We start from the raw sequence: 60,948 nt of genomic DNA on the forward strand, positions 1-60,948 counted from the left end.
GAGTACCCATCCGAGCGGGACCGTCAGCCTCCCGCGGGTTCAAGAGCGACTACAAGTCGTTCCCCTCTGATATAAACAGGAAAAAAGTTAGAAGAAATTCAGAATCAACAAAAAGAAACAAAGCATACCGTAAGGGACAGAGTTCGAACCGTATTCGAGGACGATCGGAATCTTTCGCGCATCCGCCTCCTTCCACACCCGGCTCATCCCCAGCATCACCATCCCGGACTCCGCAAACCGGTAAACCGGAGATTGGACTCGGGATATCTTCGAAAACCATTCCGCCTCCTCGTAGTTGGAGGCGTGAAGGCTGGGAAGTGCTTGCCCGTTCTTGAATTTCATGGCAATGGGGATGGCGCGAGCGGATATGAAGAAGAACTCCCGCTTCACGAGCGAAGACTGCGCTCGGTCGCGCAGATCTTTAAACCCTTAATCCGGGTTATCAATGTATACCACCCCTGGATGCACCTCCAAGTGTAGAAGGTCATCAGGCGGTCAACATAGGGCTCAATGCCCAGAATCCGGCACACCCACTCGAAGTGCCGAATCTTGGCAATCGCATCAGGTGCACCTTGGTCAGGTGCACACCGTGCCTCTCAAGGACACGGTAAACAAACTTTGTCAATGGGAACCTAAGATTCCCATAAACAAAGAATGCAGCATAAACCCCGATCTTGCCTCTGGGGGCATCATACACCGTCTGGTGGGGTTCAGGAAACTCAGGCTCGAGAGACTCGAGCATGAACTTCCTAACGATGTACTGATACAGATCGCCAGGCAGAGCACACTGGCACTCGCCAGCAGTACTCTTGTCATCGACTGTAGATTCGAGATCACGAGACATCTTGCAAAAAGAGAGAAGAAAACGATTTCAAGAGAATGCTCGACTGAAAGATGAGTATTCGCCGGAAATCGTTCTTAAGATGAAGAGAAGAAGTGAAAGTGTGGATTACAAAGAACCCTCTCCCCCTTTATATACTAATCGCAATTAATGCGATGAATTTAATGCGGAGGAGAGAGAAATCAAAGGTGCAATGAAACTATGACACGTGGCAAAAAGCAAGCTGGCAACAGCTGTTGAAAGGACGCGTACCATTAATTTCGCGGCCACGCGCCCGAAAACTCGCGCCCACGCGCCTGAAAAAGCGTCTGGAATGACCATGTACTGTCACGTCACCATAACTTCCTGCACGTCCTGACACAGTCAGAAGAAACCGTCGCACGACGTTTCGGAGGTTTGGACTGTTCTTATCCTTTCACCAACTCTTCGAATTTCAAAAAAATTCAAAAAAAAAAAAAAAAAAAAAAGATTCAAAAGTAGGCGGGAAAATACCCCTTACCTTGGTAACCAAGTAACCATAAGACGGGTGCGGGTACAGTGTCAAGGCAAAACCCTTCACATACTTAGCACCCGCAGGGAATTGGTACCAGGAATACCTTGGTAACCAAGTAACCATAAGACGGGTGCGGGTACAGTGTCAAGGCAAAACCCTTCACATACTTAGCACCCGCAGGGAAATGGCACCAGGAATACCTTGGGAATAAAGTAACCGTAAGACGAGTGCGGGTACAGTGTCAAGGCAAAACCCTTCACATACTTAGCACTCTGCAGGGAATTCAAACCAAGAAGGATCTTCTGGGCCATGCTTGCGGAAACGGGAATAACATCCCCGCATGACGGGAACGTCGAGAACTATATTGTTTGAAACTCCAAGATGGAATTGGTGGTTTTAGCATAATTGATCACTATGTTGAAAACTATCAAAACCCCATGGAGAATCCACACAAGTGGGACTCAACGCTCCTGACTTGCGAGAAGGTTACAAACCTACCCGCTTCATACCCTAAGATCAAGCAGAAAAGTCGGGAATTTCTGCGTGACATCAGGAAAACCGCGGGGAGAATCACCACGGAAAACCTAAGATCTAAACCCTTTTCAAAACCCCTTGCTAAGTCCAAAAGTTCACCTCACTTATTAATAATTCATGAGAAGAACATTGGACTGGGGGGACTTGAAGAGGTAGGTCCCAGCAGAGCCCAGTTGGACCCGCAAGACTCACCTTGAACAGGGACGTCTGCGCAACGACCAACTGCTCCAGCAGGACCCACCATGCTCAGAGAACCTTACGCGCAGTACGCCAGCTGTACCCGCAGGGAAAGCCTCCCAATGGTGAAGTACCCCGCCTGTTCCCGCAGCTGCGGATACAAGCCATCAGGGAAGGCTACCCGCACTAATAGCAAGGCTACACGCACAAGGTATTAGCCACTTCAGTAGTCACATGAAGGAATGAGCAAGGCAGGAATACTCCCGCCTAAATGAGCCAGTCCGTATGCTTCTGGAAGATCTTTCGTACTATACCTACTAAGGTATGGGCGGAATAGACAATTTGACCAGAACAGCCCATGAACCAATCACAGGGTGACAGCTCACCGACAACAATACGAGGAGGAGCACCCTCTAGTACTGTTTGTCACTATTAGCCGCTGCCTACTCACCAACCCTTACGATGGGACGTGCGCAGCCTACAGTTGGTGGAACAGTGCGTAGCCGGCAGTAAAGGAACAGTGTACAGCCGACCTTTACTGTTGGCCGTAGCCTATCCACCAACCAGCATGGCCTGTGCGTAGTCCACTGTTGGTGGAACAGGAATACTATTCAGCCGGTTGTACCTTCTAGGAAACCTACCTCCGGCTATAAATACTCCAACACCTTGGAATGGTAAGGACATCATCTGATATCTCAATCTTATCTAGCAATCTCTTAATATACACTTATATTCAGAGCAATCTAGTCTGATTCTCACGCCGGAGGGTGGTCACAAGGAGGAACCCCCCCCCTTCTCAGTGACGAGCTTACGGTGTCTGTTTTGCAGGTCCCCTGAAGAACAACCTTCTCTGCTGGACCTCATCCTCGTGGGAAACATTACTTAACCCCCAGATTATCTATAATCTGCCCGTGGGTTCACTTAGTGTTTCTTCAAGACCCCAAACGGGTCATTATTCGAGTTTCATGGCTTTGACCGAGATTTTAGGGATCCGGGTTCCGCCGTCACCGTCTTTCACTTGTCATAACACCCTGCTGCCATCCTTACTATTTGTATTATTATTGTTAGATTCCATTGAACCTTGTTATAACGAGTTCGTTTATGTCGGTTGTAAACTTTCAGATCTCGCTTATTCATTTGCTATTAATCGAAATAAGAAACGAAACTAAACGAAATACTTACTTTATAGATTGGATCAGATCTTGGACAGATGGATGAATTTGGAAAGGTTGGTGTATAGTAGATTTGTGTTGTGTGTATGGATGCATGACAATGATAGGAGAATCATGATGAAATGATGAGAATAAGAATGGATTTAGGGTTTTTAAGGTTTAAATTGGTAAAACCCAAAAGCTTTTTAGCCCCAAATTACTCTCTAGTCCATTAATATTAATAACCTTATCCTTTCTCATTGTTTAACTAACTACATACCGCAACACGACACGTAACTAAATAACTCGAGATATTTTATTTATTTATTTATCAACACGAGGACGTTACAGCTTAAGGTTTCCATTTATATATAGTTTAATATATTTATAGTTTTATTTTTATATAATAATGAAACAAATTTATAGTATTTTTTTTATAATGAAACTAGGTTTGTACCCGCCGCGATCCCGCGGTACATTAACATGCACTTGGTTCGTAGAAGTTCGTTATAATCACGGCGGTATATTAACGTGCATTTGATTGTTAGATGTTCGTTATGATACCGACACTAAACTGAAAACATTAATCGGTCAACGTAGAAAACAGTAGTGACACTGGTATAACTTATAATATAAAAAATTAACATATTAAAGAAAAAACAAATACAACTTATGATCAAAGCGACACGAATTTGGTGGGTATCAGTTAACTTCGTTATGAAACTGACACTAAACCTAAAGATTATATTAGCAAACGTCCAAAATACCCGCACAACTTATTATACCAGAAAATAACTCATTTAAACTGATGTTTATTAGGTCACTATAACTCATACGTTACAGCGGCAAGTCGATGAGAATTGGGTCAATTCCGGTTACGTTCGTTACGACATAGGAACTAAAAAACAAAACAAAACATTGGTCGGTACACGGCGTTACGACGACGAGTATATGCGAATTGTGTCGGTTTCGATTACGTTTATTACGATACTGAACTAAAAATATCCAAATATTGTGTGACGTGTCAAAAGCTAGTGCGCCGCGTGCGCCAATGAAGTTTGTTACAGTTGTAGAACACACACACACACACAAACGATCGGAAAAACCCAAGCATCACGGCGGAGAGTCGATCTGAATTTGATTGATTTCGGTTACGTTTGTTATGCTATTGGAACTGGAATTAAAAAAAAAACATTTTGATGATACGTTAGAAGCTGGTGCCGCCACGTGGACCAACTACGATCTTGCGGCACCAAACTTCTGAAATGTTATATATAATAGTAAAGCATTCACATGAACTTCCCACATTAGCTGATTTGTCTTTATAATTTATGTAACATTTGTTACTTTTCAAGCCCGAAAACCTTACCCGTTTCAAATTTTCGGATATTTTGTTTTCAAGTATTTATATATATATATATATAGATGGATATGTTATTATATGTTTAATGTTCAACGTTCGATGTTATTTAATTGTTTATACATTCCCGAGCCTTAACGGTAATCGAGCAGTGCGGGTTAAACGCGTAAATTATCCAAAACCGAAAACTATATAATGCAATTATAAAGTCCAAGGTGAATAATGAAAATTTAAATAATAATCTTAAAGTTAAAAGTTTATGAAACTTCAGGGTGTAAAGTGTAACATTTATTTAAATTATATTAATATTATATTAAAACAAACCCAACCCTAAGTATCTCGCCCCCTGTTTTTCCGGTGGCCCTCGGCGTCGGAATCCGGCGCCAGAATGGCCGCCGACACCCTTTAAACACCTTTTTAAATATATTAAATATTATAAAATCGTTATATCTTCGTTAATATATCCTAAAAAACTTACTAATTGCGTTATAACGTTCTAATCACCCGTCAATCGAGGCTGTAATGAACGCCGAAAAATCCGGAAATGACATTAACGGAATTAGCGCGTACACGCTCCAATTGAGTGTATAAATAGAGGCTTAGGACTCATTACAACTCACTCATACTCCCATTTCTCTCTAAATCACTCTATAATACCCATAATTGTTCTTCAAGCTTCGGCTCTGGCGACTTGTCGTTCCCCATCAAAACAAAACATTTTGAGGTAATTGTTATATGCAAATTAACGTCGTTGAATCAACAAATAAAACCCCAAAACTAATTTTAACAAACAATGAACAGATTCTTCAATTTGTAAATTAGGGTTTATGTGAATAAGATGATTCTGAAATATTATATATATATATATATATATATATATATATATATTATTTTTCATACCTAAAACGAATGAAACGTTTGGTTCAACTGGTTTGCATGTATGAATAATATTGGTCAGGCCCGGGTTCGGCGTCCATTTACATTTTTTTATATAACCTGTTTATATATTATTATTATTATTATTATTTAAAACCTTTAAAAGCTAATACTATATATATATATATATATATATATATATATATATATATATATATATATATATAACCATATCCTTAACGGATGTCTTCCCCAGAATAGATGGTTAATACACAGATCTTACAGCACCAAGACCCGGGTTCGAAACCCAGGTCAATCCCATATTTTTTGATTATTAAATATTTTTAAATTTATTAATAATAATTAAAATCAGTTTAATCAATTGAAAATCATAATAAATTTATAAAAATATTTTTAAATTATAATAAAAATTATGTAAATCTATATCTATCTATAATATATATAAACGAAAACCCAAAAATCCTATGTGTCGCGATGTGGTTGCTCCCCTTTTTATGGAAGCCACCAGATTTCTTAATTTTTAAATGGAGACCTCTCATTGATTTAACCCAAATTCATGGATATTTGTCTTACCAAAACTAGATAGCTCTTAAATGGGTTATCACATCTTATTAAATTAAAAATTAATCTTACCAATTATTTGATACGAAAATCCTACAAAATAGGAATATACTAAAATTTAATATCCAATTTAAAAAGAAAAGGATATTATTTATAATTAATAAATAATTTTGTAGTAAAAAACATAAGCGGGTCATGGGTCACCAAATCCAGATAGCTTTTAAACAGGTTATAATATATCATTTATTTATAAAACCCTTTCATCATCAAACCCTAAGTATATTATTAACTTTCTTACAATAAAGAAAATGAAAATCCAAAAAATAAATATTAAAAAACAAAAAATATAAAACAACCATTCTCTCAAGCCATCAGATTACTTTATTTGTAAATGAATGCTTCTCATGCATTTGACCCGAATTCACGGGTAAAGGTCTCACTAAACCCAGATAGCTCTTAAACAGGTTATAACATCTCATTATATTAAAAAATAATCTCATCAAATATTTGATATGAAAATCCTATAAAATAGGAATATACTAAAAATTAATATCCTATTTTATTTAAAAAAATATATTATTTATAATTAAGAAACAATTTTATAATAAAGAAAATAAACGGTTAATGGGTATCACCAAACCCAGATAGCTTTTAAACCGGATTATAACATATCATTTATTTGTGAAACCATTTCATCATCAAACCTCAAGTATATTAATTATTAACCTTCTTACAATAAATAAAATAAAATACATATATATATATGTATATATATATATAAATAAAACGAATAATGTAAAACAACCCCCGTAATACAGGGGATAAAATCTAGTTAACTATAAAGTATATCTCACCATTTTATATTTAAAAACCAAGTTTCTCGTTTTCGTAAACCGTTATTAAAAATTGTTTATTAAACGTAACGTAAACTTTAATTTTCTAAAAATCGTTACGTTAAAGCAACAATTATATTTACGACTTATAAACAATAGTTCAAGCTTTTCGAACGTATAAACTCCATATTCTCGCCATTAAAAACTTATATTGTATATATAACCAATTTGCCGTTCAAGCATAAATAATAAATTATAATCAAAAAATATAAAAATAATATAAAATAATTCCTTACAAGTTATACAATAAACAATCCCGTACGATTATCGATTAAGTCTCGTTTTTACTCAATTTAGTTAGTGCGGATAGCTTGCTTCTGATTTCGTGACGTGTTCGATTGTTTACCATTTTCAAACGCTTTCGAGTTCTCCTTTGTACCTCATATCTTAAGGTGAGTTTTCACAACCCCTTTTTAAATGTTTTCATATTTTGGGGTAGCATATGTATCCATTATTAAATTTCAAGATTTACAACTTTGCTTACAAACTACAATTCATATAATGGACTTGTATGCTTACTTGCTTATTTGTTATATACGTGGATTTCAAGTGGTTGCCTCAATAAGTATGATCATACGCCTTCCTTTGCACTCAGGTCCATTTGTATCGAGCGGAAAAGGGACCTCATATCCGAGTACGTTGGTAGCCCCAACTGGAAAAGGACCTTCATTTGTTCTTTACACTCAGGTCCATTGCATCGAGTGTAAAGAACCCTTACTTGCGCATTTTACAAGTTTTCATGGAATTGTATGGTTTTTACGTAGTATATCAAACTGTGGAAATCTCACCATCTATATATATAGCTATCATTTATTTTGTACATATGTTACAGGTACCGTGATTAGGGGACGAAGCCTTGAAGACACTTAGAAAACATAGGTTATTCAATAAACAATACATTTGTTATGACAGTGATTTGATTTCAACTTGTATTATTTCTTTTGAACTTGTGTTACTTTGCTTATAAATGAATTAATGTTATTATAGTCACCAAATACTGTCACGTGTGCTTGAACAATCTGTACGTCACACTCGGGCGTTTCCGTTTAAGCCGGGGTGTTACAAATTGGTATCAGAGCCGTGGCTATAAGATAGGACATTAGACATAGTGTTCTAGGTAGCTATAGTTTAATTGTTTATTTAGGTTGCATAATTAGAAAATTATGTGGGCCTTTATGTGATTGTTTAAATGCACTTACTTTTAGTACTGTATTACTTAGTTCGTTTACGCCGCATGAACACAAGTACACACACAAGTCCAAGGCTTAGGCCTAAAAATCAAAATTTTCAAAGGATTTACAAACAAGTTTTCGTTTGGGTGTTTCGATAATTCTTCTTCATAAAGATGGTTCTACGTGGCGGGTATGTAGTAACTGAAAGGGGGACGTGCTTGTTTTCCGAACTCGTGACACCAAGGTTATTGAAACCTAAGGATAAGAAATGCGCATATTTCCAATCATACGTCGGACCTGGTTGCTTACCTGGAGAGTTCGGGAAGGGTATGAAACTTATTAGGCCAAAACATACCACACCAAACGCCATACAAATCACAACTTTATGTTTTCAACCGTGATCATGTCCTCTTTGTGATAAGGATATGGTTGCACTCCTTAGGATGTCACACAAGTCATGGTGGTTCATGTGACGTGTGACTCTGACCCTCAATGTTTTACAATGTGTTTTAACTAAAAGTCTGACGAGCCGTGGTGATACACGAATAACCAGCTTTTGGTTCGATTTGATTACACATTTTGATTTATACGTTTTAACTAAAAGTATGTCAAGTCGTGGTGATACACGAATACCCAACTTTCGGTTCGATTTGATTACACATTTTTTTTTAATTTTTATTGGAACATACAAATTATGATGATTCATACAACATGTAATTCCGAATACTCTATCGTTTGTATTGCGGTTTTGACAAGTCATTGGGATATGTGAATACTCGAGTTTCAATTTGTTTTCTGTGTTTATATTCATTGAAAGTTCTAAAAGTCATACTAGTACATAAATTGTTGAATTTCAACCCGTTTCTTAATTTATAAATTCAATTATTATTATAATTTGAAACATTTGAAATGTCATGTTGATACATGAATAGTCGAGTTTCAATTCGTTTTCTTTATTTGTATACATTCATTATTTCTTATACTTTGAATTGCAAATTCGAAAGGTCATGGTGATACATAAATAGTCGAGTTCAATTCGTTTTCTTTATTTGTATATATTTATTATTTCTTATATTTTAAATTGAAAATTCGAAAGGTCATGGTGATACATGAATAGTCGATTTTTCAACACTCATTTTCTCGTGTGTTTTAAATTAGGAATTCAAAAAGTCATGGTGATGCATGAATTGTCGATTTTCAATTCGTTTTCTTTAAATAATTCGTCTATTTTAGTATTAATTGAAAATTCGAAAAGTTATGGTGGTACATAAACACTCGATTTTCAATTCGATTTCATTACTCATATTAGACTTGTATTAATTCCGGGTTTTATTTCAAAATTTGATGTATTCTTATTCAAAATTTTACGAGATCAGTACTAACTCATGAGCACTTCGATTTCGATTTCAATTTTTGTTTCATTCAATTTTACTTATTTATTTATTTACATATTTATAGATGGATTCTGATTTTAGGAATCTCTTATGTAACGTTCCTTTTGATTTTGATATGAATTTCTTATCTACGTCCAATGTCACGCGAATTGTTCACACTTCATGCCTTCTCGTTCTCCTCGACGTTGCCCTCGAAACTCAACCCACAAAACGACAACCCAAATCTTCAAGCAATTGACCTTCGCAATCCAGACCATGACAAACCAAGATTCATTATCAACCACAACAATGCATTCAAACCTCAAAGCTATACTTAAGTAAATCCAAACCCAACCTAACTCTTAGATACTCAAACCCAACCCAACCAAGATATTTACATGAGAACCCACCTTTTGTATGACACGTACAATTCCCCCACTCCGCTACCGAAATGTCAAAATGTCCCAAATAGTGTTAAATTCGGCCAACTCATGAACTTTTGTCTCATAACTATGCATACCTTTATCCCCACGACCTGTTACCAACCATTTATCTCCCACCTTCTGCCTTACCCCATACTTGAACTTCAAACTCGCTACTATTGCAGTAAATTGAGCACACCCGTTATAAGGCTTAACTTGTTTCCGCCATACAAAACCTTATCCCGCGCTACTTGATCTCTCAAAGGTTTATTTGACTTTCGACTTCAATACTCCGCCTTTTCAAACCTGTTATTATTTCTTGCACTCTTTTTCCACATTAAGTTCTTTTACAAACGTTCCTTTTCATGAAAATTCAAACCTTAATTATTTTAAATAAATCATTAACAAGTATATATTATATTATACGAAAAATATTTAAGTAGTTTTTGCATTAAAAAAACTTTATGAAAATTCAAATAGTTCATTTGTATTACTATGATTATTATTATTATTATTATTATTATTATTATTATTATTATTATTATTATTATTATTATTACTACTATTATTATTATCATTACTAACAATACCTTATTACTATTAATATTATCATTATTACTATTATTATTATTATTATTATTATTCCAATAAAACTATTAAATAAAATAAAATATTTCGCTTTAAACAATTCCTAAGTCGCGAGGCTATTTATTACCATCAACGAGTTATTTTATCTAACGACTTTCATTTTCTTAAAACGTCACCCAATCGGGAAATCCGTAACATCAAAAATTTTCCAAAGTTTTCTAACTAGCTAAGTATATGAAAAAAAAATTTATCATAAACTTCCTTTGAGTTTTTAAACATCATGACATTTCAAACGACCTTCACAAACAATGTCATCAACCATTTTCTTTTCACTTCTTTGTCAACACCAACAAGTTTCGAATTAGTAACCCATACCACAAAACCCATTGTCGAGAAGACGAGCATCGCAAGTTACCTTTTTGCCTTCCTTCCTTTCATATGTTATAGATAATTTTTCTGTTTTGACGCTTTCATGAAGTTTTATGGATCGAGTTCCTTTCAAAGGTTGTCTACGAAGTTAATATCGAGCTTGATTATTCTTTAATTAGTGAACTATTTCCATTCATAGATACATTCTGAATCGGTTTACTTTTTTATTTCAATCTCGTGGTCTATAACCGATTTTCCATAAACATAATCATTTAGTGGAAGTTATACACACGAATTGTTTGGTCATATTGTTTTATTTCCACTCAACGTTTTGTTTGGATCATTTAGTTATTCATAATCTCAATGTTTTACTGATTTGAGATCAATATTTTAATTCGACCTTGAAATTTCGATTATTTTGTTCCTAATGTTTTACCAATTTGAGGTCAATGTTTTACTTTGATCTCGAAGTTGCTGTTATTTATTTCTATTAATCTCAAATATTGCGTTGATATTCTCTTTATTGAAAATTTTCATTTGTTTAAAGAGTCATTATTGACTCCAATAACTTACTTGATTGTTTTACTAAAGTTTTGTTTATTCTATCTTATTCTCGGACTCAATGCTTATCGACTTACGTGCTTACATTTTGTAGCTCAATGCTAAGTTTACTTAACATGTTATTCTCAAATTTATATTTCATGTCCATTATTTCAATTGATGTCATTCGTTATACTAATTATCTCGTACTACTCAAGGGTTTCGCGCATTTTGTTTGGTAAACATCGTTTGTATCTTTAAAACTTCAATGATTTCATATTCTCGCTTCTCCTTGACCTTAAGGATTGATTTCTATATGTTATTGAATTTTGATCTATATAGTTCATCGTTCTTAAATTCTAAAATTTTAACATAAGGACTTACTATATTTTTTAAAGCCACACAATGAGACGAATTATGTGGACCATCCAACGATAAAGGTAATTATGGGTCGACACGTAATTATCCAAGTCCTCGCATGGAAGACATAATAAGTACGTTGCGTGCAATAACTCAAAAACTTGAATAATTTTGAAAGACGGGACAAATGTAATATGACAAGGGTATGGTGGATACGCTGCTGGTACATCCTATATATAAGTGTCCTTACCATATTCCCATTTGTAGCGTCTTTCGGGCCATTCAAAGATTGATGTTATTGTTTTTATATAATTATGTATATACAATATTGTTAAAATTTTAACAACTAATTGTATTAGTTATTTTCTTTTTAAAATTTTATTTTTATTTTAATTTCGGGATGAAATTTTTAAAAGTTGTGAATCATGTAACATTCGTTACTTTTCAAACCCGAAAACCCGACCCGTTTCAAAATTTTGGATATTTTGTTTTCAAGTATTTATATATATATATAGATAGATATGTTATTATATGTTTAATGTTCAACGTTCGATGTTATTTAATTGTTTATACATTCCCGAGCCTTAATGTTAATCGAGCCGTGCGAGTTAAATGCGTAAATTATCCAAAACCGAAAACTATATAATGCAATTATAAAGTCCAGGGTAAAAATGAAAATTTAAATAATAAACTTAAACTTAAAAGTTTATGAAACTTCAGGGTGTAAAGTGTAACATTTATTTAAATTATATTAATTATATTAATATTATATTAAAACAAACCCAACCCTAAGTATCTCGCCCCCGTTTTTCCGGTGGTCCTCCGGCCGCCGGAATCCGGCGCCGGAGTGGTCACCGGAACCCTTTAAACACCTTTTTAAATATATTAAATATTATAAAATCGTTATATATTCGTTAATATGTCCTAACAAACTTACTAATTGCGTTTTAACGTTCTAATCACCCGTCAATCGAGGCCGTAATGAACTCCGGAAAATCTGGAAATCACATTAACGGAATTAGCGCGCACACGCTCCAATTGAGTGTATAAATAGAGGCTTAGGACTCATTACAACTCGCTCATACTCCCCTTTCTCTCTAAATCACTCTATAATACTCGTAATTGTTCTTCAAGCTTCGGCTCTGGTGACTTGTCGTTCCCCATCAAAACAAAACATTTTGAGGTAATTGTTATATGCAAATATACGTTGTTGAATCAACAAACAAAACCCCTAAACTAATTTTAACAAACAATGAACATATTCTTCAATTTGTAAATTAGGGTTTATATGTAGAAGATGATTCTGAAATATTATATATATAAAATATTTTTCATACCTAAAACCGATGAAGCATTTGGTTCAACTGGTTAGCATGTCTGAATAATATTGGTCAGACCCGGGTTCGAAACCCGGGTCACGCGTCCATTTACATTTTTTTATATAACCTGTTTATATATTATTATTAATTAAAACCTTTAAAACCTAATACTATATATATATATATAGGGAGAGGATCAAGAGAAAACTCATCTTTAGAAAGAAAACTTAAAAACTCTAAAGAATTATTTTTAATTAAAAATAAAAAAATATTTTCAAATTTTTGTTTTTGCCATTATTCTTATATTTTCTTACCCTTTGCTTCGAAAAAAATAAAAAAACAAATAAAAAAAACCCATTGTAATGCAGATACGTATTACTGTGCGATACCGTTGTATTACATATGTGCATTACTATGTATTTTTGAGTTTAATAGTGTTTAATCGCACATATTCAATGTTTGCGTATTGTATATGTGTAGTAGTGTTGTATTATATGTAAAAAAAATAATAATAAAATAAAAGTCGATGTGGTGCACATGTGCGTTAATGTTGTATTACACATACGTACTAATGTGTATTCCATATATGTATTAGTCTTATATTGCATATATACAATAGTGTGTATCAAATATGTGCAATAATGTTATATTCTATGCAATAAAAACACTTTTGCATATATGCAACACACACTATTACACATGCGCACTATACCGACGAGGTTACTGACAAGGTTTTTTTTTTTTTTGAACCAATAACAACATATTAGAATAATGAAAAAAAAAAGAAACTTCAAAATTTTTTTTTTAAAAAGTTAAAAATAGTTTTTTAGGAGTTTTTAAGTTTTATCTTTAAAAGGAGTTTTCACCAGATCCCACCCCTATATATATATATTTAAAACCGTATCCTTAATGGATGTCTTCCCCAGAACAGATTGTTAATACACAGATCTTACACCACCAAGACCCGGGTTCGAAACCCGGGTCAATCCCATATTTTTTATTATTAAATATTTTTCAGTTTATTAATAATAATTAAATCAGTTTAAATATATTAAAAATCAAAATAAATTTATAAAAACCTTTTTAAATTAAATAAAAATTATATAAATTAACTATAAAGTATATCTCACCATTTTACATTTAAAAACCAAGTTTCTCGTTTTCGTAAACCGTTATTAAAAATCGTTTATTAAAAGTAACGTAAACTTTAATTTTCTAAAAATCGTTTCGTTAAAGCAACAATTATATTTACGACTTATAAACAATAGTTTAAGCTTTTCGAACGTTTAAACTCCATATTCTCGCCATTAAAATACTTATATTGTATATATAACCGATTTGCCGTTAAAGCATAAATAATAATATTATAATAAAAAATATAAAAATAATATAAAATAATTCCTTACAAGTTATACAATAAACAATACCGTACGATTATCGATTAAGTCTCGTTTTTACTCAATTTAGTTAGTGCGGATAGCTTGCTTCTGATTTCGTGACGTGTTCGATTGTTTACCATTTTCAAACGCTTTCGAGTTCTCCTTTGTACCTCATATCTTAAGGTGAGTTTTCACAACCCCTTTTTAAATGTTTTCATATTTTGGGGTAGCATATGTATCCATTATTAAATTTCAAAATTTACAACTTTGCTTACAAACTACAATTCATATCATGGACTTGTATGTTTACTTGCTTGTTTGTTATATACGTGGATTTCAAGTGGTTGCCTCAATAAGTGTGATCACACGCCTCCCTTTGCACTCAGGTCCATTTGTTTCGAGTGGAAAAGGGACCTCATACCCGATTACGTTGGTAGCCCCAACTGGAAAGGACCTTCATTTGTTTTTTACACTCAGGTCCATTGCATCGAGTGTAAAGAACCCTTACTTGCGCATTTTACAAGTTTTCATGAAATTGTATGGTTTTTACGTAGTATATCAAACTGTGGAAATCTCACCAGCTATATATATAGCTGACCTTTATTTTATACATATGTTACAGGTACCGTGATTAGGGGACGAAGCCTTGAAGACACTTAGAAAACATAGGTTATTCAATAAACAATACATTTGTTATGATAATTGTCACACCCCGACCATAGAAGGCGGAAACATCGAGGCGCGACATGATTGCTCATTGCACAATGACACTATAAAGTTACAATATTTAAACAACTCATTTAAATCCATATCATCATAAATAACACAACAATTGTTCATACAAAATGCCAAATAGATAGATAGACAAATAACTTGTTCTTTTATTTTCTAATATCCTAAAGCCAAGATAATAAGTTTCTTCAAGTAATCCAATCAAGCTAACATCAAACCTGTAACATTGCATAAAATAAAGTTTGTCAACATGAAGGTTGGTGAGCAATTTTCATAGTTTTGGACAATAAGTATATAGTATGAAATCCACAACTAGTATATGAAAACTATAAATAATAGCAACAATTTAGATAATAAAACCGTCAATAAGAATACATTGACGAACCGTCAATAAGAATACATTGACGACAATAATGAAATCGTCAATAAGAATACATTGACGACACCTTTCTATATGGGGATGCCATATATACTCGGAATTAACGTATTATCATACTTTGATGAGGCTACCCGCCTTAGCATTCAAGAGGCTACCCGCCTTAGCATTCAAGAATTTGCACATAATCATGTAAAGCATATAACACCAAATCGAGCATTTATTTAAGTAAACATATACAATACGTGTTGTGGTTTAAGACTCAGGTATAAATCATTTGAATTTGAATAAGTATGCAATGCCACCCCCAAAACGAAAGATGGAAAACGGGGGATGAAAAAGTACTCACATTAACAAATAACTTGAAAGATAGTGTCGTGAATAATCCGAGAGATCGGTTTAACGAGCAAGACCTATATTAAACGGGTCTCGTGTTAGTAGGTAGTCTTGGAAGGGTTTAAAATAAAATACATGACAAATAAAGTAAATAAATAAAGTTTAGGATTTAAAATGTAAATATTTGAGAAATTAAAGAAACGAGTTTTGTAAAATAAGTTTACTCGAAACCGGGTCTCGGTATTCTATTCATTAGTTTTTTTCATTTTTTTTACTCAACCTATGTTAAGTAATAATGTGGGTTAAAATGCGATATTGCAAAATCCTTGGTTATAAGAATACCAAGACGAGGTTTAAACGAGTGTTCGGGTTTGTCGGTTCGAGACTTGATAATTGACCAAGCTCACAGTTAACTTCCCAAAATAATAAATGTTATGAGATAACTCAATAAAATCAAAATAGACTTAACCAAGTATGTAGTTCTATTGTGAAGAACCTTAACGTTCGTTAAGCGAGTATACGACCTTATCGGTTCGAACTTGTTATAAGATCAAGTTGGTTACCTACATGCCAAGTATGTTTAGAAACTAACTAAAACTGATTTAAAATATAATCTTGAAGAAAAATATGAGTTTTGGTGGCTAAAAACACACTTGTGTGTCTTAAGCGAGTGAACTCGGTTTAGTTCGGTTTTTTGGTTCGGTCCTTGACTCGGAATAAGACCGAGGATGGTTACCACATACCCAATTACCATGGAACTTGTAAAATAACTTATAAATAATAATACTCAAATTTTACATTCAAAAAGTTAACATTAAAGCTTTTTAAACAAAAGTTCGGTTTTTGGTTCGGTCCTTGACTCGGAATAAGACCGAGGATGGTTACCACATACCCAATTACCATGGAACTTGTAAAATAATAATACTCAAGTTTTACATTCAAAAATTTAACAATAATGCTTTTAAACGAAAGTTCGGTTTTTGGTTCGGTTCTCAACTCGGGATGAAACCGAGGCTAGTCACCACATACCCAATACCATGGAACTTGACAAATATGAACAATAAAATAAAATATGTAGAAGTTAAGCAAGTATAACAAGTTATATGGTTAGATTTGTTAAATATATAAACAAGGTCTACAAAGTCCTCCATGTAACCTTGCCTTACTAGCCCGACATTTCAACCGGCCGAGACCGGAGAAATGAAAGACCGAAGGTAAACAAGGAGTGTATATTATATATATGTTGTAACATCAAGCTTTAAGTAGTGAGAAGTTAGTTAAAATGAAAGATTAGCTTATGAAGAACAACCTTAGAATTCAAGAATTTGAGAGAGAAATGAAGAAATGAGCAAGCACAAATGAAGAAGATGGGTGTGTATATATAGGGTAAGTTGAATGGGTCTTTCATAAAGGGTGTTTCATGAAAATGGGTTGGTTATATACCCAAGAAAGCACAAACTACAAATGGGTCCTTCAAGTCTCCATTTTGGTAGTTTTAGTCCCTGGAGTTCGTTTTGAGCGTTTTCGGGGAATTTTAAGAACCGAAAAGGGTGTTTTTTTTATCCAACAACTATAAAACAAATATTTAACATACAATTCATCATTTTGATAATATCGAAAGTTTCGGGATACAAAACGGGTCGGGTTTACATTAAGAATACAAGTATAAAATAACTCGAAATTGACAAATGTCACAGTATCCCTACTTAAGGAAATTTCTTCCCGAAATTAAGATGATGTAAATAAATATGGATATTTCTCCTTCATCGAGTCTTCTCGTTCCCATGTAAACTCCGCGCCACGCCGTGATTCACATCGAACTTTAACTAACTTAATGCCACTTCGCTTGGTTTTATTTTCATTGCGGTCCATGATTTCAACGGGTTGTTCAACCATAACCATTGATTCATTGACTTGTACTTCGTCGAGAGGTATATGGAGACTACCTTCGGCTAAGTACTTCTTGAGATTTGAAACATGAAAGGTCGGATGAACACCGGTGAGTTCTTCCGGTAGTTCGAGTCGGTAGGCTACTTTTCCGACTCGCTCAAGAATCTTGAATGGGCCTACGAAACGGGGAGCTAGTTTTCCTTTCTTTCCAAAACGAACAACTCCTTTCAAAGGGGATACCTTGAGAAGGACGAGATCATCGACATTGAATTCGATCGGTTTTCGCCGTTTGTTGGCGTAGCTATTTTGTCGACTTCTAGCGGCAAGTAGGTTCTTGCGAATTTGGTCGATACGGTCGGTGGCTTCTTGGACAATTTCGGGCCCGGTAATTTGAGCTTCACCGATTTCGTTCCAACTAATCGGGGAACGACATTTGCGACCGTAGAGAGCTTCAAAAGGAGGCATACCGATGCTAGAATGGAAACTGTTATTGTAAGAGAATTCAATGTAAGGAATGTGAGAATCCCAATTCCCACCGAAATCGAGTACACACGCTCGAAGCATGTCCTCAAGTGTTAGAATCGTACGTTCGGATTGTCCATCCGTTTGAGGATGATAAACGGTGCTAAGATCAAGACGAGTTCCCAAGGTTTTTTGAAGTGATCGCCAAAAATGAGACGTGAATCGAGCATCGCGATCGGAGATGATAGTCAAAGGTAAACCGTGGCGACACACGATTTCGCGAACGTAGATTTGGGCAAGTTGCTCAACGGAGTATTTTTCTCGAATTGGAACAAAGTGAGCGGACTTGGTTAATCGATCAATAATCACCCAAATGCTATCGTTGCCTTTTTGTGTAGTGGGTAGTTTCATTATAAAGTCCATAGCAATATCTTCCCATTTCCATACGGGGATTGGTGGTTGCTCGAGTAACCGAAAGGGTTTTTGATATTCGGCTTTGACTTTAGAGCAAGTAAGACATTTCGAAACGTACGTTGCAACGTCTTTCTTCATACCCGGCCACCAAAAGTTAGAACGAAGATCGAAATACATTTTATCCGCATCGGGATGAACAGAATATCGTGACCTGTGAGCTTCATCGAGTATGCAAGTACGAAGGTCATCGCGATCAGGAACCCATAAACAATTGAGATAATACAATAAGCCATCGAGTTTTGTTTCGAGTTGAAGCTCGGCTCCACATGACATTTCGTCGTACATGTTGCCTTCGTCAACGGAGGTACGTTGGGCTTGATAGATTTTGGCTTGGAGATCGGTTTGAACGGTGACGCTAAGAAGCAAGACGGATTTGACATTAACCTTTCGACTAAGGGCATCGACCATGACATTCGCTTTACCAGGATGGTAGCGAATTTCGCAATCGTAGTCACTAAGTAACTCAGCCCATCTTCGTTGTCTCATGTTGAGATCTTTTTGGTCAAAAATGTGTTGAAGGCTTTTGTGATCGGTAAAAACCACACATTTCGTTCCGTAAAGGTAATGTCTCCAAATTTTGAGTGCGAAAATGACGGCACCAAGTTCAATATCGAGAGTCGTGTAGTTCTTCTCGTTGACCTTGAGTTGCCTTGAAGCATACGCGATAACTTGACCTCGTTGCATGAGAACGCAACCGAGACCTTGATGAGAAGCATCGCAAAATACTACAAAGTCATCGTTTCCATCGGGAATGGTTAGAACGGGAGCATTGCAAAGCATGTGTTTAAGAGTATTAAATGTTTCTTCTTGTTTGGATCCCCATTCATAAGGCTATCCTTTGTGAGTTTGGGAAGTGAGGGGTAAGGAGATCTTGGAAAAATTTTGGATTAAACGCCGATAATATCCGGCCAAACCGAGGAAAGATCGAATTTCCGTGGGTGTAGTCGGAGTCTTCCAATCTTTGACGGCTTCGATTTTTGCGGGATCAACATGAATACCCTTGTCGTTGACGATGTGTCCCAAAAATTGAACTTCCTCTAGCCAAAATTCACATTTTGAGAATTTGGCGTAAAGTCGTTCTTTTCTTAAGACTTCGAGAATGGAACGCAAGTGATGCTCATGCTCGGCTTTGGATTTAGAGAAGATGAGAATGTCATCAACAAAGACAATAACGAATTTATCTAGAAACGGTTTGCAAACGCAGTTCATGAGATCCATAAATACCGCTGGTGCATTGGTTAACCCGAAGGGCATGACCAAAAATTCGAAATGTCCATATCGAGTACGGAATGGGGTTTTTGGAATGTCTTCTTCGCGAACACGCAACTGATGATATCCCGATCGAAGATCGATTTTGGAGAAACACGTTGCGCCTTGGAGTTGATCGAAGAGGTCGTCGATTCGTGGCAAAGGATAACGATTTTTGATAGTAAGTTTATTGAGTTCACGATAATCAATGCACATGCGAAATGAGCCATCTTTCTTTTTCACGAAGAGGACGGGAGCGCCCCAAGGAAAGGAGCTTGGACGAATAAAGCCTTAGTCGGAAAGTTCTTCGAGTTGGTTTGATAACTCTTGCATTTCCGACGGGGCTAAATGGTAAGGAGCCTTGGCCACGGGCATTGCGCCGGGCACAAGATCGATTCGAAATTCAACCGGACGAATGGGTGGAAGACCGGTAACATCATCTGGAAAGACGTCGAGGAAATCACAAACAATGGAGATATTTTGGATTTTTCTTTCCTTGTGGTCTTTTACCACCGCTTGGGCTAGGAACGGAACATACTTTTGGCGTAAGTATTTTTGCGATTGAGAACACGACATGAGATTGAGCCTTTTAGGAAACATTTTGCCGTAGACCTTGAGAGTTTTACCGTTGACAAGCGGAATCCGAATGAATTTATCATAACAAACGACTTCGGCACGGTGCAAAGATAACCAATCCATGCCAACTATGACATCGAAACTTCCCATTTGCATCGGAATGAGATCGATGGAGAATTTACGCTTACAAAGAGTGAGAGAACAATTACGAAGGACCGAGTTTATGGTGATAGAATTTCCATTGGCGACTTCGACAGAAAAGGATCGAGAAAGTTTAGTGCGAGGTACGGCAAGAGTAGATTCAAACTTTAATGAAATAAAACTTCTATCGGCACCCGTATCAAATAATATAGAAGCCAAATGCTCGTTCACTAAAAACATACCGTTCACAACATCGTTTGCCACTTGAGCTTGATTAGCATTCATCATAAAAGCCCGTCCTTGGTTACCGGGATTTCCTTGAGGTGCATGAGGTGGTGGAGGAGGAGGTGCTTGGATGGCTTGCATGGGTTGGATGAGTGGTACATTTATTTGGGGAAGTTGAGGTTGGTAGGTTTGGACTTGGTGGGCTTGGGTTTGATAGTAGGGTATGGTTACGGTTTAGGCTTGGTTTGCAAAAGTGAGTCGTGGGCAATTGTTGCGGAAATGATTTGGGTCACCACAGTTAAAGCAAGCTCGGGGTTGTTGAGGAGGGTTTTGCGGGTAAGGTGCAAAGCGGTTTTGGGTGTTTTGTGGAGTGGTTCTTGGTTTGTTGGGTTGAGTACGTTGTGCGGAACGACATGTGTTATTTAGATGGCCAAAACGGTTACAAATGGTGCAATGGCGACAAGGTAAGTGAGATGGGTGATGAAGTTGACAATTGTTGCATAGTGGAAAAGTACCGGTATAGGGTTTACGATTTTGTGGGGGAGCTTGGGGTTGTTGTTGCGGTTGCGGTTGGGTAACGGCATAGTTTCGGTGGTTTTGTTTGGGTTTCTTTTTGTTGTTGTGGCGGGAAGAGTTTGAGTAGTTGATGGCTTGAGGTGGTGGGTCAACTTTGGATTGAGGTGCGGGTTCGGTTTTGCTTTTATCACTTTTCTTCTTGATGGTTAGGGTACCCGCCTTAACATGGTTCTCCGATAGCGCACCGGCTAGAGTAATTGCATCCTCAAGGTTCTCGGGTTTGCTACTCATGACTGAGTCCCGAATTAGCATGGGTAAACCCCCGATGTATTTGTCGATTTTACGTTCGAGCGGGGTAACCAAATGAGGTACAAGGGTGCTCAATTCATGAAAACGGAGCGAGTAAGCGCCATTATCACCACTTTCTTGTTTCAATTCCCAAAATTCGGCTTCAAGCTTTTGGAGCTCGTGTTTGGGACAAAACTTCTTCATCATGAGTTCCTTAAGTTCGGTCCATGGAAGCGCCATGGAAATTCCCGCCCCTTGGAGATGCATAACACTACCCCACCACGTAAGAGCAGTTTCCTCAAACATGCTCGAAGCGAAATTAGTTTTCTTCGCTTCGGGGGCACTCGCTGTGTCGGAACACACTTTCCATCTTTTCAAACCATTGCAACAAGGTAGTCGCACAGTTCGTACCAAGGAATTTGGTTGGGTTAGCACCGGTAAATTGTTTATACAAGTAGGGAGCGGGTGTAGGTTCAACGGGTGCTACAACGGGTGGAGGTTGGTTTGCTTGCAAGTGAGTTAGGAGTTTGGGAATCACAGCGGCGACTTGTTCGGCTACTAAAGCGGCCATCTTGTATCTGGAATCCTTGCGGTAGTGGCGTCGTAGCGAGGCATTCTAAAAATTATAAAGAATTGTAGTGAATTTGAGGGCATTGAGTTTAAAATAGAAGATGTATGTAACCATTTTTTTTACGTGAATCCTAGTGTCATAAGGATGAGAATGTTAGTAGAAATAAAGTTTACACATAAACCAAATGATAAAAACGTATATATAAGTATATGTTTCAAAGTTTCAAGAATTTGAAATTTGGACGTTTTGAAGTGTTGAAATTTGTATATAGTCGGAAAAATCGTACATGAACCACCATGATTTGATATTCCGAAAAAAAAATAACAAAATTTCTTGTAAACATATATATAGTTGGGAAAATCGTACATGAACCACCATGATTTGATATCCCGGCAATAAAAACTTATGTAAAAGTAATATATATGGAGTCGAACATGTGCATGTATCACCGCGTCTTTCATGTTGTTGACTCAAATCATGATAATAACATACAATAAAACGGAGATACAACGAGATGTTAAAAACACTTGTCCACGTATCACCGTGGCTTTTATGTTTTCAACACCAAAAAATAAGGAGGCGACCGGAACGCTCGCATACGACAACTTAAAGTGTCGGCTCATATAACTCGTGTTGCTTGACTTAGAAACCAACACTAAACCCAATCATCCCAGGTAAGTAAATCACCTTCGATTCTTGGAATCTTTTTGTCAAATGATCGAATCAAGTGTTTCGTTCCCTACGGTCGTCACAAAACAAATTATAGAACCTAGCTTTAAGGAGATTGTAAACAACGAGATCCAAGTTAAGCTTGTGATCCATAAAACACAATATAAAAACTAATGTTTTGTTTTAAGGTAAAAATACCTTAGAATACTATTGAAAGTGTGTGTATGTGTACATTTATGATGAGATAGATTTTTAAACAAGTTTATAAATAATTAATAAATGCAATAAACAATCAAGTATGGTAAACACGTATGAGCACACGTATAGGGACCCTAGAGCATAAACTATACTAGGCTGTTACGTCTAACCACCTATCCTATAGTCGATGGCTCTGATACCAATCTGTCACACCCCGACCAATGAAGGCGGAAACGTCGAGGCGCGACATGATTGCTCATTGCACAATGACACTATAAAGTTACAATATTTAAACAACTCATTTAAATCCATATCATCATAAATAACACAACAATTGTACATACAAAATGCCAAATAGATAGATAAACAAATAACTTGTTCTTTTATTTTCTAATATCCTAAAGCCAAGATAATAAGTTTCTTCAAGTAATCCAATCAAGCTAACATCAAACCTGTAACATTGCATAAAATAGAGTTTGTCAACACGAAGGTTGTTGAGCAATTTTCATAGTTTTGAACAATAAATATATAGTATGAAATCCACAACTAGTATATGATAAAACAATAAATAATAGCAACAATTTAGATAATAAAACCGTCAATAAGAATACATTGACGACAATAATGAAATCGTCAATAAGAATACATTGAGGACACCTTTCTATATGGGGATACCATATATACTCGTAATTAACGTATGATCATACTTTGATGAGGCTACCCGCCTTAGCATTCAAGAGGCTACCCGCCTTAGCATTCAAGAATTTGCACATAATCATGTAAAGCATATAACACCAAATCGAGCATTTATTTAAGTAAACATATACAATACGTGTTGTGGTTTAAGACTCAAGTATAAATCATTTGAATTTGAATAAGTATGCAATGCCACCCCCAAAACGAAAGATGGAAAACGGGGGATGAAAAAGTACTCACATTAACAAGTAACTTGAAAGATAGTGTCGTGAATAATCGGAGAGATCGGTTTAACGAGCAAGACCTATATTAAACGGGTCTTGTGTTAGTAGGTAGTCTTGGAAGGGTTTAAAATAAAATACATGACAAATAAAGTAAATAAATAAAGTTTAGGATTTAAAATGTAAATATTTGAGAACTTAAATAAACGAGTTTTGTAAAATAAGTTTACTCGAAACCGGGTCTCGGTATTCTATTCAATAGTTTTTTTCTTTTTTTACTCAACCTATGTTAAGTAATAATGTGGGTTAAAATGCGATATTGCAAAATCCTTGGTTATAAGAATACCCAAAACGAGGTTTAAACGAGTGTTCGGGTTTGTCGGTTCGAGACTTGATAATTGACCAAGCTCACAGTTAACTTCCCAAGATAATAAATGTTATGAGATAACTCAATAAAATCAAAATAGACTTAACCAAGTATGTAGTTCTATTGTGAAGAACCTTAACGTTCGTTAAGCGAGTATACAACCTTATCGGTTCGAACTTGTTATAAGATCAAGTTGGTTACCGACATGCCAAGTATGTTTAGAAACTAACTAAAATTGATTTAAAATATAATCTTGAAGAAAAATATGAGTTTTGGTGGCTAAAAACACACTTGTGTGTCTTAAGCGAGTGAACTCGGTTTAGTTCGGTTTTTGGTTCGGTCCTTGACTCAGAATAAGACCGAGGATGGTTACCACATACCCAATTACCATGGAACTTGTAAAATAACTTATAAATAATAATACTCAAGTTTTACATTCAAAAAGTTAACAATAAAGCTTTTAAACAAAAGTTCGGTTTTTGGTTCGGTCCTTGACTCGGAATAAGACCGAGGATGGTTACCACATACCCAATTACCATGGAACTTGTAAAATAACTTATAAATAATAATACTCATGTTTTACATTCAAAAAGTTAACAATAATGCTTTTAAACAAAAGTTCGGTTTTTGGTTCGGTTCTCAACTCGGGATGAAACCGAGGCTAGTCACCACATACCCAATACCATGGAACTTGACAAATATGAACAATAAACTAAAATATGTAGAAGTTAAGCAAGTATAACAAGTTATATGGTTAGATTTGTTAAATATATAAACAAGGACTACAAAGTCCTCCATGTAACCTTGCCTTACTAGCCCGACATTTCAACCGGCCGAGACCGGAGAAATGAAAGACCGAAGGTAAACAAGGAGTGTATATTATATATATGTTGTAACATCAAGCTTTAAGTATTGAGAAGTTAGTTAAAATGAAATATTAGCTTTTGAAGAACAACCTTAGAATTCAAGAATTTGAGAGAGAAATGAAGAAATGAGCAAGCACAAATGAAGAAGATGGGTGTGTGTATATAGGGTAAGTTGAATGGGTCTTTCATAAAGGGTGTTTCATGAAAATGGGTTGGTTATAGACCCAAGAAGCACAAACTACAAATGGGTCCTTCAAGTCTCCATTTTGGTAGTTTTAGTCTCTGGAGTTCGTTTTGAGCGTTTTCGGGGAATTTTAAGAACCGAAAAGGGTGTTTTTTTTTTATCCAACAACTATAAAACAAATATTTAACATACACTTCATCAGTTTGATAATATCGAAAGGTTCGGGATATAAAACGGGTCGGGTTTACATTAAGAATACAAGTATAAAATAACCCGAAATTGACAAATGTCACATCTCTTGACAAACCTTTAATTAAAAGTCAGCAAACTACATATTAGTACTGCAACATTCCAGGTAAACTTGATCTTGAGACACCATATCTCTAATAAAATGATACTTCAGTTCAATATGCTTGGACCTACTATGCATGACTGAATTCTTGGACAAATTGATTGCTAAGTTATTGTCATAGAATATTGTAGTAGCCTTTTGTTGCTTCAAACCAAGATCTTCAAGTATCCTTCTTAGCCAAATTGCTTGACAAGTTGCTCCAGTAGCAACTACATACTCTGCTTCAGTGCTAGATAGAGCAACAGTGGGTTGCTTTTTTGAGATCCAAGAAACAGCACCGCTACCTAAGAGAAACACATTTGCGGAAATACTTTTACGATCATCAATGCATGCTGCCCAGGCACTATCACTGTATCCCACCAGTTCAATAGCTTTGTCTTTTTGTCATACCAGATTCCAAACTTCACCGTACCAGCCACATACCTTAAAATTCTTCTAGTTGCACCAAAGTGCACTTTAGAAAGAGATTGCATAAAGCGAGAGATCAGGCTTATAGCATGGGCCAAGTCCGGCCTAGTGTGAGTTAAGTAAATCAATCCTCCCACTAAGCTCCGATAAGTCACTTCATTGGCTTTGTCAGAACCATCATCCAATTGGAGTTTCTCATTGGAGTAGCATCTATCTTACATTCATTCCAAACTTGTTTAGCAAATTAAGAGCATAACTTTCTTAGCACATAAAGATTCCTACAGTGGTTTGTTTAACCTCCAAACCCAAAAAATATTGAAGCAAACCCATATCTGACATTTCAAAAACTCCTTTCATCCCCTGCTTAAACTCTGTAATTAAAGAGGAACTAGAGGAAGTGCATATAATGTCATCAACATAAGACACGCATACATAACCTCATTTACATAATCCCTTTTGACATACAGAGTTGGCTCGTTGTGACTTCTAATGTATCCATGGTCACGAAAGTAACCATCTATCTTGGAATACCAAGCGTGTGGCGCCTTCTTCAAGCCATATAAGGCCTTGTGTAACTTGTAAACTTTATCTTCCTTCCCACTTACTTGAAACCCTTCTGGTTGCTCAACATAAATACCTTCTGTAAGATCACCATTTAAAAAAGCCGATTTTACATTTAGTTGATGTATCGGCCAACCCAATTGTGCTGCTACTACCACCACGACACGGATATTTTCAAACCAAGCCACAGGAGCAAAAGTCTCCTGAAAATCGATACTTTTCTGTTGAGAGTAGCCTTTAGCTACTAATAATGCCTTGTACCTCAGAACTTCACATGTTGGTCCCACTTTCGCTTTATAGAGCCAAGCCAACTAACCCATTTATTATCAAGTTCGTTACTTTATCATTAATCATGACCCGATCTATCATCCTACCAAGTTTCGTGCAAATCCGTACACAAAAAGTAAACATTTTTAGCTAAAACATACCTTTTCGATGTTAGTTCAGATTTGGTTTCAGGCACAAGTTTGATCTTGATCTTTTCACTTGAATGCAAGACAAACAAATACTATCTGATTTTTGCGCGTTCCTCTTGTTTCTAGATCTAGTTTTAGGTGGAGGATGGAGAGTGTGTTTGTTTTAAGTTTGTGTAGGCAAAAGATGGATTATGAGATCTAGGGTTTAGGGAGCTTTAAGGAGCTTATATATGCTAAGTCCATAGACCTCAAGCCCATCTTCACCCTTAGGTCCATGTTTTATGTCCAAACCTACCACCCAACTTTATATTATTTAACATAATTAAATAATAACACACAATTATAAATAAATTTCCTTCATTTATTATTTCGATAAAAGTCGGATGTTACACGGAACACCTCCAATCATTACTGAATCCATGTTTCATCATCCCGAATCAAGAATTAAAGATTATATGATGGCCATGAGTGGCTAATCTCCTTGGAGTCATTGCCGGGGTGTAGAGTATTGTAATCTTTTCAGTTTTTCTCATGTTTAGAACTAATTTACTTGCATATATTAAATAACAATCTATGATCATTGATGTTTTATATTGTGAACATTCAGTTGTTTTAGGTTTATTTCTATCTAAACGATTAGTTTGTCAATTATTGGGATACGTGTTTCATAAGGTTTGTTGATTAGCTTGAGTTTAAAATAAAACATACATTTGCCCTTGATTGACTCACACCGGCAAGGAACCTTTGGTTACCAGTGTCGAGTGTTTTCGTTTGTTGATACCTACGATTTGAGTTATTCAGTTAAACCAGATTTAGTAACTGATAAGTAATTTTAATATATGACATGAGATTGCTGATTAGTTATATGCTTAACCCTGGGTATGGCTTACTTTTTATTATTGTTTACAACTTGTTTAAATACTCGCTTATTCTCAACCCATTTCTAGTGTGATCAGCACTCTTAAACCACATCTTCATAATTTGATAGACTTCATAATATTTAGAATCAGTTACACTACATATTGACCACTTACTCTTCTTGGTTCGACACCTTACTTAGTCGTACTTGTATCAGTATCTAAGACTCATAATTACTTTATTTTTTATTAGACCACGACATCTAGATCAGGCATTCCTTTGATAATCGTCAATTCCTTTCCAATTTTAAACCAAATATGCCTGTTGTCATTACGCTTGAATGAGTCACTCCATTCTGTCCTTCATTACCACACACAAACAACTAGCTAAGAGTATGCATATAACCACATTTACACGTATGATATGACTATAAGAAGGAATTCAACCTTACATAATACGGAGATATAACACACTCGTGAAAACTTCTCTCATGATATTTATTTGTTTTTAGTTAGGCATTTAATAATTGTTTAAACATGTGACTTCATTGCTTGTATTCCTTGTATTAATCATTTCAATAATCGAGTTCAATTAGAAAATTATCGAACGCAACAGCATTTCTTTTATTTATAATTAGTTTGGCATTGTTTAACTTTGCACCCCAACTTCAATTTTAACAATTGTATGTGCATCTACAATCATAGAAATGTTGGCAATGTCCGGAAGCTCCATCACCAAAATTTGATTTGCATGTGCTTCTACATATACTTGCAAAGCAAGCTATTGTTGTGATGTCCTTGTTACATGTTGCTGCGTGTGATATCTCGGCCCCTGTGTTTTTGTAATCACAAGACAAATGTTTATAAATTAATATTTCATAACTAAAAACTAAAGCTTTAGTTCATATCGAAGGAATAATAATAATAAGTTGATAATAATAAATATATGTTTGTTAAATATAATTTGCTTAAAAGAGTTTCAAAATATTACTAATTTTTCAGTTGAAGTTTTGAAATTAGAATAAACATATTTGAAGGAGAGATGAAATTTACCAAAAGCGAGAGAGCTTATAAGCACAAAGATGACAAGAAATGAGGTATTCTTCATGGTCTGTTGTGAATTGTTATTGATGTTAATTGTTAATGTGAGTATAACTTTCCAACCCAAGGTTGAATTTATACAAAACAAAGTCAACCAAACTAATTAATGACTTTCTTTCGTGTGTGTGTCTATATATATATATATAACTTTCCAACCCAAGGTTGAATTTATACAAAACAAAGTCAACCAAACTAATTAATGACTTTCTTTCGTGTGTGTCTATATATATATATATATATATATATATATATGAGTTTTAGAGCCCGTGTCACACACGGAATAATTCAAATTATAAAATTATAAGTAAAACAAATAATTACATAACGTATGTAAAAAAAATGTATTACATCTATACTTGTATCTATACAATGTGTACATAAATTGATTTTATTTATATCACAAAACTATTTTTTTAAATGAACTTAATAAAAAAAATGCTCGTGCAAAAACGTACCCGAAAATATTTCTTTCTATTGAAAAATTCATTCTCGGTGCCATATATGTATAATTGAAAGACTTTTGGTTATGAACCAATTTCGGAAATAAAGTTTCTCATACAATAGTAGTTCTAACCACTCAGTCTAAATATAAAATAAGCGTTACTTTTATTGATATATTTATCAATTTACCTCTCATTAAAGGAAAGTAGAACATTAAATTGTAACAATGGATGTTCTTCAAGAGCTATGTTTTTCTGAGCCACACCATAAAAAAGATTCTGATAAGTTTCAGAGGGCTTCTCGACTTTTTCATAATGACAACATAAAAAATAACATGTTAACCCATCCAATTTTGTGAATATTTTGTTTCATTTGAGCATAGTTTTTCATGACATGATGCTTCCCATATAACGTTCTGATCACCATTGAAGGAAAAATTAATGTTAGCATAAATATTTCAAAATTGATAAAAGTTAGAAACATTAATAGGCATGGGGGTGGTATGTCGAAAGTGTTCACAGTCTTTTCTTACATTTTAATAGTTGAGGGAAAAATAGTCAGTTTGTCAAATCCTGAACATTTTGATTATTTTAAAAATGCTCTTAAAAATAAATTTGAAACCAGAATCATGTTTAAAAATCTAACTTTCATACTTTTGACATTTCAAAGTCAACACTTTGAACTCATAAAAAATTTGATGATAAATCTATTTTGCATTTTCAAACTTTTAAAAATATCAAAATTTTCATTTTTGACCCGTAACAAATTGAGTTTTCCTCTGCAAGCTGTGCGGGATCCAATTTCAGGTACAAGGGAGTTGAATTAGGGTTTGGAGGAACCAGATCTATAGGTGTAGATGTGGTTTCGTGGTGTGGCAGTGGTGGTTTCATGGTCCCATTTCATCAATGGTGGCGCAGGTGTGGGATAGCCGTCGGAGATCGGAGTGGAGGGTTAGCAGAGAGAGAGATGGTGGTGATGGAAGGTGCGGCGGTTGCAAATGGCGGCTGATGTAAAGTGGTGGCTTGATTTTTGGGTGGTGGAGGGTGGCCGGAGTGGCCAGGTAGGGTAGGGGTGATGCATTCATGAAGATGAAGAAGATATGTTGGGACGAGGAAACTCATTTGTTTAAAATTAACAGAGTTAACGATTTAGATGTAATTGACAAGAGGTGGGAAGCTTCGATGGTCCATATGCAAAAAAGAAACTTTTCGAACGAAAATCGCATTTTTTACTAAACCTCTTGGACGATTTTGACACTTTACTCCATGAGAAAATAACCAAACTTGTTGATCAAGTCGTATGTTATTAATCTTATTTAATTATTAAAAAAATAGGCTTTCTTATTAAAAAAATATATAAACTATCTCCAAAAGAATATCCTCAAAAACACTTCATGTTAAACATTTATAGAAAAAATATTTGGTTATAAAAAATAAAAACATGTTGTAATAAGTATAAATAGAAAAATAGTAAAAAGACTTAAAAAATGTCTTTTAAAAAATAATAGCGATAACAAAATATTGTTAGGATAAAATAGAAAGTTATATTTTCCAACAAAATTTAAAAAGGCACAATTGAATGTCATTTGTCTAACACTCTGTTCTAAAGTTTCATTTAAGAAAGAGAAAAAAAAAAGAAAAGGGAATTAGAAGAGAAAGGAAAGGAAAAAAATAAAAAAACATGTTATGTTCTTAAGTTTAATAAAAATGAAGGAAAAGAAAGGAAATTTAGTATTTTATATGTTCTTTAGTTAGGATGAAAAGAAAAGAAAGTAACATTTTTACAATTTTACTCTTTAAGTAAAATTAAACATTTAATAGCATACCTGTACTACAACAATTTGCACAGCCATTGCTGCAATGCTAAACATAACTTCTTCCTTTTCAAGTCTTCATAGCAGTCCATTACTTCGAAGAGTTCATTACCTCTAAACCGTACTTTAACATGCTGAAGTATCATTCTTCCTTCTATAAAAAAAAAGAAGAAAAAAAAACCCTTATTATAAGTTATTGTTATTACAAACATTAAATGAAAAAAAAAAATACAACTTTAATAACGAGTAGGGGTTTTCAGGTCAAACCGTTATTAACGGTTTTTTATTATTCGAAACCAAAACCGAAACGCTAGAATGGTTTGAACCATTGGGTCTTTATACAAATACTCAAATATGCAGACATAAAAGAGGTAATTTTAGACATTAATTAAAACAAAGATTTTTAACTTCTTTTATAAACATAAACTAAATGAGTATACATCTAACTACTATATTAAGAACATTCTCAGCCCATTCTCTATATTTTTGTGAGGAAGATTTGTAAATTATATGGTATGGTTATGAGTGGTTGTGAGTAGAGGAGAGAGAAAATATTATAGGGGAAAGTTAAATTTGGGGATTCATTGTTCATACCGTATAATTTTTTAATATTTTCTAAAAGTGGTTGTGAGTGGAGGAAAGAGAAAAAATAATGATAAAGGTATAAAAAGTATTATTTAATTAAACAGGAGAGAGAAAAAACAGTGATTTTTAGTGTAATTATATGATATATATGGATATAGGGTAGGGAATGGGTTGGGAATGCTCTAAAGCAATACATAATTTCCACATAACATTTAACTAAGCTATCCACATAAGATTCCATCTCAACAATTTCCAAAATTATAATTACACCTAATAAGCTATTTAATTTTAATACTATTACCATTTATATAATTACTAACAAAGTTACAAATATAACTTTAAATGTTGTATTAAATGAGGTTTTATATATATGAATTATAAAATTTTATTTATCATTATTTATATTGTATGAATCCATAAGGTATGCTATTATGTCTATTATTAAATTTAATTTTTTTTTGTTGCATTTTTAACCACCCGTATATTAACGGGCTATATCCTAGTACTTATATAAACTATTACCTAGTGCCATATTTGCTAGTTAAGTAAAAAAAAATCAATCATTCTAACATCATCTACAATCATTCTAGCATTTGTTGCTTTCAAAACATATTATAAAGGTTTTAAAAGATACCAAAAGTTGTCCAAGCATTGTAAAAGTAAGTCATATGTAGCAGGTGCTGACTTTATTTTTGACCTGCAATTTCAGCACTTCATCATACAATTTTCTGAAATACAAATAAAATTCGTACATATAATATGTAAGTGGTCTCTTATACAAAATAGAATTATATACACATAAGAATAAAAAATAACTAAATCAACAATTAATTGAAACCATAACATTCATTACAAAATCAAAATGAAATACTAAATGTACTATTCTAAAACTGTTTTGACATATCTATTTTATTGTTTGGATACATCATATAGTTAGTTCACATGCTATTTGCAATTGAGTTCCTTAGTTGTTCGTATTCGGTACTTCCCTCATGTATGTCTCTTGTATTTTGGCGTTCTTCATCTTGTGGTCCATTTAACACCTCTTGTGTGACCTCATCTTTAAGATCTTTGTCACGATCTTCCTCCAGTAAAAGGTTGTGTAAAATAAACATGACAAAAAGATGTCAGATTGTGTTTCGCAAGAGTAAAATGGTTCTGTTATACTTTTTAATAATAGGAAACCTCTTTTTTAGGACACCAAATGCTCGTTCAATTGTGTTGCGTAATGATGCATGACGAAGGTTAAACAACTCCTTTGCATTCTCAAGGACTCGAGTTGAGTACTCTTTCAAATGATACCTAACACCTCTATATGGTGTCATTAGGTTACTCGTATGAGGTAAACCTGCGTCTACTAAACAATATCTAGCTACAAACAGATTGTAATTAGTATTATAACAAATAATTACACAATTAATTAAAATTCAATTTCAGAATTACCCGATGGAATTATCATCTCTAGTAAACGCATTCTTTATAATTCTAGAGTCCGATGTTGTACCCTCCCATCCACTTAGCACATATGTAAATTTTAAATCAAATGTACAAGAAGCCAGTACATTTATCATCAGATATCCCTTATGACCACGATATCTAGGGGCGTCCTTATTAGGTACTTTGAGGCGAACATGCGTTCCATCAATTGCACCAATGCAATCCTTAAAAAAAGGATAAAATCTCTTTTTTTCCTGAATTTATTTTTGGACAATATCTACCTTCTAATGATATAATCGCTCGCAAAACTTTATGGAGGAACCAACTCGTTGTTGATGCAGAACGACGGTATAGCCAAGAGGTAAACCGATTTCTCAAATCATTACCTACAATATGCAAAAAAAACTTGCAACTTGCTCTTCAACAGACATGTGTTGAGTAGGTCGAAGTCCACCATCACGCTTTAAGATATCGCACAATATCATAAAAGCTTTCTCACTCATGCGGATAAGGTCACGACATTTACTGCCCTTTAAAAGGTCATGCAATATCTCTTCTCGTATATCGTCTTTGTAAAATCACATCTCTAGTAGGTAAATTAGCATGCTTTCTGGTTAACAGTCTTATGTGTTGCAACAAAAACCGCCAAAACGCAAATCAGGTTAGCTACTTGCAATTGTCTAGCTCGCACAAATTCAGTTGTCTTGCGTATCTGATTATCTATTGTAACTTTACTTGCTGTTGAAAATTGTTATTTAATTAGAAATTGTTACTTAACACTTCATATTCTTGTTATATGAAATTATTGTAGGATCAACTTATACATGTTTAGGCACTTATCTTTCTGTGTAGCTTATATATAGAGGCTATATAAATATATCAAATAAAATTTTGGCATGTACCATACACATTATATCCAATTAAAGATTTTGGTTACAGTATAAAAAAAATTGTAATGATCTTATCTTAAAAGATGATACTATAACGGTGATTTGTGAAATCTAATTTTTCTTCTCTCAAATTAATATATTATTTGTAAAGATTTTGTGATTTAAGAACTGTAACTAGGGAAAAATAGGGAACAAATTAATTCAGAAGAACCTTAACCTGATTTGAAACAAAGATAGAAGATGATTCCAGGTAGATGATTCGATGCTTGATTTCCGGTAACTGACTGGCTATACGCAAAGAACAAGTGAGAATTGGGAGAATTGTGATGGGAGATATGATGGAAGATGTGTTGAAGACTTGGCGGGATGTGGGAGATAATCCTGCCTTGTGATGAGGGTAAAACTGTAATTGAAATCTGATCTTTATGCTTACGTATTCCTTTTTCTTCAAATCCTTCCAATTTGGAAGGAAAATGATAAACACTAAAACCCTACTTTTTTTCCTTTTCATTATTTCCTCTCTGTAAAAAGAACTCTGGAACATCAATTTTCTTCATTCTCTTCAAAATTCTTTCTTTTCTCTCCATTAATACTACTTCGGAACATAGCGTAAGAGTGTGACCAAAATGGAAGGGCAAATTAGGGGGGGGGGATGGTTTATTCATTCTCCACATGTAAGTCATATGTCGATTCTCTTATTTTTTTTAAATGACCATATCTTTTTTTATACGTTATTCTTTTTAAAAATAATTACACCATAAAATCGTACGTTTTTTTATCTTTAATATGAATATACTGTTGTTATGCTTTTGAGAAAAAAAAATTCAAAAACCCATGCATATGCGTAAAACACAATGGATAACACAACATACTAGAACACACCATAGAAAAAGACAACGGACAAAAAACTAAAAACTAAAAACACAATGTACTAAAAACCATATTGAAAAATGCAATGAAATTGTAACACGATGTATAAAAAACCCAATTGAAAAATAGGCTAACCATTAACACAATGTATAAAAACCCACTAATTTTTTACTTTTATTTTTATTTTATACATCAATATAATACTCATATTAAAGATAAAAAGACATCTATTATTATAATGACTTTAAAAAAAAACAGTATAAAAAAATATGAATGTTTTAAAATGACAAAGGAATTGATATGTGTGTTGTATATGGAGAAACAATCAACAAATATTTGATACTACTTTTATGTCATTCTCTCCTCTCTTTTTTTTCTATTTTCATATTACCATCAACCCTTAAATTTTATACTTCCTATTTGAACCAAACCCAATAAAAGATAACAAAAATAACACAATTGAAAAGAAAAAAAAATAAAAAGGTCCAATTAATCATACGGGTCGGGTTTATTAATACTAACAAGTTTTACCAGCCAGAGAGTTTTGATCTTTTGACGGCACAACGACTGTTGTTGTGTTCTAAAATATACATATTATTATATAAATATTTTATACACTTTTGAGCTAGATTTGATTTATTATTAACCTAGGTGACTCATATATAAAGTTTAAAGGTTTTAAGAGAATACGAGCTAAAACAGTGTATTAAACTAAACAGTGTACGAGCTACCATAGTAGTTTACGAACAAAGGAATCGAAGGTTTTTTGGAGTTCATCCCAAGAAAGAGAAAAAGGCAACAATAGTTTTGTGTCCGGTTTCAAAACTTACTCATCCAAATATCATTAATATTTGGTTTGAATTTATTGTTTTCTTTATGAATTCAGTTTTTGAACTTTATTTATTTGGTTTGTTCTTGAGTATGGTTGTTGGTTAAACCCCTAGACCACCTAGGTTATGATGAACTTTTGTTGAGATTGGATTTAGTTTGGACTTTGCTTTTGTTATGGTTTATGATTAAGTAAGAGGTTTCTTGTTATTTATTCGATGCATATGTGTTCTTAGGATTGTTTGGTGAATTTTATTGTTTTACAGTTTCCTTGGTGATTGTTTCATATAATATCTACTGTGTGTTTTTGACTAGTTTATGGTTGATATGCATTAAAACCATAGAAACAATATTAATAAATTAAATAGACCTAAGTGTGCTGCTAATCTAAATAGCTGTAAGGTGATAGATTATATGATAAGTCTTGGTTGTTTAAGATTGCTAGATTTAGTTCTTCGTAAGGAGTCCGTCTAATCTAGTCGAGTGAATGCTTTAAACCACCTTTGATTTCCGCGTTGTAAGGTAGGATTTCTTATAGAGGTACTTATCATAAAATAAATTAGCGACCGTAATCGAGTTTAATTAAACTGTTATTTTTAAGAACTTAATAGAGATCCATAGGTGTCTTCTTGAGAAGGGTCATGGGTCCTATTCGGGTTTTCTTTAAGTGACTAGTTTATGATACCGGTTCCATAACATAGCATATTCAACTAATTGACAATTGATACATTAGAGATTATAGCCTAGGTGGTTGATCATCATCATTTGAATTAAGTCTAGGTTTAAGTCGTCTATAAGTCTTAGTGATTAATTTAATATTAGTTTTTAATAAAACCCCCAAAAATAGTATAAATAAATAGTGACGTCTGTAGTTGAGTATAATTTAGTTAATTTACGTAATTTAAAGAGTATCGTGGGTTCGATATCCGGACTTATTTAGCTGTACTAGAGTCGACTGGGTCACTTACCGGTTAGTAGTTTTAGTTAAGTTAAGAGTCTAGAATTATTACTTAGTGTCTAGATTAGCGTTTATTTAGTTAATAAATTAATAACTACTTTTAGCACATCAACTGTCAAGTGGCAGTCGTCCGTATCATTTCCCGGGTAATGCTAACTTTAACTACGACAGCAGGCAGGCCCACACACAATTGAAACCGCATCCATATTTAGGTCTGAGACTCGTGCATGCATGCATGCTCCTGAAAAGACGCTAATTATACCAATTTCCGGATCACCGCACGACCAATTCCCCCATTTCATTCCAATCCAACAATTCTGTGTTTCACCTGTACGTCTATCGATTGAGCAATCTTTTTTTATTTCTTCAACGAATTAATTATATTCTCTACGTTGTGAACAGATTCTGTTGATTAATTGTAGAGGTGGTGTATCCTTGCTAGCTCGTCATCTGTACGTACAAGTATCACAACCTTAGAATTTATATATGCATGATGTCGAATTCTTCATCAGGGCTAGCCTGCGTCTACATGTTCATCTTCTTTTAATTGTTTATAAGTTTTGTGGGTATGTAACAGATTAACTTATTTGGATTATTAGGGTTGATAATTGGCAGAACTTAAATAACCATTATTTGTTATATATTTTGTTCAAACCAATCCGAAATCCGTACATGCGATTCGCTTTTTTTAAATGATTTTGGTTCAGTTTAATAGATATTGAACACTCCATTATTCTTTTAATAGTAGTTTTACAACCAACTTTAATTGAAAAACGTACTTAACGGCGATCCATGCTAGGGAGCACCGACCATCTTGTCAATTAGATATTTCGGGACCAAACTTGCAATATAGGTCAACTGCAACGAGTATCCGTGTAATTAGCTCATACTTAAAATTTCAGATTTGCCAATATACCCTTGTCTTTATTCGGTATAATTAATATGATCATTTTTGTATGAGTAAATATGATATTGCATAATTAAGTTTTGAGCGGATATACGAAATTATCTTTTTTTTTTATTATTTTGAGGAAATTTTGGTCCTTTATTGTTCAATCTCATCGTAGCCTTACAAGTTACAATGATCATCCCAATCATCAGTTTCTTGAAAAAATTTTACTTTTCAAAAATAATCTGAAAATGAAAAAATAATCATAATTTTAATCACTTCCTTTCCTCTTGGCAAAAGATAATAATATTATAGCACCTGTGATCACTTTAACCCAAACACTCAAAACTGATTATCTTAATTAATAGTTATTTTAAACACAAATTCAAACATCCCCTTAGTAATATTTCCGCCATAAATCCAAGTTTGTCATGTGTTTCTCAAATTTCATTTTTTTTTTCTGAATAATGTTTATTGCTAATTTGATTGTATTTCAACCTATTTGATGATGATATATATTTGCGGGTGTTCTTAAAGATTTCACACTGTTCTGAAATTCCAACACAAGCAAACCAAAACCAAGATGGGTGATGATAAAAATGAAGCAAAAGATGATGCTTCTGAATCTGGAGGGGTTCCAAGCACTGATCCCAGTGAAAGCTCTTTTTATGCAACAGATGAGGATGAAGAGGCCCGTTTAGAATTGGGCCCAAAAATAAGCATTAGAGAGCAGCTTGAAAAGGACAAGGTTATTACTTATTCATTCCTTATTCTAGATTATTTTTATTATGTTTAAAGGTGGGAAATAGTCCGGTCAGACGGACTGGTTAACGGGTCAAATCGGGAAATTTGGTCTCGTTTGTGCCGATTTGAGAAAAGCTTACTGGAAAACTGTTAAATGACGAAAATACCCCTGATTCGGAAGCTTATATCACATCTAAAGTTGTAAGATGACAAAAGTTGCCAATGAATGTACTTAAATAGAATCAACTACAGATTGATTGTCGATATAGTTAAGTAAACGCAATGGCTTTTTCATCATTTTACAACTTCAGCTGCAACACCTTTTAGATTTAAGGGCAGACTTGTCACATAATGTAACATGCATAATAAAACTTTTGAATGTTTGGATGACCTATGAGTGCATAATCACTTTTTTTATTTGACACGTTTTATATAAAATGCAGCGTAAACAAACCTTAATTACCATAAGTAAATGTTGAAATTGATACATTTAATTATTATGTGAGTTGTGTTGTTTCAGGATGATGAGAGCTTGAGGAGGTGGAAGGAGCAGTTGCTTGGAGGTGTTGATGTCAATGAGGCTGCAGGTATATCTTTAGGTGTCATGTTCTTAATTTGATAATAATGGCATATGTTATGACTAACATTTACATGCATACATACTATACATATATATATATATATATATAGAGTTGATTTTGATTCCATATAATGTACGTGCTGATTTATTAGGTATTGAAGAGCCAGATGTGAAGATCTTGAGTCTTAGCATAGTCGTTGCTGATAGGCCCGATATTGTTCTCGAGATTCCGGAGTCTGGGCACCCCAAGGGCCTTTGGTTTACTCTAAAAGAAGGTTGTAAATACAATTTGAGATTCTCCTTCAAGATCAGCAATAATATAGTTTGTGGGCTCAAGTACACCAACACTGTTTGGAAAAAGGGTATTAAAGGTACAACATTCTTTTGCAGAATCTATATATATTTGTTAACCTATCTATTGCTAAGCGGGTTTAAACTGCTGCTACCTTAATTAATTTGTTCAGATTTTGATTTATAATTTGACAACAAAACAAATATTGTAGTTGACAGCTCGAAGCAAATGCTTGGAACTTTTAGCCCTCAAGCCGAGCCTTACATACATGTTATGACTGAAGAAACTACTCCTTCGGGCATGTTTGCAAGGGGATCATATTCTGCAAAAACCAAGGTATTAATGTTTTCTTATGTTTAATGATGCTTTGAAAAACAGCAAGATTTGTGCTTTTTCATTAGAGGTGGTAAATAGGCGGTTGAGTAACTCATCAAAGAATAAATTTTATTTATTTATTCGATTACAATGCACCAGGTTTAACCCGCTAACACATTTTAGTCGACTTATTGACTTTTTTATTAGATTTGATTTTAAAAGCTATACAGTTAAAATAATAATAATCATTAATTTTGTACAAAAGTCAGTTCACTTGTTTCATCTATGTTAACCTCATTTAATTTGAATCCAGTTTCTTGATGATGACAACAAGTGCTACTTGGAGTTGACCTACACGTTCGACATCCAAAAAGATTGGGCCAACTAGACCGTTTTTCAAGAATCTTCGCTGTTTTTTTCTCGACTCAGGCTCACTAAGAAAGTTTTAGGCTTCCGGCTACTACACACATTCGGCATCAAGAAATATAATCTTTTTCATTATCTTGTGGCGATCTTCTATACACGACTGGTATATCATAACAATTCAAAGCATACATGAGGTGCAATGTGCAAACCTTATTTTCTTGATTTTCTAGTTTGGTTGTGGAACTTGATTTTCAGTTTTAATGATCATTGATTCGGTACCTAATATTATTGTTATAGTTGGAAAATCAGTGATATGGAAGCTGTCACTTATGGATAATAAGGATCTTGAGTTTAGCATTATTTTTAAGTTAAGATAGATTACTTTTATTTCTTTAACCTCATATGTGGTTTGTTCAAAAACATGTTACTGCTATTAATTTGATCAAAAATCAAAATATTGTAATATTCTCTTATCTTATTTTCTATAGCTTGAATCCTATTCTACTCATTTTGAGGTTAGATAGAATTACTTTCTAAATTTTGTTTAATTTCAAATAAACAGTTATAATTCAATTTTGCAAACCTCCATATGTCAAAATATATAACTACCTTATTTTTTTTGTTTTCTGTGTAGATTCGCAATGTTAACAAAATATGAGCATATAAATGAACCAATAGATGAAATTTTAAAAGAGAAAAATATAACAAAAAGCCATACAATTGACAAAGAGCGTAGTCAATATTGTAAATGAGCCAATACATTAAATTTGAAAAGACAAAAATATAACAAAAAGCCATGTAATTGACATAGTCAAAATCTTTATGGTTCTGTTCTATCGGGTTTGATGAAAATTTTGAATTGAACCACTAATTTATGAATTTAGATTAAAAGATATCGGCCGAACCATTCGACTTTCACGGTTGCGATTTTGTACTAAAAGATATATATTTTTTTCAAATGGATGAATTTTTATTAGAATTTTAAACATGATCATTATCGTTAATGAACATAGCATACATACATAATATTATATTTCTAATATAAAAATAAGTAAATATATAATGCATGTTAAGCGTGACAGGCCAGTTCCAAGTTTCAAAACCGAAACTCGGACCATTGAACGTTAAAATATTATGCCCTGAACTAATCGTATTATATATATATATCAATAACCAAATTTATCCTTCCTTATGAAACTACTACATTACGTGTACTCTTATCCAAACAGCCCAACAGCCAAACATTATGACGTCTTTCACCACTACCACATTCACCTCTTCCACCGTCATCCACTTTTTACTTCGACGTCACAACTGCACAGCCAATAATCTACCGCCACTCACGGTCTTCATAATTACAATCTCAAGCGTCAGGTTGCTGCCTTCAGCCACCGTAAGCCCCGACTATTTTATCTATCTGTGCGTCAACATCTTATACAATTATACAACTCTCTCTCTCAGGTTTTTTGAGCTGTAAATGATCATGCTCTGATATTTTACGATTGGTGGAATCTATTATCACTACAACCTGATTTTATTTAGGGTTTTGTTGTACATGTATATTTGTACATTTCGTAGTTGTGCTGCTTTTACCCACAATTGTTGACTATTAACTTAATATTCGCTCACAATTACATAGACACAAATGTATGTATGTATGTATGTTTTAGCCGTTCACATACTTTGTTGCATCTTAGATTATTAATTTATTATTATCAACTTCATTGTCAGTGTGAATAAGTGGAACACCTTACGACTGATTGCCGGTCAACATAAAAATGCAGTCTTGATATTAATATTAATGGCTCTTCAATACAAAGATTAGTTACCGATTAACGCATCTTTTGCAGGGATTAGAAAACGGTATTAAAACTATCATGCTTTGATATTTTTAGGGCTTAATTATTACTACATGTATATTTTGTGCCTTTCTAATTGTGCTTCTTTTAGTTTGACATCAGAACTTCTGCAGTTCCTTTTTTTCTTCTCAAGGACTTGCAAATATGTTGTATTTTTTTCATTTCAAAACTGAACATATAAATAAAATAGTTACTCTCTCAAACCCAAAAAATCAAATGCAATATGTACTGTGTCTTGAGGAAACTTTTAACTTCAAAGTTACTATTTAATCTGCCACATGGCCTAATTTCTCCTCCTTGCCGATATAATAATACGCCTTTAACCAAATCTATCTACTTCCGGGGTTATTTGTTCTACCGACAACAGCTTCTAACAGTATTCATTAGCTGTTTCTGTGTTTTTTGTCGCTGACATAACGATACTGCTGCTAACCTGGAATATATGACTTTGACATGTCAGCAACTTATTGATTACGCCTTCTTATCTGTTGTTTCTTAATGGTATTTAAGTGACGTCTTGCTGCCAGATTTGTACTTAACTGCTTTTTTTTTTTTTTTTTGGCAGGATGCTGATTTGTTAGGACCACTGCATCTTTGGTATATATTTATCTTAAACTTAATGTTTACCTGCCCCTTTTCTTTATCCTAACGCTCTAATGACTGTCGTAATTTGATGTTATACATTCAATTTGTGTTTGCAATGTCGTAATCATTAATACGTTTAACACTTTAGAGTTTTGACTGTTTTACATCAGTGTTGTCACTTGCTGAAACGGGCCAAAAATTTATGTTCATTTACTTTAACTTTAGTTACTATAATACTATATGTTCTTAGATTGCATCATTTACATAGATGTCTTCTAATAGTAGTAGAAAACATTCACGTAACGTCTCCGCTTCGTATGATGGCTTCGCCTCTGTTGAACAGTGCAAACGTCGCGAATCAATGCTTCGTGCTTCTACATCACGTGTGTCCACATATATCGACCTTGGTGACTGCTGTTGTGTTTGTCAGTTTTGTGGAGCGTATTTCTAGTATGCAGAACGTTCGTTGTCTACATCCCGTAATGGCAATCCACGCAATACACAATGCTACAAAGGCGGCGACATCAAGCTTCCTTTTTTCAGGTCATATAGCCCTGCTATCGTTCAACTTTATGACCAACCTCATTTCCTTTCGAATATTCGTGCGTATAACTCTATGTTCTCTCTGACTTCTTTTGGTGCTAAAGTCGACAACTCCGTTAACACATCTTCCGGACCTTACGTTTTTAAAATAGGTCAGATCCATCATTGGCTAGGCAGCCACGACACCCATAACGAGGTATCCAATAGACTCCGTTTCTTTTCCGGGGACACAGACTCTACTATAAGTCCCGATGTTGTATCGCTGCTGCTCACAGAACTTGAATCTAAGAATGAATTGGTCAAGCTTTTCCGCACGGCTTGAGACATCTGCCGGTCCACTGAGCTGCCTACATTTTCAAGTCGTTTATATGCAGGTCCTCCTGAAAGATGTTATGACACCCCTGTGAATGACTGCATCGGCGCAATATTGCTGACGATGACCCTTCAACTGATCGCTATGACATTGTTATACGTCATAACGATGGGCCTCCGCAAAGAATAAGTAAACTACACCAGTTATATATGCCACTTCAGTATCCATTGTTGTTTATTTATGGAGAAGCTGGACGGTCTCCGAGACTTCGATTACATGGACAAGCCTCAAATTGTGAAAAAAACCTAACAATGAATATGTATTACAGCTACCTGTTACATGATTGTCAAAATCTTTATAGTATTCTTCTTAGAAGTGGCCACTTATTCCAGCAGTACTTGGTGGATGCGTACGTCTGTTTAGAAGAAAGCCGTCTTGAATACATAAAGGCAAAATCGAAAGACGTTTAGGACCGAGTTTTTACAAGGACTAAATGACGCCGTTCGGCGCGGTGACACCAATGGACGTGACATTGGGAAGAGAATGATTTTGCCCTCATCTTTCACTGGAGGGCCTCGGTACATGTATAAGCATTACCAAGACGCCCTTGCAATATGTCGCATTCATGGAAATCCACAATATTTCATAACTTTTTTACGTGTAATGTCAAATGGCCTGAGATCGAAAGATATGTTCTCAATTTCCCTCACTTAAAGCACAAGATCGCCCAGACATAATTGCAAGAGTCATTCAGCTTAAAGTTATCTCATTAGTTAAATTTCTAAGGACTCACAGGCCATTTGGTGAGGTGCCGGCTGAATTGTACACCATAGAGTTTCAAAAAAGAGGTTTGCCACATTGTCACCTACTTTTGTGGGTGACATCACCATACAAGATTCGTAACGCTGAACAACTAGATAGTTTCATTTCCGCTGAAATACCCAACCCTGTAACAGAACCAACGTTACACAAAGTCATCACTGACTTTATGATACATGGTCCGTGTGGTCTCCTTAACCCTAACGCACCGTGCATGAAATCTGGTTGTTGCTCAAAAAAATTCCCAATATTGTCCAGCAACCATGTTTGACAAAAACGGTTACGCGCACTATAAAAGTCGCTCGGTTGGACACGTGTTTTGTAAAAACCATGTTGACATTGACAACGGTTACGTCGTGCCATACAATCGTGTATTGTCTTTGCACTTTCATGCTCACATAAATGTCGAGTACTGCGGCTGGAATATGATGATTAAGTACCTATTCAAGTACATATCAAAAGGAGCCGACCGCATACGTTACTCGATAAACTAAACACCCAACAACAACGTGGACGAACCATCTACCAGTGACCCTCACGTGGATGAAATTTCAAACTTTGTAGACAGTCACTTCATCTGTCCACATGAAGCATCATGGAGGATCCTAAATTTCCCAATTTATCACAGAAACCCGCCTGTACAGGCTTTGGCCGTACACCTACAAGATATGCAGAATGTTACTTTTAGAGACGACGACAGCGTTGAATCTGTGTTACAAAACTCCTTTTCAAAGAAAACTACTTTAACAGAATGGCTACGTAACAACCGTAACGACCCAAGTGGTAGGCAACGTACCTACGCTACGTGGACTATCTTTCGGAATATAGATGGGACGCAGGTGACAAGTTTTGGCTCAGAAGAAAAACGTCAACGAAACAACCCGCAATAGGAAGGCTAATATACATTCACCCAAGTTGTGGCGAAACGTTCTTTTTACGACTACTTCTATCACATCAAAGAGGCTGCCAGTCATTCAGGGATATACGTACTATAAACGGTCAACTAGCACCTACATTTAGAGACGCATGTCAGCTACTTAACCTTACTAGACGATGATAGAGAATGGTCGTCCACGTTTGAGGAAGCATCTGCTTGGGCCACTTCTTCAGAATTACGGTCGCTTTTTGCCCACATGCTTCAGTATTGTGACATATCAAATCCGCTACAACTTTGGGAACAACACTGGCACAAAATGGCAGACGATGCGCTTCACACACACCAACTTCTCATTTGTGATGACCAGAAACAGTACGTGCTACAAGAGCTTGAATTGCTACTGCGTACCGCTCCCATACCAGTTACGTTGTCCAAATATGGAATACCTTTACCTGATGCACATTCACTCCAATGCCTTAACAACAGACTTCTATTAGAGGAAAAAAACTACGACAGAGAAAGCCTATCACGTGAACACCAATCACTCAAAAATCACCTTAACAGCCAACAGAAAACAATATACGACGATGTAATGTCAGCCGTAACCTCAAACACACAGCTTTTAGCTTTCATTTATGGTCACGGTGGCACAGGCAAGACTTACTTATGGAACACAATCATTTCCGGGCTTCGTTAAGAAGGAAAAGTTGTCCTTGCAGTTGCTGCGTCTGGTATAGCATCGCTACTACTACCTGGTGGGAGGACCGCACATTCCAGATTCAAAATCCCGTTTGACCTCTACGATGAATCAACGTGCTCAGTCTCCAAAAACACACATCTCGCACAACTATTGACTGAGGCATCTATTATAATATGGGATGAAGCACCCATGAACGACCGCCGATGCTTTGAGTCGCTAGACAGATCCTTAAAAGATATATTAAACAACGATCAATGCCCTTTCGGTGGCGCGGTGATTTTCAGACAAACATTACCAATCATACCCAAAGCCTCAAAAACAACCATCATCTCCTCTTCACTCCCACGATCATATCTATGGAACAAATTCGTTTTGTTTAAACTCACAGAAAACATGCGCCTTCAAAGACCTTCACTAACCTATCAAGAGAAAGAAGATATAGTCAAGTTTTCAGAGTGGGTTTTAGCAACAGGCGACGGAACCATTGGCACCCCAGACATCGAGGACCCAGACAGCCACCTAATTTGTTATGATGAAAATCAATCAATCAATCAATCAATCATGCCCAGTAAAATCCCACCGACAGCAAAGCTATAAGTAGGGTCTGGGGAGGGTGGGATGTAGGCACACCGTACCTCTATCCAAAGGAATAAAGAGGTGGCTTCCAGAGAGACCCTCGGCTCTAAGAACATGCGTATGAAGCAAAATAAAGGAAAATAAAGCAAAATAAAGGAAATCAAATTTTAACAGTTATATAAAAACTACTACTAATTATAATAATATTAATATTAATATTAATATTATTATATAATATTAATAATAAGATCACAGTTTAACAGCTATATAAAAGCTAATAATAATAATAATAATAATAATAATAATAATATATGCAAGGGAAATACCATTATGGTATGTGGACTAAATAAGTTAAGTCTAAGCCCTAAGGTATTCAATTCTCTCTAAAAATCCTTAACTTTAATCCTTAACTTTGTTATGATGAAAATGCACTCTACAATCTTATAAATTTCATATATGACAAAGAAACACTACGGAATCCATCCCCATAGTCACTTTCACGAAAAGCAATTGTCTGTCCCACAAATGAGAAGGTTCACAACATGAACACCTTAGTACATAACATGTGTCCAGGAAGAACGGTTTGCTATCTAAGTTCAGACTCAATAACCCCCAACGAAGGCACTCACGTTGACCCATGTGCACTTTATCCGTCAGAGTACCTTAACATGCTGAACTTTAATGGTATGCCACCACATCGACTCGAGCTAAAGAAAAACACACCTATCATTCTACTCAGAAACATAAACCCAAACGATGGGCTATGCAATGGCACCCGACTTATAGTTACACAACTACTTCCTAGAATAATTGAGGCAAAAATAATGACCGGTAATCGTATTGGTCGTCGTGTGTACATACCACGAATATCATTGACACATAAAGACAAAGAACTTCCGTTTTCTTTCAAAAGGAAGCAATTTCCTGTGAAACTGTGCTACGCAATGTCCATTAACAAAAGTCAAGGCCAGTCACTAGACAAAATTGGTGTATATCTTCCCAAACCCGTTTTTAGCCATGGTCAACTATACGTAGCATTATCAAGAGCTACAGCCCCAGATGCACTAAAAATTCTCATTGTACCACAAGAAAACTATGCACCGTCTACAACAAAGAATATTGTTTACTACGACTTTATCTACAGCGTAAATAGTCGTTAGTTTAATAACGTACATAGGTCCGCCATACATGTACAGCATAATAACATACATATGTTACCCATACGTGTTTGTATTGTACATAAACTCCAGTGTACAGAGCGTTATACGTTTGCCAATACTTATATATCTTCTAAAACAACAGATGGAACACCAACAAATTAATGACATTAAGGTCGGCACTCCTCCCGGCCCCCTCGAAGTAAGAATAATAAAGAAATGGATACCACATGCACGACGACAAGACCTATGCTACCTATTTGTGGATGTCCATGTACGTACTATATGCTATTCTACCTACATATTATTAGCTGTCATTTATTTTAACTCACCTTTTCTTTTATCATAACAGGGAAACGCCATTGAGGCCATTGCAGACGCCACGGATGAATCATACTTTGACAGTCATCAGCGTTGAATCATGCTACTGTATAAGAGAAACGCTGGCAGTTGCTGCAAAAAACTACCAACCGGCTGTCTCACATGAGGCTTCACTTTCCATGGGAAGAAGCGCTATCTTTACCCCCATACAAAACGACAACATCCCATCATACCACTTCGAATTTGTATCACAAAAGAACCAAAACAACTTGCAGGTAAAAACTTTTAGGTATTCTTTTAACCCCCGTATCAACTGCAACTACATGATCTAACATATCCAAACATTAAAATCATGACTAGAATCTCCAAAATTCATTATCATACATGATCCATTATCATACTTATTTTTCTTTTCTTTTCTTGGCTTAAAAATACACGTGTACAGTAACCCTTTCATTGGTTGTGGTTTTGGGCGTAGGTTGGTGCCTATCAGTCAAATAAAGGCTTAAGCCAATGGTCAGAACATTAATAAATGATATCTTAAAATTTCACTTTTAGTGTCAGAAAAGTAAATGCAATAATCTATAGATAATAATTAAATATTAAGAAAATACTTCTAAAGCAAGTGGGTGTAGATTGAGGTGAGAAATGGTTGATGCGGTAAGGGTGTGTAGTGAGCGGTAAAACAGGTGACAGGGGGGGGGGGGGGGGGCGGACGTATATTTGTCGCCCATGATGTGTAGGTTTATATTATTATTCTATTACTATGTGTGATACACACACACACATACAGGGGAGGGTTAACGTACAAATGAAATTAACGTGCTAAACATGAGAATCAAGTAGAGTAATTATATATACAAGTAGAGTAATTATGTAATTACACCATAGAGTAATTACGTAATTACTCTATGATGTAATTACATAATTACTTTACTTGATTCTCACGTTTAGCACGTTAATTTCATTTGTATTTGATCCAAACCCTACACACACACACACACATATATATATATATACACATAGCCCATAGAACCTAACATGGTTATTCAACAAACAGACTTTATCGGTCGTATCGAAAATGTCACACCCGTACACAACAGAGGTGGAAAACCGATGAGGAAGATAGCCCTACAAGATCACAGGTACATAAATAACGTTAAGACATAACAACCAAGAACATATACTGACCTACATATGCAGGAGAAACATTATTGAGGTCACCTTCTGGAGAGGACAACTGTCTCATGTTGAGGGAGACATACCGGTTGGTGAAATAATGGCGGTAGCAGGAACATCGGTCACCAAATTCACAGGTAACATGCCCGTTTTCCCCCCCTAAAATTCATATACTTGACACAACAATCTAATACAATTTGTCTTCCTGCTGTCTCACAAATAGCCACAAACACATCCACAGAAATTCTACAACTGGAAAGTAATGAGGCTACAACCACAACCATTAATCCTCCGATTCCCAACATTGAAGCATACAAGAACAGGTACATTAAAAAAACTTTATCAAACTCTGCATTATTCATAAACCGTTAGCAAAAACTCTGTCAGCCAACAACAAAACCGTATGTAACAGGTACATTGACATACCCGCTTACACATCACCAACACAAGCAGGTGCATTGACTACCATTGCTGATATGCTTAAAAACAACAACGTTAGTTCCCACAACTAAACTACTATTACTCTAATAATATTAACGCAATTACGATTACAAGTTATCTAACTAATGAAACAAACTACCTTTACTGCGCTTCACATGCGAAGCCTCAATAACAAATTTCGACACAAGCCGACCATGGTACTACACAAAATGCAGCATCTGCAACAAAAGATCACAACTCCAGTTCCTAGAAGAACCAACTTTCGAATGCCGAGATCATTTCAGAAAGCAGGAATCAAACATCATGTAAGTCACAACATCCTACACATAATAACACGATAAAAACAACTGACCACATAACTATGACAGGTATTGTGTAAACGCCACCATAGAAGACAAAACTGGAAGTGTTAAGGCAGTTTTCTTCAACGAATCCATGACGAGCATCTTGAACATAAGCTGCAAAGAACTAACACTTAAACGGCGCCGCACGGACGCGTACACCATCAGAAATGCTTGCTATTAAAGGTGTTCCAATCAAAATGAGCGTGACACTCAAACAAGACAAGACGGTCAATGTGAACAACACAACGGCTGCTACACTGTCTCCAAACACACCAGACCCCAAGACACCCAAAAACAAATACACTATGCAATCACCAGGTAAAGTCTAAAGTCTGTTGAACTATAAAACTGTATACCATTTCAGCTTACTAACTTTAAGTACATACAGGAGACGTTCAGGCACCAAAGAAAGCAAAGCAGTAAATCAAGTTAACAGACGCATCTTTTTGACAGCCAACATGGCAGCTAATATTTTGGTCTACCACATCCCAAATACTTTTGTAACCTGATACCTTAACATATGGGCTGCAGCATATGTATAGCAGCCATTTGGCAGGTTATGTAATATGCCTACTGCTTAGGTTAATGCGAACTATAACAACGCTTTTAACTACTGCCAAAAATAGGTATCAAACAATGGCTGTAGCAACTAAACTCAATATGTAGTAAATTATGTTTGCTTTTACATCTCATGCCCACATCAAAATGACACTAACATCAACAACGCGCGGCAACACGCGGGTTATAACCCTTGTTTATTTCAAACCGTAATTGTTTAAAAGGGAGTTGTATTAAAAATAAAGTTTTTCTTTTAAAGCTGTATTAGCAACGTTCCGGTTATTTCATGCAGTGCTAAATAATTGCCGTTTGTTCGACACTTATGATATTGTTTTGTAAGTTTGGAATATAACAGAACTTGGTCAAGAGTTTTTGCTCCCTGTTCTTTCCTTCGAATAAGAGGGGCCCCTTCTCCTTTGATCACGACTCATGATCAATCAAAGTTTATATATACTTCATGTTAAAGAATGAAAATATCCTGCCTTGTTATATCGCCATTTACTTGTATATGTAAGTTTGAATATGTTCATGTTTATCTCTAACTTAGTCAAAAATAGGTTGTTGAGTTTAGCTTGTATAGCTCTTGTTTTATCTCATGTAAATCAGTATATTTATACCCCTTTCAGTAATGGAAACAATAAGCTTTTCATTTCTATTATAATCTCTATGTTACCTTTACATGGTATCAGAGAAAGGTGTTGGAATATCGTATGCCCGAGACACGTAATTAGGTTAATGTGGCTAGTTGTGTTTGATCCAAGTCGGGTCATACCCAATAACGAGTTAGACACACACCAATTATGTATTTGTTGAGATATGATCTATAAAACAAATACAGAACACGACACATTCAGAAATCGGGTTTCTGAATAATTACTTGAAAGTGTTAAATAAATTCATTGGTTAATTTATTTATTCAAATAATTATTATTGGAATGATTATTTAATTATATGTTCTTTTATAAAATGGTTTATAAAAGATGGGGTGTTTATATATTTTATAATGTATAAAATAAATAAAAAAAAAAAAAAAAAAAAAATATATTGGGGCCGGTTTTAGGGTGGGCCCCACACCCCATGTCTTGGTCAAATCTTGAGTATGGGTTACTTAAACCAAAATACCTAACATCAACTAACATCATGGGATTTGAATGATGATAAGGTATGAAAGATCAAGATGATTATTGATATATATATTTTCAAGTAAACAAAAATAAAGACACAACTCTTCCTTTCTTTCTTTCTTGTTTACGGCCAAAAGAAAAAGGAAGGGCTCGGGTCTCGTTTTTTCGTGTTCAAGCTTCCTAGCATAGCTCGGTGTGTGTTGGAGACTCGGGGTATATTCCGTTTGAGGTTTTTCCTTTGAAAGTCTAGCATTCACATCATCATCTTCTTCAACCATCTACTAAACTCTTAAAGGGTTAAGAATGTAAGTATTTACTAGCTTGATAGTTTAGCTTTTCCGTATCATTTGATCCTTGCTTCGGGTTTCTAGTAAATAGATTATTGGTAATCTTATAACATGAATAAACTAGGTTATTCATGAACATATACATATGTTTAGTTTGTAAATATCACGCTTCCGCCTTAATTGTGACTAGTTAAATGGTTAACTAAGCTTGTTAATTTCATAGAAACCCAACAAATGGCATCAAGAGCCGGGATACGGGAAACTAAGCTTCGGGTTCTCGGTTTTATATTTTTTCCCCTTGAAAGATTTTATACAAAAATTAACATGCATGATTTTTTTTGTATTTAATCTTGTTATTGTTTTTGGCTTTGTTCAAAAAAAAAAAAAAAAAAAAAAAAATTAAAACCGAGTAAATGGGCCGAAGCCCAATTCGGGTGAATTTGGGCCGAAGCCCACTTTAATATGGTTATTGGGCTAACCGGAAATTAAAGGGAAAAACTATATGGGCCGAAGCCCATTTTTGGTTAAATGGGCCGAGCCCATGAGTTTTTTTAATTGGGCCGAAGCCCATGTGTTTTGCACATGTGGGCCGAAGCCCATAATCACGTTATTGGGTCAAGCCCAAATTGGGTTGGACTAGGCCCGATAAAGCCAAGGGGTTTTGGAACGGGTTCCTAAGACATAACGGGTTATGTTTGTTAATACTAGACCGAGCCGTAGACCAAGTGGATGTTTGTTTGTGGTTGATGTTGTGATTGTAGTTAATTATTCAAGTTTCGGTTTGTAATAATTAATTAGGGGCAATTTTGTAATTTTGTAATTATTTATTCATATGGGTATGTAATAAATAGGTTATTTGTAATATCTTTATTTTATAGAAAAATGTATTAGGACATTTATTTTGTAAAATAAAGAAGATTGCAAAATTGGAAGTTTGGGCCTAATTGGGCCGGGTATGGTAATAATGGGTCTCACAAGCCCATTAAGGGATTCAAGCCCAAAAGGACCTAAGCCCACCAATTGAGCCCAAATGGAAGCTTATGGAAGCTAAGGCCCAAGTTCAAGCCCAGTGGATCACAACGGGGTTGAAGAAGATGCTCGAAGCATTTGGATGCGGGATCGAGTGGGAGCTACAACATCCATGTGTCATGTGTCCCTTAGGATTGGACCTAAGACACACACTTGTTTCGGCTAACAAGTGTGGTCTAATTTAGTGGCTCGTGTCTAGTATAATTGTGTATGCTTGTTAATTGATTGTTTGATTGTGTGGTTGTTAGATATTAGGATATCAACTTCGTCACATAGAATTAATTAACAAAGCATAAAACGGGTTCTAATAATTATCGGTAATTACGTGACACATAGTTTAATAAAATGGATTTATTAACTAGCCGTCTCACGCCCATAATAAAATGGCTTTATTATAAATTAGAATTTTGAAAAATGGTTTCAAAATATCGTGTTACTAAATGCATGTTAGAACATGATTTAAAGTTTTACAACTAGAATTATTAAAACTAAAAATTCCCTTTTTAAAATTAAGGATAATAAGTTAAAACACCATCCTTTTGTATAACGCTTAACATATTAGTAAGCTCTTAGTGGGAAAAAGGTCACCTAACCACGTAGAGTAAATTAATATGTTGAGGTAATATTGGCATATAAATGGGAAAAAGGTCACCTAACCGTTTGTATGTTAATATTACAAGTTGATACAAGTAGGACGACTTAAATTAGAACCATGTGAAGAGGGTCACCCAAGCATGGGGTCTAATAGGTGTTGATGGGATAAACATGCCGACACGAAATATGATTTCGAACCGGTCCCATAAACTCTAGAAGTTGCAAAAGGGTTTGCAATTGTTATGAATAACTACCTTGATAAACCGACAATGGGAAAAAGGTCACCTAACCGGAGTCAGGTTTATCGTTGGATTCTAGATTTTAATTATTAATTATATTTGGTATATATAAAAAGGGTATTAATAATTAAAAAGGTAAAACACTAAAATGAACTTAATTAAAATTCTGCAGATGGCCGCACACGTCGACGACAACATAATCCCTAACGTCCAAAATGTCTCTCTCCGATCTATTCTCGCTAAAGACCGTCTTAACCACAATAACTTTTCGGATTGGTTCCGAAATTTAAGGATTGTTCTAAAACAAGAAAAATTATATCATGTTTTGGAAACACCTATCCCCGAAGAACCGGAAGAGGGAAGTGAGGTCGAATATATGAATTGGGTCAAACTCACGGAAGATTCCATTCAAGTGTCATGCCTCATGTTGGCGACTATGGTTCCCGAAATCCAAAAGGATTTCGAAAACCATAATGCGTACGACATGATTACTCAACTTAAGGAAATGTTCCTTAAGCAATCAAGAGTTGAAAGGTTCGAAACGGTTCGAGCCTTGCATGCATGTAGAATGGATGATAATCAACCAGTTTCAACTTATGTACTTAAGATGAAAAGTTACATTGATCGCCTCGCCAAGCTCAATTGTCCCATCTCAAAAGAGTTAGCAACGGATTTGATCCTTAACTCTTTGTCGAAAAGGTTCGACACATTCGTGTTAAATTATAACATGAACGGGTGGGACAAAACCATTGGAGAACTTCACTCAATGCTTAAAACAGCCGAGGCGAGCATGGGCAAAAGGGTTTTACCCATGTTTGCGATCAATGAAGGTAGATCCAAGAATCGATCTCAACCCAATCTTAAGGCTAAGGTAGCCAAAAGAAAGGGTCCTCCTGTGCATCTTAAGGGTAAGGGCAAATCACCGGTTATGGCAAAGAAACAAAAGGTTATGGAACCGAGGGGTCATAAGGATGATCCTTGTTTTGGTTGTGGGGAGACCGGACACTGGAAACGCAATTGCCCGGTCTACCTAAAAGAGCTAAAAGACAAGAGGAATGCGGCGCATACCTCGGGTAATGTCTTTATGATTAATGTTGAGCTAAATCTTATTTCTTCTAACACATGGGTATTGGATACCGGATGTGGAACTCATATTTGCAATTGGTTGCAGGGGTTCAAAAAGAATGAAGACTTAAAGAAGGGCGAAGTGAATCTTTTCATGGGCAACGGTGCAAGGGTGCACGTGGTCGCTAGAGGAGACTTCACTTTATCGCTTCCAAGTGGTTTGGAAGTTGTTTTGAGAAATGTTTTGTATGCTCCTAGTTTGACTAGGAACATTATTTCTGTGCACCTTCTTAGACAATGTAATTTTGACTTTAAATTTGTAAGATCAGAAATGCATGTATCATCTAATGGTATCTTTTATTTTAAAGCTGTACCAAACAACGGTATTTATGAATTGGTTCATGATAATACCTTAAATAGCTCATTATATCAAACTTCTACTAAAAGACTCAAAAAGGATTTGAGTGATTCCTACATTTGGCATTGTCGCCTTGGACACATAAACAAGAATCGTATAAATACTCTCCAAAAGAAAGGTCTTTTGAAAACAAACGAGTTAGGTTCGTTTGATGAGTGTGAATCTTGTATTCAAGGCAAGATGACCAAAGAGCCTTTCAAAGGTACAAATGAAAGGGCTAAGGATTTGTTAGGTATCATACATACGGATGTATGCGGACCTTTCAAGCCAACTAGTAGGAATAGTGAAAGGTACTTCATTACCTTTACCGACGATTTTAGTCGATATGGGTATGTTTATCTAATGAAACACAAACATGAAGCCTTTGAAATGTTCAAAGAATTTCAAAATGAAGTACAAAATCAGCTCGACCGAACAATCAAGGTACTCCGCTCCGATAGAGGAGGCGAATACCTAAGTGAAGCTTTTCAAAGTCATCTTAGAGATTGTGGGATTATTTCACAGCTCACTCCTCCTGGAACTCCTCAACATAACGGAGTATCCGAAAGGAGGAATCGAACACTGTTGGACATGGTTCGATCAATGATGGCACGAAGCTCACTACCGCCATCATTTTGGGGATATGCGCTACTCACAGCGGCTCGTATTTTGAATATGGCCCCGACCAAAAAGGTGGATCGAATACCCTATGAAGTGTGGCATGGAAAGGTTCCATCCTTTTCATATTTAAGGGTATGGGGATGCATAGTTTATGTTAAACGTGACACCCCAAATAAACTTGAGGCTCGATCCATCAGGTGTATCTTCATAGGATACCCAAAGGATGATATAGGATATATATTCTATGATCCTAGTGAACAAAAAGTGTTTGTTTCACGCAAAGGATACTTCTTAGAAACTAGGTTCCTTATGGAAGGACCTAGTGAAAAGAGAGTGGAACTTGAAGAGGTTCAAGAATCACTGGATGATACACAGTTGGTCGATACTAGCTTTCAACATGAGGATGTTGAAGATGATCAAATGGTTGATCATACACACGTTGCTCGCAGATCTAATAGGATTAGTCGACCTCCCAAGAAATATGGATTTCTTGTGGATGATTGCTACTTGGTCGATTCGGATGAACCGATCTCCTACAAAGATGCTATGTCACAACCTGATTGTGACAAGTGGCTTGAAGCCATGAGCGCCGAGATGCAATCCATGCACGATAATCAAGTTTGGGAATTGGTTGATCGTCCACTTAACTCCAAACTGGTTGGATGTAAGTGGGTCTTCAAAAGGAAGACCGATATGCATGGAAATTTAGATACTTACAAAGCACGACTTGTAGCAAAAGGTTTCACGCAAACTCAAGGGATTGATTATGATGAAACCTTCTCGCCGGTCGCGATGCTTAAGTCGATTAGGATATTATTTGCCATTGCAGCTCATTTTGATTATGAGATATGGCAAATGGATGTCAAGACCGCTTTTCTAAATGGATATCTTGAGGAAGATGTCCATATGGTTCAGCCTGAAGGTTTTGTCGATCCATCTAATCCAGATAAAGTTTGTAAGTTAAAGAAATCAATCTACGGGTTGAAACAAGCATCACGGATGTGGAATCATCGTTTTAATGAAGAAATCAAAGCGTTTGGTTTCGTCCAAAACAGTGATGAGGCGTGTGTGTATAAATGGGCTAGTGGGAGTATAATCATTTTCCTTATTTTGTATGTCGATGATATACTTTTATTTGGAAATGATATACCAAGTATGGAAAACATTAAAGCGTGGTTAAGTAGTCGTTTCTCAATTAAGGATCTTGGAGAAGCGACATATATCTTGGGAATAAAGGTCTATAGGGATAGACAAAGGAAATTGATCGGACTCAATCAAAGTGCGTACATTGATAAAATCCTGAAAAGGTTCAGGATGGAAAACTCTAAGAAAGGTTTGGTACCTATTCCTAGAGGAACCGTGTTAAGCTCATCCCAAAGTCCTAGCTCTAAGGAAGAGCAGGATAGGATGAAGCATGTTCCTTATGCTTCGGCAATAGGATCTATTATGTATGCAATGATGTGCACTAGACCGGACGTCTCGTATGCTTTAAGCATAACGAGTAGATACCAGCACAACCCAGGTGACAGTCATTGGATGGCTGTCAAGAATATATTAAAGTACCTTAGAAGGACTAAGGATATGTTTTTAATATATGGGTCTGGTGAGGAGGAACTCGTCGTAAAGGGTTACGTGGATGCGAGTTTCCAAACTGACCGAGATGATTCTCGATCACAGTCGGGATATGTCTTCATTTTGAATGGAGGCGCTGTCTCTTGGAAGAGTTCGAAGCAGGATGTTGTCGCGTTATCCACTACAGAATCTGAGTACATCGCCGCTTCAATGGCAGCCCAAGAGGCTGCATGGATGAAAAAGTTCATCATGGATCTAGGGATTATCTCTACCATTCAGGAGCCCCTAGAGATATTCTGTGACAATGAGGGTGCTATTGCACAGATCAAGGAGCCTCGTGCTCATCAGAAAACGAGGCACATTGAGCGCAGATTCAACTACATAAGGGATGAAGTTGAAAAGAGAAAGATATGTATTCATAAAGTTCATACCGATCAAAATATTGCGGACCCACTCACGAAGCTCCTCGATAGGCCAAAGCATGAGGGTCATGTTTGTGCATTAGGACTTCGGTATTCTAGTGAGTGGATTTAATCTGTGTTTAGTGTTTGTATAAGAACGAATATAATGGGTATCTCATGAAAATTAATTATGTTTAATTATTCAATGAGTTATGTTCTATATTTGCATGTTTAATCCATGAATGACTTATGTTGTTCTAAACGTCCGTAGTCGATCATGCTTGTGGGAACAGGCATGAAGGTAAGACTATTATGAACTGGGATTGGTTGATATTCATGTGATGAATATAGGGCATAGGTTTGCCACCAAGGTTTATAAATATTTGTGGGATACAAATATTGGACATGATCCGCTCTCAAGGATCACTGCATAGAGTTAGTGCAACTGATCATAAGTAATCCTTGAGTAAAGGCGAGTATTATTGTGTCCTTTGACCTGAGATGCATATTGGATCTGGTTTTTCATCAAGTCTGATAACTTGACTCTCTTCTTTGTTTTTCGGTAACACGATGACGTAAAAGAAAGAGCTCAGATATCATACGAGATGTCAACAAGGATGTATGCAGTCAAGATGGGATTTGTTCCTCTTATGTGTTGAGAGTTTAGATGTCTAAGGCCTGTTAAGTTAAATCATTGAGAGAATGATCACTCTGTGTCTCTTCGATTTAACAGGACATCTAGTAACAAAGGGATATAATGATAAGACTTACCTATATCATATCAAGTATGGACTTGAAGGGGATGATGTTATTGAATGGCACTTAGTCAAACACACTAGGGATGGTGAACTGTTGTTAGGCGGTATTCACCATTAGCGTTAACTACCTATGAGTCTCGTGCAAGTGGGAGATTGTTGGAATATCGTATGCCCGAGACACGTAATTAGGTTAATGTGGCTAGTTGTGTTTGATCCAAGTCGGGTCATACCCAATAACGAGTTAGACACACACCAATTATGTATTTGTTGAGATATGATCTATAAAACAAATACAGAACACGACACATTCAGAAATCGGGTTTCTGAATAATTACTTGAAAGTGTTAAATAAATTCATTGGTTAATTTATTTATTCAAATAATTATTATTGGAATGATTATTTAATTATATGTTCTTTTATAAAATGGTTTATAAAAGATGGGGTGTTTATATATTTTATAATGTATAAAATAAATAAAAAAAAAAAAAAAAAAAAAATATATATATATATTGGGGCCGGTTTTAGGGTGGGCCCCACACCCCATGTCTTGGTCAAATCTTGAGTATGGGTTACTTAAACCAAAATACCTAACATCAACTAACATCATGGGATTTGAATGATGATAAGGTATGAAAGATCAAGATGATTATTGATATATATATTTTCAAGTAAACAAAAATAAAGACACAACTCTTCCTTTCTTTCTTTCTTGTTTACGGCCAAAAGAAAAAGGAAGGGCTCGGGTCTCGTTTTTTCGTGTTCAAGCTTCCTAGCATAGCTCGGTGTGTGTTGGAGACTCGGGGTATATTCCGTTTGAGGTTTTTCCTTTGAAAGTCTAGCATTCACATCATCATCTTCTTCAACCATCTACTAAACTCTTAAAGGGTTAAGAATGTAAGTATTTACTAGCTTGATAGTTTAGCTTTTCCGTATCATTTGATCCTTGCTTCGGGTTTCTAGTAAATAGATTATTGGTAATCTTATAACATGAATAAACTAGGTTATTCATGAACATATACATATGTTTAGTTTGTAAATATCACGCTTCCGCCTTAATTGTGACTAGTTAAATGGTTAACTAAGCTTGTTAATTTCATAGAAACCCAACAAAAGGCTCCAACCCATCCTCCACACACACATCATGATCTTCATCTCCTTCTTCGTCACCTCCAAAATCACATCAAAATACCATATCGGAAACCATGGCCGAATCAAACTCCATAGTGATCAACTCTTCCATGAAAGATCTCACTGTCATAATGTTGCCGACAACCCTAAAACTCACCTCTTCCAATTACCTAGCCTGGAAAACACAAGTTGAAGCATTGTTGTACGGCCTCGACTTGTTTAAATTCATCGATGGCTCGCACTGTACTCCGAAACCCACAATTGCATAAGATGGAACTAAATCCCTCACAAGGAATATTCTCAGTGGTTTCGTCAAGATCGATTACTTTTCGGGGCGTTAGTGGGCAGCTTGTCACCACCGATTGTTCCACTCATCATCGGTTCTTCGCAAGAGGCCTGGCAAATCTTGGCTAAAACCTATGCCTCTCCTAGCCGTGGTCACATAAAGCAATTTAAATATCGTCTCAAACAACTATCCAAAACGCTTACTCAATCGATAACTGAGTACATGCAAGACATCAAAACAATAGTTGATGAACTTGCTATACTAGGCAAAAAGATGGATGATGAAGATGTCATAGATGCTATAGCAAATGGTCTAGAACAGGTTAGCTACAAACCCATCTTGAATGGGCTTAATGCCAGAGACTCTGCCATCTCATTCAATGAATTGCATGAGAAACTCATAAATCATGAGTTGTCTTTACTACAACAAACTGCATCAAATGGAATACACCAACCAGCTTCTGTCTTTTTTGCACAAAACAGAAACTGTAGGTCCCGAAACCGGATCCGACAACGAACGCTTTGTTCTTGATAAACGCTCGAGACGGGTGCGGTGAAACAAACGACCGAATATAAATAATATAAAGATAAAATAAATGAGCGATCTCGTTGTCGGTTAAAGATTTGATATATTAATAAACGAACCGACCCACCCAACCCCTTGGGTGGATGATTTACACCATGGAAAACACAAACAAATAAGAACAAAGTCTCTATTTATAGCCTAACACATAATCTAGAAGTTCTCCTCCGTTGAAGCTAAACGCGCGTGCCGAAGCTCTCGTCTTGTGTCTGGACTACTCGCCGACATTAAATATTATCTTGACCGTAAATATATAACGGGTTTCATACTTTGATATTGCAAGTCACATAAATTGGCCTTACAATCACCCCTTTGACTTGTGATCTCAAAACTTTGTCAAACCGTGTCTCGCATCTTCACAAATCACCCGATAAACCGAAGCCTCTTCGCTTCAATTCACCCCCTCAAGGTAACATGTTCACCT

General features: G+C 35.5%; 2 protein-coding genes across 2 annotated transcripts; both read left to right on the plus strand.

Moving 5' to 3' along the window:
• Positions 1-38,454: 38,454 nt before the first annotated feature.
• Positions 38,455-40,190, plus strand: LOC143569023 (rho GDP-dissociation inhibitor 1-like). Its single transcript, XM_077055031.1, has 5 exons — positions 38,455-38,619; positions 39,136-39,202; positions 39,348-39,566; positions 39,699-39,823; positions 40,116-40,190. Exons 1-5 carry the CDS (start codon positions 38,455-38,457, stop codon positions 40,188-40,190), a joined length of 651 nt encoding a protein of 216 aa, XP_076911146.1.
• A 7,074-nt stretch (positions 40,191-47,264) lies between these two features.
• Positions 47,265-48,015, plus strand: LOC143569035 (ATP-dependent DNA helicase pfh1-like). The gene is made up of 2 exons (XM_077055041.1): positions 47,265-47,585; positions 47,950-48,015. The coding sequence occupies exons 1-2, from the start codon at positions 47,265-47,267 to the stop codon at positions 48,013-48,015; spliced, it is 387 nt and encodes a 128-aa protein (XP_076911156.1).
• The last annotated feature ends 12,933 nt before the right edge of the window (positions 48,016-60,948 follow it).

The sequence above is a fragment of the Bidens hawaiensis genome, unplaced genomic scaffold (assembly GCF_021521415.1).
Source record: "Bidens hawaiensis isolate Kalapana, Puna unplaced genomic scaffold, B.hawaiensis_p1.1 tig00024293_1, whole genome shotgun sequence".
Lineage (NCBI taxonomy): Eukaryota > Viridiplantae > Streptophyta > Magnoliopsida > Asterales > Asteraceae > Bidens > Bidens hawaiensis.

Coding starts and splice junctions, on each gene's coding strand:
- LOC143569023 (XM_077055031.1), top strand. CDS start 38,455: ATGGGTGATGATAAAAATGAAGCAAAAGATGATGCTTCTGAATCTGGA. Junction 38,620..39,135: donor AGCAGCTTGAAAAGGACAAG/GTTATTACTTAT, acceptor GTGTTGTTTCAG/GATGATGAGAGCTTGAGGAG. Junction 39,567..39,698: donor TTGGAAAAAGGGTATTAAAG/GTACAACATTCT, acceptor CAAATATTGTAG/TTGACAGCTCGAAGCAAATG.
- LOC143569035 (XM_077055041.1), top strand. CDS start 47,265: ATGACCGGTAATCGTATTGGTCGTCGTGTGTACATACCACGAATATCA. Junction 47,586..47,949: donor ACTACGACTTTATCTACAGC/GTAAATAGTCGT, acceptor TTATCATAACAG/GGAAACGCCATTGAGGCCAT.